Source organism: Meleagris gallopavo, chromosome 1 (genome assembly GCF_905368555.1).
Source record: "Meleagris gallopavo chromosome 1, MGAL_WU_HG_1.1, whole genome shotgun sequence".
NCBI classification, from domain to species: Eukaryota; Metazoa; Chordata; class Aves; order Galliformes; family Phasianidae; genus Meleagris; species Meleagris gallopavo.
Window position 1 is genome coordinate 119,669,857 of NC_139404.1, and position 72,089 is coordinate 119,741,945.

The window sequence follows — 72,089 nt, forward strand, 5'->3', positions numbered from 1 at the left end:
GATCAGCAGTTTGTTGAGAAAAGAAATATTCCAGAATATGATCTGGAAAATATCACTGCAATTGAGAGCCATGTCCCAGAATGGGATTATAAAAAGGAGACTTCGGGAGCTGTTTTCCTGCCTTTTTCTTGTGACCCAGGTCAGTGTTTTCAGCTGCTTCACTGCTGTTCACTCTCAGTCAACAACGGACTTATGTGTACCCTTAAGTAGGTGGAAAACATATGTTTTCAAACTGAGTACCTGAGAAAGTGCTGTGCTGAGAGCTTAAGGGAATAGAAGACAAGCCAGATTTCTTGTATTCCTTTCAAGCAAAAGTCTGCTTTTAAAAACATACCACCATTAAAAAACACCAGTTCTGCCTGATCCATGTGCACAGGTGGAAACGCTTTGGTAGACTGGGACGAGCTCAATGCAGGCTGCCAGGTGGGGCAGAGCCCAGGCAGAGACAGCACAGTACTCAGCACAGCACAGCATGACACATGCTGAAGGCACGGAGAAACACTGTGGGGCTACCAAAGCAGCCTGGCCACATTGTGTGATGGGACACCTCTTCCAGCTCCCCCATGTTTGTTGAGAGACTGATCAAAGGAGCTCCTCTTTGATTTCCAAGCTTTGTGATAAAGTGACGCTGCTGGAAACAGAAGGAGAAGCCACTCAGTGTAATCTTGATGGACCCCATGTCTGGCAACTTCCTACAATCTCTTTCTGCCCCAGAACGAATGGTAAACTCTGGGATCTTGTAAATCTGTCTCTGAGACCTCCAGATCTCACTGCTAGGCTTTAATCTTCCGGATGGACAATAAAAAGGTACATTTGCCAAAAACCCTCTAAAAGAGCCAATAAGACATGATTCATCACAGTTTAAATGGCTCTACACTGAAATCTTTCATGCTGTTACATAGTGAAGGGAATAATGCCAGGAAAGGGAAAGCACTGCTGGAACCATTTGCTATTGTCCAGTAGGCTGTGGTGTTTGTGCTTCTTTTCTTTTGAGGTGAGTACATCCAGGTTAGTCTGTGTCCCAGGCATCTCCACCAGTGATGAATGATATTCTTGTGACCTCTGAGGGAATTCACTTCCCCTTTCTACGGGGATTTACTTTGTTTCATGATGTTTTTCAAGTCTAAAGTTACATATTTTTAGTTTTTGCAATTGATAAACACAGGTTTCTGGTTTTAGGACATTTTTGGCCATTGAGAATAAGAAATGAAAAAGACATGAAGAAAAGGAAAAAACTAAACCCCTAAAAAACCCATGAAGTCTGAAATACAGTTTAAATTATAAAAACATTCATTATTTATGTCAGACTTAGTAGACTCCTTTGAGTTACGTGCCTGCTACCGACATGTAGAACACAGACCTTATTCAGACTGCCAACAAGTGTTCCTATAAGTAACTGAGGATATTTCCCAGAGATGTTTTTGTCTTTGCATAATTTTCATATGCGTCTTTCATAATGAGATGTTTTGTTTATTATAAATTCTTTTGTCTTCCCTGAGCAAACAAAACACTAGGGTATTTATATGAGCATAGGCACCTCTGCTAGAGAGTTCACTTTGAGCTCTCAGGTCTCTCTCTAAAGGAAGATAAGCACCATTACCCATGTTTCACCAGGAGTAACCTTCATGCACAAGCAGAAAAAGAGTGGTTGGCACGAAGTTACTTAACAGGCTGCTGGCAGTCATGAATAGAGTAACACAGGTCTCCCTGCTCCTTCATTGCAATGCTTTTCTGCTGGACAGCGAGAGATTCCACAGATACTTTGAATAGATGCTTTTTTCAGCTCTCTACTTCTACCCAGCCTCTGAATGAGAAAAGAGACAAATGTATTTCTCCTTAATTTTGCACAATGGGGTAAATTTGTGAAAGAGCTTCATGAGTAAAATATTCAAAAGAAGTTAAACTTACTTGAAAGTTAATGAATTTTAGGCTTCTACATTGCTCATGAACTCACCAAATAGAAATGGAGCCAGATTTCCAAACAAACACAATCTGCATTGAGGGAAATACACGAGGACTCGTTTTTCAAAGAGCTCAATGAGATGCAGCTGCCACAGAGAGAGCCACAGACAGATTTTCAAAGAGCTCAAACTCTCAGTGCACTGAGATCTTTGGAAAGGCACCGATCATTTATTCTTTGTATGTAGAAAATGTATTCTTCATATTCCTCATAAATAAGATTTTCTGGGTGGAAACCTACTGTAACAAGAGTTTTCTGAGTTGAAGCACAGCGTTCACCTGCTGTTTGGGTTTTGGGAAAATGAAGATGTGGGACCCTTTCCAGACAGAAGAGAAACCTTGCAGGACTCAGGGACTGAGGCTGATGGCAGCCCCTGTGAGGCTCCACGCAGACACTGCCATGGCCACCTGAAGACCTTGCAGCTAGCTGAGGCCAGCACCGCTGGGGATCATCCTAGAAGGGGCATGGTTCTTTCCCAAGAGTGTCACTTGCATTATCTTGCCACACATGACTGTCCTTGTGATGGCTTCTTGTGCATCTCCTTGGAGGAGAAAGATAAACTCCTTTTCCGGTGACCGTGGATTGCTCCCTGCTGTCATGTAGCATCTATTGATTTACCAAATACTCCTGCAAATTATTCACCTCTCAGAGGGAACAAGGTGACAGAAAGCATCCTTCTTATGCTCTGTTCAAGTACGGTCTTCATTTTTATTGCTGCCACACTACCCATTCACGTTATACTATGTGTCTTGGTTCACCTCCAGTCACTGAAGTTAGCAATAACTTTTCACAAAAGGGTAATTTCCTAGCTGAGTTCATTCCAGAGATCTGATTTACAGCAGAGCTTTACAGACTGTTAATTGTATTAAAAAAATATTTTTTGAGCAGTGATCCAGGCTCATCTCTGCATGATCTGGAGGTCAGAGGGCTGGAGATGAAATGAAATAGAACTCTGTTACAGAAGTCCCTTGAGTGGATACCATGAGATGGTTTCTTGTATGTGCAAATATGGAAATGAGGCAGTGCCAGACTTGCTCCTTGATTGAGCAGCCCTGCTGCAGATGAATATGCAAGCCACACTATGTGAAGCACTCCCACTGTGCCTTTGAAAACAGCTTACCCATCCTAAATTAAACAACTCCTTCAGCTTGTTATTGAATTTCATAAATCACGTACTCACTCCCAGCATCTCATCATGACATTAAGTCATCAAAAACGGAGGGGATATCTGAACTGGGTAGCACCTATATACTCACAGAGAAGGACAGATTTGAAGGAGAAAGCATGCAGATACTTATTTACAGGAATCTCCTACAAGGCTTGAAGAGTAGAAAAGTAAAATGGCACCTGAAAATATAGAAAGTAAGAGAGAAATTTTGTGGTGAAGCAGCAGAAGGAAGGAACCAGCCTATGCTTTGTAAATGTGGGATGGAACAGGACTTGAGAATGCATGTAAGAGATGACCTTGAAGGGCAGAGCAGCAGGAAAGGGTGCATGAAGAGTGTGGTATGAGCTAAGAGAATAGAAAAGGACCTTTACAGCTGCCCTGTGCACATATTGGAAGAGCACAATGCATTTTTTAAATAAGAAATGAGTGGATACAAATGGCTCAAAGGGCAAAAGAACGGTATGAAGGTAAGAGCCCTGAAGCCCCTCTGACATCTGAACACAGTACTCCTGGTGAGGTCTCACCAGCACAGAGTAGAGGGGCAGGATCACCTCCCTCACCCTTCTGGCCACACTTCTTTGGATGCAGCACAGGATACAGTTGGCTTTCTGGGATGTGAGGGCATATTGCTGGCTCATGTTCCACCAGTACCCCCAGATCAACAGGGCAGTGCTCAATCCTTTTGTCTCCTAACTTGTACTGATAATAGGAGTTGCCACAACTGTGATGCAAGAGCCTGCACTTGGATTTATTGAACCACGTGATGTTCATCTGAGCTCACTGCTCTAGCCTGTCTAGGTCTTGGGATTGCATCCTCATCTGTGTCATCCACACCACATAGCTACCATCCCATTTATTTGTCAAAGGGGGGTAAAGATGGTGCACAAATTCAACTAGATAAGGTTGAAAAATGAAAAACAAACTTTTGTTCTAAAAACTTTAATGCAGTGGCAGGGAGAAAGACAGACTAAAACACAGACTTTGCTTAGTAGGCGAAATCTGAGTAGAGTCAGTAGAGTATTTAAATATTGCAAGGCTGTACAGGAATGCTAGAGGCCAAAACATCTCTGTTGAGATCTTCAATTGAGAGCATCAGACCCTGGATGGATCACTTTGTTGGCATTTGTAGATACTGATTTAAGATTGACACCCTAACCCCCCCCCCCCCGGCCTCTGGCATGCAGAATTAGTGTTCAGGACCCATCAGCTCTGGTAGCTCCTACCCTGAGCTGAGTGATTCTGATAGGCTCACCCCAGTTCCACCCCTTTCCTATTACCCTCCTGTGGGCACTTCGGGTTTGAAGCTTTCACTTCCAGTGCTGATGCTAAAAAACAGCTGCTGCAATAAATTACTGCTATTCTTTCCCTTTTGTAATGAAAGATGTACTGAAGATGTAATTTTTTTTTTTTTTTTAATCTTAGTTGCCATGGAAGAGAACAATTCTCTAGCTAACAGAAAAACAGAGAAAGTTGGCAATATTGTTATTAATAATAATAAAAATGGTATTCTGAGAGATAGGAAGAAGTGAAAAACCACAGTGTAAACTACTTGTTTTAAAAAGTAAAAATTGTTGTCAACAAGACTGTTCAAACTTCTTTTCCAAAGCTAACTTGCAAAAATCACCAAGAAATGCACTGAAGAATTCTGGAGTGAAGATCACAGCAATGTGATATTATCATTTACCATCCTTATACTGTACCTTAGGGATGTTTCAGGAAGCAAATCGCACTGCACAGAGGCATTCCATAACAATAACTCTGAGCAAATTGTTTTTGTTGACACGTAGTATCTGATTTGCTTTTTATTATCTTCTCTCTTACGTGAAGGAGATCTCAGATAAAGGCAGTGATTTGCCTCTGAAGCTAAGCAGAGTCCACTGCAGTTGTGACAAGTAGGATGGAGCACGCTCTCTGCTAATGCTCTGCCCCAGGTTGAGACCTGGGTGAATCCTAGCATCAGCCACGCACCTCTTAGCCCAGACCTGCACCCTGTGCTGCGACACAGCAGCTTCCCATGGGGAAGAGGAACAAACAAACAAACAAACTCCAACAAACCATGATGACAAAACCCAAACAAATCAAATCCTTCCAGAAATGTCGAGGGTAATTTTGATTGAGTATACGGCCACTAGAGGACATGGGCAAGGTGCACTTGTTGCGGAGCATTGCTCTGACATGCAATCTGCTTTACGCTAAGCTGGATGCTGTGTGATGCTGTGTGCCTTGTGGGAGTGGGACAGGGGCAGGTGGGTGCTGCTGGGCACAGGAACCCCTATCTGTACATGAGCAGAGATTGCACAGTGCAGGGCAAGCAATGTCTGCAGAGCTCTATCTATGTCTTCTGTATGTACATTGGCATGTCCCCTTGCTAGAGGTAATAGCACATGGAAGTGGCTCTCCATTCTTCATATCTAGGAAGGTGATTGTCCCCCTGTACTTAGCACTGGTGAGGCCACACCTCAAATACTATGTTCAGTGCCGGGCCCATCACTATAAGAAAGACATGAAGGCCCTGGAGCATGTCCAGAGAAGGACAACAAAACTAGTGAGGAGTCTGGAGCACAGGTCTTACGGTGAAACAGCTGAGGGAACTGGGATTGTTCAGTCTGGAGAAGAGGAGGTTCGGGGGAGACATTATTCCTCTCTACAACTGCCTGAAAGAAGGTTGTGATGAGGTGGGGATCAGCATCTTCTCCCAGGTAACAGCGATAAAATGAGAGAGAATGACCTCAAATTGTGCCAGGGGAGATTCAGTTTGGATGTAGTGAGGTGTTGGAACAGGATGCCCAAGGAGGTGGTGGAGTCATTGCCCCTGGAGGTGTTCAAGAAGTGTGTAAATGTGGCACTGGGGGACGCTGTAAGTGGGCATGGTGTGATGGGTTGGTGCTTTGACTAGATGATCTTAGTGGTCTTTCCCAACCTAAATGATTCTATGATTCTGTGATTCTATGCTCCCATGGCATGACTCCTTGTCGGATGTATTTTCTCATGGAGAAAAATGCCATGAAGAAGAGGACTGGATATCTCCCTCTCAATTAGGGCAGTAACTCTGATCTATCATTTGACTCCAGGTAGCGAGAAACTACTTGAGAGGTTAATTAGACAATGCCCTTCTGGGCAATCTGTGTCCCTTCAGGAGACAGAAGCTGTTAAAGAGCAGAGCAGACACTGGAGGACACAGAAAATCTTCAGCAAGATCACAGATAAAGCCCTGCTAGAATGGTGTGTTTGGAAAGCATTCCACACAAAAACTTGGAAATAAGTCCACTGTCTGGGAGAGAGAAATGACTGTAAGGATGTCATCACACTCCTGGGAGGACACAGAAAAATGGGAAAATGAAGTGCCATTAAAGTGCTCTGCTTCACTGAGCTGTGCTGATGCATGCCCTGATTTGTAATATAGTTTTACAGCACTGAGAGGCAGAAACTGGGCAGCACTTCACTTCTTGCCTCAATTTATTTGAAACCTGAGTTTAATCTGGTGGGCCATGCTCCCTTATGTCCACCATCCATTGGTACAATGCATCTTTTTGGCTTTATATATCAAGATAGCATCTGTCTGACCGGGTCTGACACTATTGGTAGACTGGCAGAAACCATGGTTTTTGACTTGAGTGGCTGGACAGTAAATTACAAGAAACACAATGTAGTATTGAGAATGAATGACTTTGAGTAATCATACTCATATCTGATGAAATCTAACCAACATGTTTCCAGTAAGAAAAGCAACCTTGGAATCACGGTGATTAATTCTCTGAGAACATCATCTTGATGCACACAGACCTAAAAGCAAACGAGTAAGGAACGATGAACAAATAAGTAGGGAATGAGTCATTCATTTTATTGTCTGGGCTTCCTGACCCTTACAAATCATAGTACTAATTACATTAAAGAATGGCAACTGCTCTGCATGGCATGAAATACTTTAATCTGCAAGCAGTTTTCACATGGTAGTGCTTAAGGCTGTTGGGACACATATGAAATACAGTAGAAAATTGAATGATGGTGAAGAACTGGCTGGCAATCTTTGTTTTTTAGTATTCCCTAATGTAAATATTCACATTGTTTCATGCTGAAAACTAGCTTTATGCTAACAAAACCCTGGAGATTATTGTCCATATCTCCAGAAGTCATCTGCAGGCTGATCACAAAAACACGTAAGTGCTTTTGGCCAAAACCCTCAACAACATTTAGAAATATAAATCCCACTGGGGCCTCACTGAGAGTTAAGTATACTTTGTGAATCCAGTCATCTATAGATATTGGCTATAGATGAACAGAGCTGATAAAACCTGGATTAAATTTTAAATAATACTGTCTGGATGTTCGTGACATTCTTGTTCTAATCAAAGTATGGACATATCCAAGGCTTACATTCTGTGATGGAAGCTAGTATTTCAGCAAAGACAAGATCTGAGACCTGTGCTCTGCCTATGCACTAAGCAATTTATCATTGTCAAGGATATCCTCAAATCATCAGGTTCCAACATAAGATGAAGGTTATGTTTTCTCAATATTTATTCTCAGGCTCAGAGGGCAGAATCAGTATTTGATGTAATCATCACATTGCTGACACTTAAAAGAGCTCCCACCTCTGCCCATCAGAGAAGTTTGCCGAAAGGTGCTGTATGCTAAAGAAGTCAGAATATTAGCAAAAAAAATTAAAATTCACTATCTGCTATCAACATTATTAGATATTCTAATAAGCTATACAGAAAGGCAATGAAAGGGAACTGCAATTTGAGATAAATATGGATTATGATGATAGAAGACATGATTTCAGTCTCACATTCAGTACCCCTCAATGAAATTCCAGTCTTTTTAAAAATCCAAATAAGAACAATGCAATCAATTTTCTGAAGATTCATTATTTGTATAAATGAAAAGTATTTCATTTCAATGTTTTTCAATGAATTCAAATTAATTGTTTTCATTTCAACCAAATAAATAATTACATTTCCCATGATGTGACATTACTGTGTGAAAGCTTTATCTGGGGAGAAAACTGTCAAGTTTTATGGTATCCTCCACTATGGAAAATACTTATAGATCCATAAAAGAAATACCACTATAAATCAAGATGATTTATAACAGAGGATTGGTGTGGAATGTAACAATATATATTTATAATTGCTTCTGAATTCGACATTTCTGATCAGTTCAGGAAAACTGATGATTGCAGTCTGAACTAATCCAAAATTAAAACCTTGATTTTAAGCTTCCTGATAGGAAGTGTGGTTTCATATTTCAAGTCAGACATTCTTATGAAAAACATGCCTGTTGCTTGCTGTGTACACTGTGCTGTCCTCATCCCTGCTATAGACTACACAGTCACCATTCTGCTCTTGAAAGGAAATATTCAAACCCAAATAAATTAAGACATCAACCCTTGGGGAAAAAAAAAAGAACTCAAGTAACTAATGTAAAGGAAATGCACAGACTCTTGAATCACGTTGGAACAACTTATTTAAATGCATTCTGCGGCAATCAGTTTATGAACATTTGACATACCATACTGATTTAAATTAATGCATCAGACAGCAATGCTGTTAAAGAAATTTGCAGCTAAATATCTGCTGGTTTCAGTGAATGAAGTAACAAGAAATAATAGGAGATTTGAGATTTTATGGAACCTAAATGCTTCAAGAAGCAGAGGGTTTAAAAACAAACAGAAACAAAAAGTTGGGAATTAGTTATAACCAATTGAAAAAAACATTCAGAGCCTTCCACATCCTTACTGAACCAACATGTCAATGTAATAAAGTGTTTAGCAGTCCCAGCATGGCAATGAGCAGCCAGCAAGCCACTGAACGAATTGATCTTACCCATCAGCTCATGGTCTCCCTGTAGGGGTAGGACATGCTTCAGAATCTCACTGACAGAGTCTAGGGACAATGCTGGCTTAAAGAATTCCCCTTCTCCTCTCCAATAGCAATGTCTTCCCGCAGAGTGCACTTTCTCCAACATTTTGCTGAGAGGGAAGAGAAAGGCGAACAAGAAAATTATAGCCCATCAGGGAGGTAAAGTGTTCTGTGGAGGGACTGGGACTGGGTGGGATCTACTCATCCCAGGATCTCTGCTGCAGCCCTCCCTATGTGAAATTACATCCTTACATCAGGCTCTGTAGTGTCAGCTTAAAGACGGGCTCTGTTACAGGAAAGCTAATTGGAAGCCTCATTTATGGTCTCAAGTTGTACCAGGAGAGATTCAGATTGGATGTTAGGAAAAATTTCATCTCTGAAAGAGTGGTGAGCTGCTGGAATGGGCTGTCCAGGGAGGTGTTGGAGTTACTGTCCCTGGAGGTGTTCAAGGAGCATTTAGATGTGGTACTAAAGGACATGATTAGTGGGGAAATATTGGTGGTAGGTGGATGGTTGGACTGGATGATCTTGGAGGTCTTTTCCAACCTTGGTGATTCTACGATTACAAGATTCTATACAAGGATGTGATGCATTCAGAGGGGTACTTCTGATAAGCAACTTCTGCAATAATGTGGGTTGAAAGATATTCAGAATGATTTGATGATATTTCTGAGCATCTAAGCTATGATGACCTAATAACAGGGCAAAAAGGAGGGGAAAATCAATCATTTACAGCAAGCTACTAGATTAGCTACAGCAAAGACAGATGAAAGGTGAAAGCTCTGAAATAGAATTACAAGGGTGAGCTTTTGTCCCAAGAATAAATTGTGCATTGAAAGAGAAGATAAATGTGTAAAATTTGTCAAGTTTTGTATAATTTGGAGCATAGCTTGGCTTGCAATGAGACAGAGAGCCAATTCTGATCTCATCCTGGTTTTCTGATGGCATAGCTTTCCTGAACTCAGTGGCTTACTGTCCTCAATTACCAGAAACATGTACAAAGTGATGCTCAGCAAATTGTATTCTGCATTTGTAGCAACTGTAGAGGGAGACAAGACTGAGGTGAAGAATTATACATGCACTTGTAAAATCTGGCCCTGAATCAGAAGAAAGCTCACTACACTTGGTGAATAAGAAAAAAACAGTGTGCAGCTTCCCCTCCATCTCTGGACAACCCATTCATAAACATGTTCCTAAACTTCACTGGGAAATCAAATTACATAATATTTGTAGGGAACGCCAATGGGTATGATTTAGAAAGAACCTCAGATCAGTAACATCATTCCACTAAAATATAATTCTTCTATGGCCACTGTTTCCACCTCTGGATGTTATCTGCATGAAAGTAAGAGAGACAGAAGATCCTTGGGGTTTATAGCCATAACAGTGTCTGTAATGCCTCACTGTGACTGCCAAATAGAAAGATGTTTTAGAATGATTAATATAGCTCCAGCTAAAATCAACTCAAAGTCATCTTAAAACAGTACCTGCATTCAGGTATATATTGACAAACCTCAACACTTTTCTAAGCTTTGGCAAGTTAGTGTTCCACCTTATTTATCTGAAGAAATGAGTTAGAAGCTTACTGGCCAGACAGACAAGTAGGTGGGAAATAAATGATTTGGAGTTATTTCCTCAGCATAGCATTGTGCTTCAGCAAGAATCTTACTCCTTTAATCCCAAATAAGTGGCTTCTAATACAAAAAAGCAATAAACATAACTATTGCCTTTTCTGCATTTCATGGAACTAGTCCTATTATCTACCAGATCACAATGTTAGAGGAGACAAAAATGCGATAACAAAAAATGAATACATCACCCTTGAATTTCAGTGAAACTTTGAATAAAACAAGGGACAAAAATGTCTTATAAATGCTTTGAGGATCTTGTATTGAGTCAATCCTACGGAAACATTTAAAAGGATTGGGAACTGTGCTTTGATTGGATATCGTGCTTGAATCCCTTTCCTCTGACATGTGCAAACAAGATGTTTACTCACTTTGTAGTGATTTTCATCCACCACACAGTCCACATATCAACATTCTTCTGGCTTCCCTGTGTTGTTGATCTGAATACACTGAATACACTAGTACACGGTGCTAGCAAATGTAAAAGATCTGTTAATAACTGACAGTAAATTTCTGTTTACAGATTGTTTCCACCTGAATTAAACCAATCTGATTATAATATGCTTCTGTCTGCTCAGCAGGTATATGTCACTTTCAAAAGAGCTTCACATTTCAGAGATCATAGGACAGAAGCTACAACATTAATACTTACACAACACTGGACTTCCAGGTGGTAGGGAATGTGCCTTTTTCACTTACATGTAAAATATAACACAAATCTCCCAAGAAAGTTATACCAGTCATTGGCAGACTTCCCTGCTAATTGAATTCCCTCTCAAAATATTCCTGATCCTTTTGGTGAAAGCTGGGTGGAAGAAAGGGCAAGGAAACTCTCCATCATGAATAGATGCTGTACTATTACACACATCAAATCTTCTGAAAAGTCACGCACAAGTAGAGTGAGCAATAATGATATAAATTATGTCCTGTACAGAGAAAAGACTTAGCACTCCCCTAATTCTCAGGTCTTGGTCCACTGATTGTCCATGCTGATAAAACAACATCCCATGGTGGAAAAAGGCAGTTTCCATGGATTGCTCTCAATAGTCATCTTAAGTAAGGTTTCATCAGGTTTGCCTCTTTTAACCCAACAAGATCTTCCAACGGTATTCCTATGGGTCTGATACCCCTAGATATTATCCAGTCTTCTTATGTCATCCCTTCCCAAAGAACAGCCTGCATATTTCTATTTGTTTCCATGTAGTCTACAACAGATACAAAGAACACAACACTATTTTATAGAGCAAATTCTCAGCTACAAAACACTATTTTTCAACATAGTTAACATCATTAGCTATGCATATTCAGAATCACAAAGAAGAATAGTCACTCTCATTCTGCTTGGATATTTGACTCAGAGAAGAAAGCTATCAGAGGAACTTGAACTATCAACATCTGTACCACACCAGTGATACTGCTGCACTGCAAATGCTTCTTAGAACTCAAGCTGTAACTGAGAACAAAAGCATCCTTCAGTCACCTTCTGTAAGACTAAGTTTTTAAGCTAATCCAGTCTGACCTTTTGGGCTTGCCAAAATATACATATATTAATGTGAAAAAATGCCATATAAATAAAGAGTAGAAATAATTAGAAGCTTTGCCTTCTAAGTTTAAAAGTTATTGATTTCCTTAGATGAAAAAAAAAAAAAGCACACAAGAAACTAGTATTAAGAAAATGTTTTACTGCTGCTTAGCTGCTTGCCTTAACTCACTTGAAATGGTCTATTTGCATTAGGCGTTTCAGAAAGCAACCCAGTTAAATGTGAAGCAGTTAAAGTGAGACCACGTCCACCATGGTATATAAAACAACTTTCAGATAGATTCCACTTTGCTGAACCATAGAGCTTCAGTTACATCTAAAAACTCAGCAAGGACTTTGTTGGCCTTTTTCAAACTCAGAGTAGTCAAAGGGAAGTTTTTCATTAATGTGGGTAGGCTGAATGGTGAATGCTGTGTGTCAGTGATTAATCAGAGTACTTTTTCTGCTATGAAAACCTTGCCTAAATGGAACATTAAAGGTGGCAAGTTCCTTGTATGCTGAAATTTCCCATCTGAGAAACTGATTTGATACTAACAGACCAGAAAATTTAGACTACGTTCTTATGAAATCTCTGTGAGGTAGCTGGTAGATGAAAATACCTGTTTTGACAATGACCTCTCTGTGTACAAAGGCAATGTGAAGTGCTCTTTTCATCCGGGCTAACACAGCAGGAGCCTCAACTCACTGCCCAAGCTGTTCTTTCACTCAGAATGAATACCAACAGCGCTTATTCAGTATTTCATGAGGGTAAACTAACTCACAGTGCAAAGCTATAAGGAAAAGTATTCCATGCTAAGAAATCTCTTCTGAAATCTGTCTGTGGAGTTCAAAGACTGTTACTTACAAGTACAGGAAATTTGCTCTGAGTTTCAGTATACAACTATACATGTTTCCAAACCTTTATAATTTCATCTGAAAAGAGTAATTTCTGCAGTTCATAAAACTGCAGAATTCCTAAGCATCCAAGTCCACCCAACTCAGGTCTGAGGAGCATTGCAGGTCCCAGCAGTATCTGCAGGACCCACTGATGCCACCAAACTGAGCAGTAATGCAGATATAATAATCCCAGAGAGAGACTTTCTCCTTAGTTAGGTCTTCACTTTTGAAAAATGCGGTTCTCCTCTGTCCCAGAAATGATTAACAATCATCTCAAAATTTTGGAAAGAAACATGACTGATGAGAACCTGGGTTTACAGAAATCAACAGTAGAATGCCACAATGATTTCAGCACAGACAGGATTATGGTCTTCAGTGTTAGCATGTGCTAGTGGGGCATGTGTTAATGGGGCATGGGCTCCCACTTCACTCCGAGGATCAGTGCCTACAGCAAGCACACATTAAGACAATGGGCCATCCTTATGTTTTCTCACTCCAGATTTTCATTTTCTTTCTGTTCCTGAGCCTTGAACTCTCTGTTAACACCTTTGGCTCTGCACCTTCCCTTGATGCAGCAGCCATTGCTCCAAACAGCCTATCAGTAATAATTTCCATCATCTTACCCTTCCTGTACTTGGTTCACTTGAGCCATTAACATTTGCACTGGAGTTGGCCTAAGTGACTTTAATCAAGAGGAACTGGCATGCTGACCAACTCTCTGCAGATACCTGCCAGAGATGAAGAACTGCCATCTTTTCTGTATTAGATGACAATATTTTAAAAACTGCCCCTCTCCTTGCCTTCCTCAAGTTCATTTTTTTTCATTAGAAATAGATGAAAGGATTTTGGACTTTTAGATTAATTCCACAGGCCGTAGTTCTGCAACAGGGGGACAGATGCAGGGTATGATTTATGGTCCTTTATCTAATTCATTTTTGGGGTTGCTTCCTTTTAAGTTCAGTCATCAAAGTCTATAGATAGAGGTAGACATCTGTTTGATAACATGTGCAATGAAAGTTGGGTAGTTTTTTCCTTACAGATGCAGTTCTTATCAGATGAAGGAGGCAGGAGAAAAGTTTAATTCTGGAATTTCTCGTGTTTATTAGAATGTTAGAGAAATACCAGTCTCAGTCAGATAAGCAACTCCTTATCAATGTCATCATTCAGCAGCTTCATGGCCATTGGAGCAAAAACAGTACAGAGCAACTCATTTTCCTTTCACTGAAGACAGAAATAGACAATTACAATGGATTGAGACGGTTAAAGCCTAACTCTCCCCTGCAAGACAACTATCAATCTTTGGTGTGTTACTTTTGACACATAGACTTGTTCAGAACAGCAGTTCATATTGTCTCAGTGATTCCAAGAAGTAAATACATATAAAATGTTATTATGCAGTGAAAGGACAGTAATAAAGTAAGTCATAAATAAAACTCTTGACCACTCTGGAAATGAAGATTTTTCTCCTTAAATAGCTAAAAAAAGAAAAAAAGAACAGCTGGAAGACATTAACACAATCTGTCAAGGCTCTTACATTGTCGTGTTCGATTGTGCATCTCTTTGCTGGGTTTTATGCTCAGTGACAACTCACCTCCGCATGTTTCAGTGACCCCACTTCAGCTCCTTGAGAGCGTCTTCTCTTGTTTACATGCCAAGTGCAATTGTATTCCCTCTGGGTGTCTAGATCTGAATTATGTGAGACCATATCTGTGTTGACATATGAAATGAGAATTATGCTTTTTAATAGCCACTTATTTTTCCTTGGAAATGCTGAATTCACTTGTATCCACTCTGACAATGGTTCTTGTTTGTGAAGATTTATAACTGAGTCAGAGATATTCTGAAATAGCCTATGTAGCCAAGTGCGTGACATGACCCTGTTAAGGATTAGATTGGGAACAGTAAGAACTTTCATGCTAGCATAATAACACTTGACACTTCTTTCTAATTTGGCTACTATTGCACCTGCGACTGGGCTGCATCATCTTTACCTATGCTAAGTAAGATTCACGAGACTGTTCATGAGATAAGACACTGCTCCTCATAATTGATGGCACTGTAGTCTCTAATTTAAATATTTAAATAATGATCAAAAAGCAAATGGGAGACTGTAGCACCCTAGATTGTGTGTGAAAGTAAATCTTTTCTCTATCTTAGAAAGCGAAAATATTTATGACAGGAGCTCAAATTATGAATCACCTAGGTGCTTTTTTGCATTAGATGTGTAATTTCTCTTTCCTTGCTTTTGCATTATGGTGTTTTTCACAGGACAGGTCTGTCAAGAGAGCAGCCTGAGATTTTTAGAAGGAACCTTTCCTTTTTGTTATGCTTGTAATAAAAATCATAGCGAGCTCAGTAGTATATTTTTCCTTTGGAACATGCAAACTAAGATTAGTCAACAATTAAGCTATCTGGTATTGACTTTTACATGCATCATCAACATTTAATTTGCAGTTAGCAGAAACTCTTGACACTGTATGAGGTAGAGTATTAAGCTTAGTGTTATTTTCAAAGACAAAACACTAAAACATAATACCCCATATTTTCAGGCAAGTAAATAGTACATTAGGGTTGAAAAAAAGAGTACTGAGCTCCAGCTTTCGTCCATTTCTCAGTGACTGTCTTCAGAACATGGTCAAGATGGTTCCTTTTTAATGCTAAAGGGTTATTCCTCATTTAGATCAATGAGATTTGAGAGTGCTCAACATCTTGCGGGATGAAGCACAAGGTCTCCCCTTTAAAGGCCTGTACTAATTCACAGCCTCAGACAAATCAAAAGATGACCGCCATATTTGATCCCAGACATATAAACATGTGACCAATTTCCTCCCAACGGGAGTAAGAGCAGCGCTGCACAGCAGGCCTTCTCAAAAGAAAGTTGTCTCACACAGTGCAGGAACCATGGAAATAGCCACTTGCATGCTGCAAGGAGCTTATGCCTCCATGTTTCTGAAGGTGCAAAACAGGAAAAGAACAAACGGTTTAGCACAGGGAGCAATGACAGAACTGGGTCTGGGATAGCATCTTTCCAGAAAAAGCAGTCATTTTGCAAGAACGAAGCCTGGAAACAAAAATGCCTTTGCTCCAGCAGCAGAGATGGGCTGCAGCTTTAGACTCATCAATTGAAGAGACTTAACATCAAACACTTATTCCTGACCCCATGCTCTGAGCTAGTCAGCAAGCAGTGAGTAATGCAGATCATGAGCAGCTGGAAACCCATCTTCAATGAGTCATTTCTCAAAGCTCTACCAGATCTTTGCTAGTTCTCCCTGCCATCAGTTTTGGGCAGCCATGTTTCACCTGGGTGCTAAACATTGTCCTAACTTATCTATACAATATCTCCATTTCATTTGGTTGGGATCAGAAAGTTGTATTGGGTTCCGGGCTGCACACTTCAGGAGTCCTATAGCAGAATCTCTTGAAGTTTCTGATCCAACCACAATTACTCTTCTGATTAAAAGCAGGTTTTTAAAGGACAGCTTTTCTTCACTCTGCTGCCTCTAAAGTAGAGCTACAAATCATATTAAATGCCTCCACATTATATAACTTGGCTCCTTTGCAGTACTTTCTTCATCCAGTATAAACAAAGCAAATACACCTTTTGATAACTGCCCCAAATTGCCATTTCTTTTGCCCTTTCCAAAGGAGTACTTTTTATCTGTGCCATCTTTTCTCTTGGATTATGCACTAAGAGATGTATAGCAAGTGCTTTGTCCCAAATCTCCTTTTTGAAAAACAGCTGTGTTTGACCTGCTCGCTCTAGCCCTCTTTCTAGTGTGTGTCCTTTTCCATTGATTCACTCAAGATCTTGGCTATTTGTGCATTCCTTTCATGTATTAGGTGATACTTTCCATTTGAGTTTATTTCTCTCTTTGACACAGTGCATTTTAAAAGTACCCTCTTCCACTGTGTGATGTCCAATCTTATGCAGCTTCTTTAATGTCAGATCATTCTTTGCTTTGCCAAAGATTGGCTAGATTTCTATTCCTAAAGACATTCTTGACAGAAAAAACTTGGTACAAGAGCACTTCTGACTCTGCTGCATTGATGTTGCAATATGTGCTGGCTTTGTATTGCATCAGAGGTACCTATAAAAATGAGGACTTGAATCTGAAGATACAACATAACCTTAATAAAATAAGGACAGTGAAAGTGGGAATTCCCAAATATGGGCTTTAGAGAAAGGCACGGGATCTGAAAAAATAAAAAGCTCAAATTTTCCTAAGCCGTTTAGTCAACAACAGGAAGAAAACAGCAAAAGATGGATATTCTCAATGATGAGTTTCTTTTATCTAGAGAATAGTCTAATAATTATTGAGAATTAAGATTTGTATACCATTTTCGTAGGTTTAAGATGTAAGCTAAGAGGTGCATGTCTGCCATTGAATTTCCAAGATGATTTCTCAAAGTCTAAGCAAGTGCGCAGTTAAAAAACACCAGCATTCTTGTGCATTAAAAAAAAATAATTTTAGTGCAGTTATTGTCACACAGATCTTCCTTACTGCTGTAACAGTTTCAGATAGAGAAATCCATGATGATAAGTTGCTTCTTAATATCATTTATTTTCTTAATTGCTTTCCTGGAGCCCTTCTTTAATAAAAAGCACATGAATTCAGTCATTCTGATGAAGCTCCCTTTCAGTTAGCAGCATTTGTCAGATTGGAATTCCTGTAGAAACACCAGAAATTCGCTACTGGTTTCTTCCCTACAGTCATTATCTTTCCTTGTCATTCTGTTAGTGTTTCTGAGCAACAATCACGTAATTTTTCTGCAGACACAATTTTTGAGTCAGATTTATGTGCAATGCTGTAAATTCTTCAATATTTCTGAAGCTAAATTAACGAAGTGTGTATGTTTTCCCCTTGGTCTACATCTTTAGTTTTTGTTTAATTGAGGTAGACTTTACTGATCTTAACGAAGGAGCACTATTTATATTCTTGGTAGGAAGATTGCCACTATACAGTTAACCCATTTCTTCTAGCCACTGATGAACAAATCACACTGACCGCAGAATTTAGCAGAGTGAATCTTTGCTGCTACAGCTAACTCCTTTTTTTCCCCCCAAGTTAAACAGATAACATTTCCAATGCCTGGAGGACAAAATTACTTTCAGTCAGAGATCCTGATAACAATTTTGGTACCTCTGCAAAATCAGGGGTCTGCTGAAAGAGCTTTATATAAGTATATATATGTACTTATATATAACTGGAGTATAACCAGCTGTTAAAATCTCAACTAGCTTCCCAACCAACTGAACGCCTCCAACAAATCTTGCTTCTTACTGCTACCTCACCAGGGCCTTCACAATTTTATCATCTATTTTTGAGGCTATGGGCCCCTTATCATTTTTCCACTTCCTAATTCTTTATCCTTAACCAATGCACCAGACATCTCATATACTGATAGCACTGAGCAGTGAAACACAGCTCTACTACATCTCCAAATGAATACATCTGCAACAATAGAGAAGGCAACAGTGTGAACAGAAAACAAGCAAACAAACAAACAAACAAACAAAAAACCACCTCTAAAATATATTTGAGATGATGACATGTCCAAGTAGGATAAGAACACAGAAGGTACAGTGGTTCAGTAAAAGCAATAAATAGACTTCTACCAAACATGACCTGCTGCTATGGGAGGTGAGAAGCAACCATCAGCCAGGTGTTCTAAGGCTGTGCATGTGCAAGGCTGGAGGTGAAGGGCAGGATTTTGCCTCAAGCTTCTGGCAGCAATCAAGGAGCATGGCTGAATGTGAACTTAAAATCTTCTGACTCAAAATGCAACATTTACTCACCTACATGCAGCAAAGCTGGAAGTACTTACAGTTATTGACTCATTCTGAAGTGTGTGCCCTTGTCCAAGCCTTACCTTTGTATTTAAGGTTTTTACACAAGGTATTTTCCCCAGCCATAGAGGAAGAATAAGAAAAGAAAAATCTATTGATTTTAATTATTAATTACAGGATCCTCCACTCACAAAGTAAGAAATTGTCTTCAGTGAGAAGAAATTGTCTTATGGACACAAAAAATGCATCATAACCAAAACCATAAAAAGTATCTATTTAAATGTCTCTGTCAAGATTTTCATTTCCCATTAGAGACATTTTAGTGGATTCTTCTATCTGAACACACTGTATGCAAATCATTGTTTGAGTCCTCCATAGCAACTGTTACTTGTTTTTTTCTGCTGCATCTTAGAGGAGAAAACCTTCTTTCTCTGTGGACCTCCTCAAAAGCATACTGCCAGCCCTAGATGACATTTCAATACTGTTTTCTCTGGTTAACCCATCAGTCATGGTGCGTTACCACACTGGTATTTGTTACAGACTGTTTCTGCTGTCCGTGGGCTTCCTGTGCAGATGATGAAAGAAATCTTGACCAATTTACTATAAACTTTTACCAGCTTTCTATCAGTGGGGTCTGTCCATGCAGTGACTGCACTAAGCAGTGCTACAGGACATCAGAGATGTTATTCATCATCTTAAAAGTGTTGGTGATAACAGCAAAATATCTCCTTTTAGAGAAAATATGGATGAGTTTCTGGTTACACAAAACCCTCTTTGTGTTCTGAAGAGAAGGATCTGGGGAGACTGAGAGAGGCCTTTCAGTATCTAAAGGGGGGCTGTAAGAAAGAAGGGGACAGACTCTTCAGCAGGGTCCGCTGTGATAGGACAAGGGAAAACAGTTTCAAACCAAAACTGGGGAGATTTAGATTGGATATAAGAAAAAAAAGTTTGTGAAAAGTGTAGTGAAGCACTGGAACAGGCTGTGCAGAGAAACGGTGTATGTTCCCACCCCTCAAGGTCAGGCTAGACGGGGCTCTGAGCACCCTGATCTACCTGTTCATTGCAGGGAAGTTGGATTAGATGATCTTCAAGGGTCCCTCCCAACTCAAAAGATTCTATGATACTGTGATTCTATGTGTAAACCTGAAGCACTCAAAATGCGTTAGACTATGGAGGTATTTAATCTCGACTCATTACTGTGAGTGATTTGTTAATGTTTTGAGAAATAAAAGCAAAGATTTAGTTTTCATTTCTTTTCATAGCAATATTTATCACTTAGAGTAAGTAGAACAGCTTCCTGAAATTTGAGAAAAACCTTAATTAATTCTTACCTAATTTAATGTTGCATTGCGGAGCCAATATTGCATTTCAAACATTTAAAGTGTACTAGTCATTATTCACTTGCCTCCAATGTTCAATTAAGGGTTCTAGGAGACAGAATAATCGAGAAGAACATCTGTTGAAATATGATCAAAGAAAACACTTGCTTCTACTTACAGAATTGAAATGTGTTTGTAGAAAATTGAATGATTTCATAAATGATTCTCAGCAGGAGTAAATTTACTACTATTTTTATTTGTAATGATTCAGTCATCAAAAAATAAAAGTAGGTGCTTGATGATAAATAGTTATGATTAGTTACAAGTATAATTTTGACATTGATGCAAAGACAATTTTGGTAGAATAGCTTGACAATTTTGCATTTAAAGTGGGAGAATGCAGTTGAAGACCAGGATGTCTAGAGTATGATTTAGTGATTACATCATATTTTGAAAATGAAGAGCTTATTCTCAAGATTGTGGAGAAGCACCTTGTAGTCTGAAGATGCAAATGAGAGCCAGAAAAGACATAGTACATAGCATAATATCATCTCAGAAGCACATAAAATTAATGATATCCTTCCCTGTAGCTCAACATTACTAAGTACTGCTAACAAGACGTATAATGTGACAACGTATTAACTAAATAAAATGTATTTTATCCTTTTTTTCTCATTCCCACATGGAGGACAGTAAAAATAAAATCTGAGCAGAAGTCTCTTGCTAGATGTTCTAAGCATGTTAATTTCTTTTCTTACATGCTTATATCCCAACCCTTTCTATTAAATGTAAATGAAACCCACAAAACTTGTCAGCAAAAGGTGCAAATGCAGTATTCTTATGAATATTGTGACAGTTTTAAAAAAAAGCTGAATAACACATGAAGACATTTATCTCCTCTGGCAAATCTTTCCAGTGCAGAGCAGAACTGACTGCATTTCTCTTTATGGAAACTTAAATTCATTAAATTCTGGCAGGTAAAAACATGGATGGCTGATGACTGTATGACATGTGAGAGCATAGAGTAGAATGAAGTTCAAAACACTTAAGTAAGGAGGGATATGATTTGTACAATTCCCCATCAAAACTTATTATTTCCATGCTTCTTTTTTGTCTTTCTTTTTCTCAGAAAACTGTGAAGAATAACCCAGAAACACTCTTTTTTCTGGACTTTCCTTGATTAAGCGGGTTTTGAAGTGGCGTGCCATGATCCCATTAAGGCTGTGCTGTTTGGTGAGTACATTGTGAATAGGTGTAGTAAGACAGAGTTAAATCTTCACTGTGTTCTTGTAATAGACATCATCTGGAACATGTTTTCATGCTACTCTTCACTATCTTAGCAAAACATAACTTTGGGCTTTTTTAATGACATATCTTGTTCTTTCAGGGAGAGTTCATGCTTTGGTTACAAGGGAATAAACTCTTCCTTGCAATATTTGTTTCCAATATAGCTTTACTCCTTTAAGAAAAAATCACCTTAAGAGGAGGGATAGGTTCCATCTTAATAGTTAGTAGTCACTTTAGTACTGGTTGGGTCTTAATGGAAGAAAGGGCTGCATTAAAAAAGGGGTGGACAGCAGGAAGAGAGAGGTGGTAGTCTTCCACTACTCAGCTCTTGTGAGGCCCCATCTGGAGTACTGCATCCAGGCCTGGGGCCCCCAGTACAAGAAAGATGCAGAGCTCTTGTATCGGGTCCAGAGGAGGGCCACTAAGATGATCAGAGGGCTGGAGCACCTCTCCTATGTGGAAAGGTTGAGGAAACTGGGATTGTTTAGCTGGAGAAGAGAAGGCTCTGAGGAGACATCACTGTGCCCTTCCAGTTCTTGAAGGGAGCAGATAAAAGGAGAGGGAATGACTGTTTACAGGGATGGATAGTGTTAGGACAAGGGGCGGATGGTTTTCAACTAAGACAAAGGAGATTTAGTTTAGATGTTAAGAGGAAGCTTACAGACCTTCTTTACTGCACAGAGGCATGAAACAACCATTTTCATTTTCCAGCAGATAGGATGGTTTAGTGGCCTCACAGTAAGGCTCATTCTTACACAATCAAGAAATATATATCTTTTTTGCAAGTCCCTTCATGTTCTTCAGACTTCAGCAACATGGATAGAGGCTGCCCGCTGTCCCCAGGAATGAAGAAGGAAGCAGACTCTTCTCCCACAAAGTAGAAGCTGATATCTTGCCATCTCTGCCACACATGCCTATGCACATACATGTATATACATATGGATGTAAGGAGGGTCTGGAATCCAGGTTCTACTTGTTCTGAAAAGAAGCTGAACGACTGAAGCGTGGACAAAAGACCGTTTTCTCCCTTGTGATCTCTTCTGAGAATACGTGACATCCGTACTTCAAGCATACCAGGATGCCTGAAACTGAGAAGATTAAAGGTCTCTTTTATTAAAATCAAATTCTGTGTCCAGCTTCAACCTGCAATAGTTTACGTGCGCACAGTGCCCCTAAAGCCAAATAATTCTGCGCTTCTGTACAAACATGAAAATCATTGCACAAGCAATACACTTAAACATGTATTTAGAGCAAACAAAATCTAACTTAAAAAACAAAACAGCGCAGCTAGGTGTTTCTTATGTGTACAATTCTTTGGCATTTAAAAATGGTTTCATCTTCCAAAGCATCCTCCTTGCTTTGGGATAAATTCTGCCTGTGTCAGCATAATACCTAGAGACTATTTCTTCAGTATATAAAGAATGTAGAGCAAACACAATGATATGGAGCCAGATGAGCCAACATTTACTTGCTGTTGGTTAGCTATGAATTACGACTGTCACAATTGCATTCCACTCCAAAAAAAAAAGATATAAGAAGAATCTGCATTTCATGGAACACGTTAGAAAACGATTTGCATGCATGAATGAAGTCTGCAATAACTGCTGTAAAGTAGTTCAAAACTACTCTACAAATGTGATCATTTAATCCTGTGATCATTTAATCATTACGTAGCAAAAGGTTTCAATCCCTTTTCTTCAACAGCCAAAAGAATTAAAGGAGATGATTCATTTTGTCAGCCCTGAATGTATGGAAGGGCCAAGGCATGTTCATGCACAACTATTATCATACAGTTTGCAATTGAGAAGAACTTCACATTCTGCAGCTCTCAGACGTTGTTTTCATTCATTAAATAAGGATTCCCCACTGCAATCTTTAAGATCATAAAGATGAAGATAGCGGAGAGATACTTTCAGTGACTATCACTCATTGTTAATTTGCAATTGCTTGAATGTTTTGGATAGAAACATAAACCTGGTTGTAATGGATGCAAAGAAATTCATTAAATATATTTATGGAAAGATTGACAGCAAGAAAATATTGTTGATGTCCATGGAAGTACTAATGAATGTTAAAGGAAATAACATTTCCCTAACCCACCTAAAAATATTTCATTCTTTCTTCTTCGTATGCTTCTCTTTATTTCCATGCAAAGATGATGCTTCTCCAACAACCGAAATAGTGAGCAGGAGTGCTGAGCAGCTCCACAGACATACTTTGTCATGGCCCAGATCTAAATGCTCTCTCAAGTGATTCCCAGGCAGAACTTAGGAATCACAGTGTTGCAGGAGCCACTTGCAGGAGGCAGTTTGCAGACAGAAACCTCATTTTTCATATCACGAAGGAGGTGGTACATTTAATTTGCTGCTGTTCATTCTGTACACAGACAATAGCAAAGCTGGCAACTTCTTCAAGCATTTCAAATCTTCCAAAACTGATTTTCCGACTCTCCTGCTTTCTACAGGAGAGTCCCATGTGAGGAAAGGCTGAGTAACCGCGCTCTGTTCAGCCTGGGGAAAAGGACACTGAGAGGGGATCTGGTAAATATTTATAAACATCTAAAGGAAGGTGGGAGGCAAATGGGTGAGGCCAGGTTCTTCTCGATGGTGTGTAGCAATAGCACAAGGAGTAACGGCCTAAAACTTGTACATAGGAAGTTTTGTACTAACATGCAGAATAACTTGTTTATGGTAAGGGTGATGGAGCACTGGAACAGGTTGCCCGGAGAGGCTGTGGGGTCTCCTTCTCTGGAGACATTATTCAAAACCTGCCTGGATGCATTCCAGTGAGACCTAATCTAGGAGTTCCTGCTAAGGCAGGGGATTGGACTAGATGAGCTTTTCAGGTTCCTTGCAATCCCTGACATTCAGTGATTCTGTGATTCTGTTGTTGGTATGGAGAAGAGACAGCAACTATTAATATGAAGACTTGGTAGACTTGGTAAAAAAAAAATATCCTTTTCACATCTTAGTCAGGATTCTGGTATTTATTTATTTTTAATAAATGATACAATTTTTTTAGCTCATCTTCTCTTCTCTTCTCTTCTCTTCTCTTCTCTTCTCTTCTCTTCTCTTCTCTTCTCTTCTCTTCTCTTCTTGTCTCTTGTCTCTTTCTCTTGTCTCTTCTCTCTTTCTCTTGTCTCTTTCTCTTGTCTCTTCTCTTTCTCTTTCTCTTTCTCTTGTCTCTTTCTCTTGTCTCTTTCTCTTTCTCTTGTCTCTTTCTCTTGTCTCTTTCTCTTTCTCTTGTCTCTTGTCTCTTTCTCTTGTCTCTTTCTCTTGTCTCTTCTCTTTCTCTTTCTCTTGTCTCTTGTCTCTTTCTCTTGTCTCTTTCTCTTGTCTCTTTCTCTTGTCTCTTTCTCTTGTCTCTTGTCTCTTTCTCTTGTCTCTTCCTCTTGTCTCTTCCTCTTGTCTCTTGTCTCTTTCTCTTGTCTCTTCTCTTTCTCTTGTCTCTTTCTCTTGTCTCTTCTCTTTCTCTTGTCTCTTTCTCTTGTTTCTTCTCTTGTCTCTTTCTCGTCTCTTGTCTCTTCTCTTTCTCTTGTCTCTTTCTCGTCTCTTGTCTCTTCTCTTTCTCTTGTCTCTTCTCTTTCTCTTGTCTCTTTCTCGTCTCTTGTCTCTTCTCTTTCTCTTGTCTCTTTCTCTTTCTCTTGTCTCTTGTCTCTTCTCTTTCTCTTGTCTCTTCTCTTTCCCTTCTTCTCTTTCTCTTGTCTCTTCTCTTTCTCTTGTCTCTTTCTCTTGTCTTTCTCTTGTCTCTTTCTCTTGTCTCTTCTCTTTCTCTTGTCTCTTTCTCTTGTCTCTTCTCTTTCTCTTGTCTCTTTCTCGTCTCTTGTCTCTTCTCTTTCTCTTGTCTCTTTCTCGTCTCTTGTCTCTTCTCTTTCTCTTGTCTCTTTCTCTTTCTCTTGTCTCTTCTCTTTCTCTTGTCTCTTTCTCTTTCTCTTGTCTCTTGTCTCTTCTCTTTCTCTTGTCTCTTTCTCTTTCTCTTGTCTCTTGTCTCTTCTCTTTCTCTTGTCTCTTTCTCTTTCTCTTGTCTCTTGTCTCTTCTCTTTCTCTTGTCTCTTTCTCTTTCTCTTGTCTTTCTCTTTCTCTTGTCTCTTTCTCTTCTCTTCTCTTTCTCTTGTCTCTTCTCTTTCTCTTGTCTCTTCTTTTTCTCTTGTCTCTTTCTCTTTCTCTTTCTCTTGTCTCTTTCTCTTGTCTCTTTCTCTTTCTCTTGTCTCTTCTCTTTCTCTTGTCTCTTTCTCTTGTCTCTTCTCTTTCTCTTGTCTCTCTTGTCTCTTCTCTTTCTCTTGTCTCTTTCTCTTTCTCTTGTCTCTTTCTCTTGTCTCTTGTCTCTTCTCTTTCTCTTGTCTCTTCTCTTTCTCTTGTCTCTTTCTCTTTCTCTTGTCTCTTTCTCTTGTCTCTTGTCTCTTCTCTTTCTCTTGTCTCTTCTCTTTCTCTTGTCTCTTTCTCTTTCTCTTGTCCATTTCTCTTGTCTCTTGTCTCTTCTCTTTCTCTTGTCTCTTCTCTTTCTCTTGTCTCTTTCTCTTTCTCTTGTCTCTTTCTCTCTTCTCTTCTCTTCTCTTCTCTTCTCTTCTCTTCTCTTCTCTTCTCTTCTCTTCTCTTCTCTTCTCTTCTCTTCTCTTCTCTTCTCTTCTCTTCTCTTCTCTTCTCTTCTCTTCTCTTCTCTTCTCTTCTCTTCTCCTTTTCCTTTTCCTTTTCCTTTTCCTCTTCTTTTTCTTCCTTTTTCTTCTACTGGCTCCACCGCTGAAGGCAAAACTCTCTTATTCGCCTCCACGTCTCACTAGAAAATGGAGAGTCTCAAGTTGTGACTGAGTAATTTTGAGGAAAAAAGAAAAGCTGCCTCCTCCCTGGATCCCTCTGGCAGAGGCAAGCTAAGGAGTGCCAGTACCTGTCTGTGGGCTCAAGCAGCTGGGAGAAGTTGTTAATCACAGCCTCAGTTTGACAGCGGCTGAGGATGGCCACCACCTGGCACAGGAAGGGCATGAATGTGCTCTGCTGCGGGGATGACGTGCAGCTGCGCAGGATGTAGAGGATCGGTGGCACCTGAAAGAAGAAGGGGAGAAAGAACGACTTGCTGCATCCTGGACTCTGCAGGGCCTAACCATGGCCATTCAGCACATGAGCAGTGCCTGCTCCATTGACATGCTGCCAACGCCTAAGCCTAAATTTCAAACCAGCCACCCTGTCAAAGCCCTGACCCTGTGCTCAGGCTGTGCTTCTTTAGCACAAGAGACATAGTGCACGAGGCATAGTGCAACAATCAGAAAAAAAACAAGACACGTAGAAGAAAGTCTCTTACATTCCAACAGATGTCCTTCTCGTGCATCTGCAGAAAGGTGGTCATCCACTTCCCAGCAGCACGCACACGCACTCCTTTGGCTTTCCGGATGGTCTCCTTGATGGCCACCATGAAGTCGACGGTGCGTTCGAGGGGGAAGTTTCTGCACACGATCTGCAGAGAGATGAGAAGCAGGAGAGATCCCATCACTGCTCTGCGGCAGCTCTTCCAAACATAAAGCAGTCTTGAGGGCGTTCTTAGTTCAGTGGCTTGCCGCTCATTCAGGTGGCAATCACAACGCTCCTGCTGTCTGTACCCTGCTGTTTATAGGGAAGGCGGTTGAGCCTTCTCTCGGCTTCTGCACCCATGGTGTTTGCTTACATGCAAAGCCTACCTCCCAGCAGCCACAGTCACACATGCACGCAAGTGCACACACATACACGCACAGTCACACACACTCAGAAACGCACATCATGGAGTCAGCCCCTTGCACTGGGTGCCCAGAGGCCAGACGTAGCTCAGAGCCTCCTGCTACTTGCCCAGAGAAGCGGACTCGGGGTGACAGCTCATTTTAGGAATGGTGTGAAAGGCTGGGAGCAGCAGAGAGTCGTGCAGAAGCCTACGCACAGAGATCCCCCCACCCCTTTTTGGCTCCACTTACCATGGCCATTTTGGACGAGGTCTGGAGCTGAGAGACCGTGCTGCAGGCATGCAGTCCCTCACACAGGCTCCCGATGTCGCTGGTCTCCATGACTCCGTTGGCTGCTTTGGCTGGAAAGAGCACAGGGAGAAAAGGGAAGTCACGCTTCTGGAAATGGAACTGCTTTCCACAGGGGAGAGACGGAGGACAGGGTGGGGACAAGAAGAGAGCTGTGCACGGTGCCTCTCCCTCCTGTAAACAGGGCCCAGCCTGTGAGGCTCTGGTAGTGCTACGGAGGAGGGCAGAGGGCTGGTGCACACCTGCTCGACTCACCTTGGATTCGGAGAAGGGAGCTCAGACAAGTGGCAGCCAACTGGCGGGATGCGGGCATGGGGTCGCACGTCAGAGGCGCCAGCAATCCCACCAAGGAGCCAAAGTGCTCACAGGCATCTCCTCTCTGCAGGGGTGAGAGGGAGGAATAAAGCTGTAGACGGCCCCAGCTCTCCCTAGCTTCTCCCATCTGTGTCTTCCCCACACCGTGACATAGCATGCACAGCTGGGCGAGCTCGCGTTCCACCTCAGGGGCACTGGGGAGGGAGCAGGGGGCATGCAGTGGGGCACTTTACTCACTTGAAGCTCTTCACAAACAGACAGAAGCTGGGAGCAGGTCTGCAGGGCCCTCTTGCGCTCCCACACATTTTCCGATATCATTGATCTCCGCAGGACCTGGGGGAGAGCATCTGTCTCAATGAGGACATCTTTTCTTTCCCTTCCTGCCACCCCTCTTCCTGTTCCTCCTTTCCCAGCACTTTCCCTCAAGGTCTGCCCTGTTGCTCCATGTGGCCTCCCCCCTCCTTGAGCACTGGCACTGCTGCTCCCACTCTCTGCAGTCACTCCTGCCTCCTAACCCAGGAGCTTTTCTCGGCTGTGGCCTGCCAGGCGCTGGCTCCTGCCTTTCCCCCTGCAGGGCCCATTTCTCTGCCCATTTCTGAGCTCACAGTGAGCTGGCACGTCAGCAGGAGATTTCTCCCCCTCTGGTCATCCTCTCAGTCCTCAGATCTCTGCCCCCACTATTGACAGGCACCATGCTTTCCCCCTTGCTCCACACATACTCACATGGACTATGTTCTGAAAGAAGCCGCCAGTGGGTTCTGTCTCGAGCAGAACCGCCATCAGCCGGCCCAGAGCTTTCAGTGATGTTTGCTGAAGCTGAAAGCAGAAGAGGGGAGTGAGGTGTAGCATCATGGCTGCTGCCAGAGCATAGGTTGTGTGTGCTGAGGTAGGGTTTGACTGAGACGTGGCCGGGAAAGTTACGGCAGGTTACCTGCAGGTACTGTGATGCTTGCTGTGACTTCCTGATCTTCAGCATCATCTCTGCTGAAGGGTGTGTCACAATGTTTTTGCAGCACAGGACCAACATCTCATCCATGTCCTTGCTTTCGAAAGAGGGCTTCAGCTTGCTGACAGGAGGATAAAAAGGAAGAGAAATCAGAAAGGGCTTTTTGCAGTACTCTCCAGACTGGTTCAGACAACATGTGAGTTTCTCCTAATTGACAACTACAAAGCCAATACCCCCAGCTCATGCTGCTGAGCACTGTCTTCAGTTCCAGCAGCGCCCACCTCCTCCCCAGCAGCAGTGAACCACCTCCTGCTCTGAAGGGAAGGAGACCCCAGCTCTCCCTGTTCTCTTCCCAGGAACACCAGGGCCTTTCTTCCTGCCCAGAACCTCAGCTTCGCCAGGCACAACAGCCCAGTCGTCTCTGCTGTAGATGCGGCTCCTCACCCCCTGCCCCCTCCAGGCCTTCAGGAGCTACCCAAAACAGGGACCACCATGCTGCCTTGCAACCCCAGATCTTACCTCAACTGCTCCAGGGCCAGAACCACCTTTAGAGGCACTGGGGAGACAGGGATGCCCGAGTAATACTTCTTCAGCAGGTCCTGCAAGTCCCAGAGAGATATTGTTAAGGTGGGCACAGGAGACCTGTTCCGCCTGACCCCGAGACAGACACAACTGCCACACACCGGTCCCATCACTCCCACAATTCCCATGGAAGCGCTGCAGGATGCAGCAGCTCAACAGCTGGTGTACTTAGCCCACTGCCCAGCCACTGCCTGCAGCACCCAAGGTCCCCTCCAGCTGGAGACATGTGGCTGATGGAGACCTGTATGCCTCCAGGGAAGCGAGCCTCGTGGCACAGCCCAGAACTCATCTGCACACAGTCCTGTCTCTAGACACTCACCATCAGGATCTCCAGAAGCTTTCCCTTCAAGGAGGGGTTAAAGCACACACAATCACCCACACCTTGGAAGGCAGCGCTGAAGTCGGTGATGCTCTGCACCAGCGCAAGGTTGTTCTGCAAGTCCTGAAGCCCAAGAGAGAAGAACAGTCTTTGAACTGCGGGAAGGGACAAGGGCTGCAAGGGGGACACATGGGGGCAACGCTAAGGGAAGGGCTTGGATCTTCATCTGGGCACAAACCATTCCCCGAGGGACCTTTGGAAAGGAAAGGCCCATCTCAGCATTCCCCCATGTGGAGGGGCTGCAGCTGGGTGCTCAGACACCCTGGCACGCTTTGAACTCTTACCCGGCAGCTGCAGCTGTAGAGCATCAGGATGTTGCCCACGATGTCTCCCTCCAGGTGGGCGAGCAGCTGTTCCTTGGAGGCATGCAGTGCCAAGCTGCCGTGGGCGAGCATGAGAGCGCTGCGTGTGGCGTGAGCTCTCGTGCTGTCCAGCTCCATCTGTGTGAGAAGAAACGCCTTGAGACACTTGCGATGAATCTAGGCTCCCAAGGCAGGAGCTGCAGTGAAAATGAGGCAGAAGAATGCCAAGATGGAAACCCGTAACACTTTACCTTCTTGCGCCTGGAAATCCTCGCATTGTGGCCTTTGCACAGCCTGGATGCAAACATGGTGAGCGTGGCCAGGACTGTTTGGAAGTTGCTCTCAGCAGCATGGCTGAGAAGAGAGATGATTCCCTGCACAAAAGAACAAGGGGCAGTTGGCACAGGCCTGAACTTATTGGTGTGGCCAACCACAGTGGTTGGGCCAGACTTCGCCTGAGGAAAATGGCAGCAGTGAGGAGATGGACAGGCCTGAAGCAGGGCCAGGAGAAGCCCTCTGCCCCAGGGACAAAGCGGGGATGCTTGCAGGAGCTGGAAAAGAGGAGAGCTCACCTGGGCCTCACATGGCTCCTCTGCGTTTGCTTCCTCCAGGTGCTGCAGCAGTTTCTCCTGGATGTGGAGAACTCCCTTACAGGCTCCCAGCACTGTCCCCAGAGCCTTGTACAGGAAAGACTGCATGGGAAGGGAAGGAAGAAGCTGAGATGTGGCAGCAACTTAACCTGTTGGGGGAGGGCCAGGAGGGAAGGACCCACGCTCCCTGGGAGTCTCTGAGAGCAGCTGCAGGGCTGAGCTTTAGCCATCCCTGGGCAGAAGGAAAGGCTGTCTGGGGGGCACAGACTGGGGAAGCAGCATCAGCATCCCGCGTGGGCAGAGCACCAGCTGCAGCCCCAGCCCCAGTTGGGCACCTGCAGCTGCACCGCTGGGTAGAGCCGGGGGGAACTCACCTTTTCTCCAGAGCTGCTGGCAGAGCTGCTCAGCCAGCGGCTCAGCTCACAGCTCAGGGCCTCCATCCAGGCCTCGTCCTCTATGGTCTCCAGCGACGCCCTCAGGAACTGTTGGAGAACAGGAGAAGACAATGTTTCCTTGCCCTTTGCCTCTTCCCTCACTCCCAAGTTGCAGCCTTCTGGGGAGAGGTGCCTGGAAGAACAGTCCCTCTCCCAGCTCCCCCAGCATTCCCTCCATTAAAGCCTCCTGCCACTCTTCTCCTAAGACCCCCCTTGGCCTTGGCACAGAGCGGAAGAGGCAGCGCCACAAAGGCGTGCGGCCGCTCCGCAGCAGCGTTTGAGAGGCTGTTCCTGTCCCACAGTGGCTCATATGGGAGCGGGGCTACTTGGGGCAGGCAAGCACTTCTCTGCACCACACCTCCCAGCAATGCTGTACCTTTAGCAGACGGCGCTCGAACTCTGCAGAGTCCAGGAAGCTCTCCTCTTTCCCTGCACAACAGTAGGAAGAAAAAGACCCTTACTTGGGATCAAGCCACAGAAGAAGAACTGCTGCAAACCTGGCTTGGCCTGGGCACTTGACACTGCCAAGCTGGGACCCACACCCCCTCCACAATGACCTGTCCCTCCCCACAAACACTGTCCCCGCAGGAACGCAGAACTAACTGCTCCAAGACTGCTTTCTGAGGGCACGTGAAGGGCCCATACGTGTCCTGGAATGGGCAGATCCCCAGGGGAAAAGGTCCCCATGCCTCAGCGCTGTCTCCCTGGAATGGGAACATCAGCAGAGCAAGCACTGGGCTGCAGGAAATGCTTCCCCTCTGCCACACTGCAAAGATGCATTTTCACTTCCCCCCTTTCCCTGCCTTTGCCTCTTGCTCCCCACTAGCGCTTTACCTTCAAGACACTGCAGCAGCAGGGGGATCTCGGCAGCCCACATGGCCCCCAGAGCTCTGTGGAACCTGCTGTGCAGGTTTTGCATCAGCAGTAAGGCAGCAGCTTGGAGTTTGCTGCCTGCAACAGGGCTGCCTGCCACCACCTGAAGGAGAGCAAGGAGAAGCAGGGTCACTTCTGCAGCAAGAGCAGTGGCTTCCCCCCAGGATGGAAGCAGCTTGGCTCTGCCCTGGCAGGCAAGGAGCAGCCAACAGCTTTGCCCATGGCCAAGCTGCTTCCTCCTGGGGGCTTGTGGCACTGGCTTCTGGAGCATCTACTCACCAATAGGCGCACCAGCAGTGTCTGGGGAGTCAGTCGTGGGCCTGCGAGGAGACAGAAGTGCTGAGTAAGACTCCAAGACACTCCGTGCCCAGCCACATGCACGTCCACTGTCCCTTCTGGGTGTTACCACAGGTCAGCAGAGCTCACTAGGGGACTTTCTGCTCCTACCTTGAAACATGGAGCTGACAAAATGGGGATCCAGATCTTCTATTTGCCGTCCTGTCAGATCCTCTCTCTCAGACAGGGCTTGGATACAGCGGGAGACCGGGATCAGCATGCCGGTGTATTGGGCTGGCACCACGAACAACAGCAGCCGCGGCCACAGGAGCTGTAGGGAACGAGGCAGTTGAGCATGTTAGCATTTCTGCCTCCGCTCAGAGATGAAGAGGATTCTGTGAACTTCCCCGAGTCTTGTGTGCTTCAGAGCACGCTGGAGGAGAGACCTGGGGTGGTGGGACGAGGAACACATGGTTGCGAAGGCAAGGAGCAGCAGCAGGGCAGAGTGTGACTTACTTTGGACATCCCTCTCACAGAGACATCCAGTGACCCCAGGATGTCCATGCACAGTGCCTGGAGAGCTCCTTCTTCCTGGGCTTCCTCGGCAGAAAGGTGTCCGGCTGCCTACACAACAGTAGTGTTGAAAAGCTGGTTATGCTCAGTTCTCAGGAGGCTCAGGTATGGCCCCAGCGGTGCTTCTGTGCCACCCTCTGAGCAGCATGGGTCTTCCCAAAGAAGATGCTGCCCACTGTCCTTACCCTTCTTCCCATGGTGCGGCTGAACTCACTGAAGATGTGCCCCACCACATCCCAGGCTGAGCAGCTCCAGGCATTAGCATTCAGCAGATCCTTGATGAAATGCAGAACAGCCGTCCTCACCTGCAAGGGGTCAACAGTGGGTATGATTTTCCTGGTCAGCAGGTAAAGGGAAGCCACCTGCTCACTGGGGCAGCCCTTTGGGCATGAGCAGAGATAACAAGAGCAGAGGAGAAGCCTTGGCTCGAGGTGAGGGCCAAGCCTTAGCACCAGACTGTGTGCTTTCCATGCATAGCACAGGGACCTGTCCACTCCACTCTGCCTGCTCTCTCCACAGGAGCCATCACAACCGTGTGGTCAATGCCCCAGCACCTCTCTAGTCACCCCAGCTCTGCCTGTGCTGGCAGCAGCATCGCCACCCCAACAGCGCTTTCTTTTCCCAGACCAGCTCACCCGGATCCTGGGGTCACTGCACAGGCGCTGCACAGCCTTGACAACCTGGGGCAGTTTCTCTGTCATCATGGGCTCTGCAAGAAATGTGCAGAAACATGAGCGGAGCCACAACCCAGATGGCAGAAGGGATCCCTGGAAGTCCCAACCAGTGGTACTGACCATCAGAGCGAGCCAGAGCACCAAGCAGACCCAGGGCTGCCACGCATCCAGCCTCCCAGTCATCTTCCAGCTGTGACTGCAGAAACAGGATCATTTCTTCTGGGCAGATCCGGGCTGCAGGGAGGAAATCCCGTGCTGTGTTAGCAAGAAACCCATGCCCATTCCTAAGGTTTGTGAGAGGTTTTGGCCAGGGCACCACCAAGGATTGCCAAAGCTCCTCTCCTTACCCTGCAGCATGATGCAGTGGGTCAGCTGTACACGATCAGCCTCGCTGTGCTGCTTGGTGTCGTCATAGAGCTGTGGGAACAAGGTCCATTTGAGAAAATCACATCAGCACTGAGGATGCAAAAGACACTGCGCAGCCTGCTCTCATCTCCCTGGGCACTCTTGGGAAGAGGACAGGCAGACAAAACCCAGCCCGCCCCACAGCATCCCCGGGGGTACACCCACAGCTCTGGAACATCCTTGAGCATGCAGGAGCTAAGGCTGAGCTGCCTTAGTCAGGGGCTCAGAGCTTTGCAGTCCTCCTGAGACTTAGCCAAGAGGGAAACTGCTGTGGGCGCAAGGATAGGCTCCTCTTACCTGGTAGAACACGGCACTGGTGATGTCCAGAAACCTGTCCTTCGGGATGACATACTCAATGCCCTCTAAGGCCTCCAGGAAGAGAATGAGGCTCTGCAAGACACCAGGAGAGGAAGAAAGGGATGAAGCCATATCTAGCCACCTGGGAGTGGAGAAACTGTTTCCCAATTGTTTCTCTGCAGGGAGAAGCTCCTGCACAGGCATTCCTGTTTTTCCCCTACCTCCCAGCAGCACCAAGAGAGTCTCTCTGCTCTCAATCGAGCTGTGTTTGGGCATCATTTGCTGGCATTTCCCACCCAGCAGCCCTCTTCTCCCCCATCAGATGCAACTAGATGTGGTCCCCCCAGTTGTTAGCACAGAGCTCCTCAGGCACTCAGAGCCCCACAGTGGTGATGCTGAGGCCTCCCATCCCCAGGAGATGAGCCCCAGTGACTCTTGGCTCCCTCCTGGCTCCTGTCCGGGTTGTTCCTTCTTTGACTGAAGAGCTAAGGAAGCCTCAGACCTCCCTTGAACACCCATTCTTTCTTTCCCACCTCCTCCCTGCATTCCCCTGGCCCCTTGTGGCACTTGCACAGGCCCCACATCCACCCTGAGCCATGTGCAGCATCTCACCTTGGCCACCCTGCAGGTGTCTTGGATTTCCTGACACGGGTGAACGAGCCAGAGGAGCTGCTCCCAGACATGCTCTTGGTGCAGCTCCTCTTGCAGGAGAACATCCAGCATGGTAGCCACAGCCCCAAGTACGGCCTGTTTGTCCTGGAGAGGGATGGCAGAGGTCTGGCATTAAAGACTGATGTTCTGCCCTTCCTAAAGAGAAGGCTTTTTCTTTCCCTTCCCCTTCACCACACCCCCACGCCCAGCAGGAGATGGGCTCGCTCTGGAGGGCAGACAAGTTGTCCCCATACCCTCATCCCCAGCTCTCCCTGCCACAGTGCTGTGACATGCAGCTGCTCCCTGGCACAGAGCCATTTCAGGGCCCTTTGCAGAGCCAGCCCACTCCCTCTCATCACTCCTCGGCTGTCAGCCCACTGGGCACCCACAGAGCTGCCGACATGGGTGCCCCCGCTGCCATCCTTGGCTAGGAATGCAGCAGTGCTTACCTCCTCCTCCTGGCAGTCCTGCCAGTTCCACACCACACAGAAGAGCAACTCATGAAGGTTCTCATAAATTTGCTCTTTCTCCATGGCAGGCCAGGGGCATTGGGTTCCAGAGGACAAGTTAATCTTGACTCCATCCAGCCACTGTTTCACAACTGAAAAAACAAAATTAAAAAAAAATAAATGACGATTTTTTATTATTTTTATTAAAAGAGAGTGAGAGAAAAGGGAGCCTGTGAGAGTCTGCAGCAGGGCGAGGTGCAAGGGCTGTCCCGAGGCCCCCTGCTCTGGGGCCGGCACTCACCAGCACAAGCGATGCGCAGGATCTGGCCGCTCCTCACCTGGCCCACCACACTGCGCAGGCCGGCCAGCGTCAGCCACACAAAGGGGATGCACTGTGGAGCTGCAGAGAGGAAGCAGAGGGCCACGGTCAGAGTCCTGGCAGCAAGGGAAGAGGGGCTGCAGCCCTGCATCCCGCAGCTCAACGCAGATCATGCGTGGAGGGGAGAGACCCAGGTTAGAGATGTCAGGAGGCTGAGGGCACTCTACCATAGGTGCTGAAGAGTTTGCTCAGGGTGATGAGAACAAACTCCTTGGACATCTCCCCCGTGGCCTTCAGGTGGCTCTGGAGCTCGGCCATCACCAAGGTGAAGTGCGTCCGGGCCAGAGCCACCAGGACATTGCTGGCAGCTGTCTTGACATTGCTGGTCACGCCCTGAAAAAGAGTCTCTGGTGACACGCGGCACAGGAGATTGCCTGAGGCCCTTGGAAGGGCTAAGCCACCACCATCCACCAGCAGAACACCAGCATGGGCAGGCGGCTCCTTTTGCCTTTGGCAGTGACCCCTCACCTGGGCTGCCGTCAGGTCCTGGGACACCTCTGCCAGCAGCCGGTTCACCACTCCGCACGGCGGGCGGCTGTCGTCTTCCCACAGGGCGCTCTCCAGCTCACAGTACGCCTGCGCTCGGTCACCCTGGGGACAAGGATCAGTCACGCTCGCTTTGCCCTCTGCCACCCATCGCTGTGTGGATGCGCTGCCGGGGCCTGGCACCCACGGGACGGTGGCCTTGGGCCAGGAGGGCAAGGATTGATGGTTGGATGTCCCCAACTCACCTCCCGATCTTGCAGGCACTGCAGCAGCAAAGTCACGGCGCAGGTAGGGACAGGGCTTGACACCCTGCTTCTTTCCCTGCGACGCGTACACCTGGGCATGCAGCCCACACAAGCAAAGAGACCTGGAAGGAAAGAGCAGAGCAGCTGCTGCTGGTGTTGCTTGGAGCCAGGGCCGAGCATCCAGCCAGCTCTGGGAGGAACGCTCGTCCAGCCCCACAGCGCAGGACTGAGTGTGGTTGGCGGGGATAGGGGAGGGAGCTTTCCCCTTGCTGGGGTACTGGGGAAACCATGGTGGGCAGCTGCACTCAGCAGAGCAAGGACAGTGCTGCTGGCACGTCCTAAACAGACACTGGAGGCACACATGTGCTCGGGCAGCGTCACGGTGTCCAGAGAGGTGGAGGGACCTCACCTCGAAGGGCTCTTAGACGCTCCATCACAGCAGGATATGTCCAGACAGACACAACGCTCTCTCTGGTTCCACTTCCTGCGGGTCCCACAAGCGGACTGAGCACCACTCCCACTGCTGCCACAAGGGTGTATGAGGTACCACTGTGACATCACACCGCAGTGTCACCTCACAGAGAATGGCCCTGGGCTGGGGACCAGACAGCATGCAGGGCAACCTTGCAGGCCCCCAGACACAGCATGTTTTTGTGATGCAATTGGCTCTGGGGTTCCAGTTCCATGCTGATGCAGGGAATCACCTCAGCAGGTGAGGGAGAGCCCCTGCCAGGGAGCATCTGCTGGGCACCGTTGCCCGGCATTGTCTTAGTGACTGGGGACTCCATGACGGGAGGCACTGAGGCCCCCATCTGCTGCCCAGACAACCTCTCCAGACAGCTTTGCTGTCTTCTGAGGGCACGTGTCAGAGATGTTAAGGAGACTCCACTGCATCTGATCAAACAAGAACACCACCATCCGCTTGCTGTCATTCAAGTAGGGTCATGGGAGGCTGCCATGAGGAAATGGCAGAACGTCAGAAAGGGACTTTGCATCCCTTGGAAAGATGCTAAAGGGATGGGAGCACCAGGAGTATTCGCCTCTGTCCTTCTGACTGGAGGCTGGGTCCCAAAAGGAAGGAGAATAGAGGTGGTAAATTACTGGCTGATTACTGTGATGGTGTTGGGATTGAGGCTTTGTGTACCTTGACCTTGGTCACGCATTTGAGAGAACAGGCGTGTGGGCATGAGATGGAACGCAACTGTGCAGTTGGGGCCAAAGTGTTCTGCGGAGCAAGCTGGCTGGATTGATTACCAGAGTGTTAAACCAGATTTGATGGAGGAAGTGCATGGAGTTCCTTGTGAAACAAGGAGAATAAGTTAGGTTAAAAGCTATATGCCTTCATGAGGTGCTGAATTGGAAGCTACAGTTCTGATCTTTCTAAGCCAGGTTTTTGCTCCCGATAACAGATGCTATTCTACAGACCTAGAGAGTTAATACAGACAGCGAGTCTCCTGTTTCTCCAAATAACATTGTTAGCTATCCCATCTCTGGAACGAAGGCAGCAGGCTGGGACAGTAAACCACAAATTAACAAAGAAGCAGCGGATTGGTGGATCGAGTTGATGCTGATAAGAGGACTGGCCAGAGTCAGGCAAGCGTTCTCCAACTTGACCCAGGTCAAAGAGTACACAGCTAGGAAGATGACAGCCTTCATCAGAAAGACCACCAGATGACCAGGGAGAAATGCCACTCATGCGTAAACGAACTGAGATTCGGGGTGGGGAAAAGTGTCAATCATTCTGGGGACTCACTGTAATAAAAGAACCTTTTCTTGGACATCCAATGCATATGTAGGCAGTTTGATCTTTAAGCATATGCCTTTCTTGACCTCTGGTAAGCAGGCTAGGAGGGAATACCCCCTGCATCCAGCATAAGTGTGCAGCGCTGAGTGAACATGCCTGCTTTATGACTGCTCTGTGGTTGTAGACTTTGATTCCGCATGTCACTTGCGATAGAGAAGGGCCTGGGAATGCTGTCTTCTTAGTCAACTGTGGAGAGAAACCTCCCAGTTGTCCAGTAGGATCTTGTGAGGACTCCTCAGAGAAGACAACATTGCCAAGAGCCTGGCTTAAACCTTCCCACATCCCTCTAGAGAATCCTGCACCCTCTGCTTCCCTACGGTGCCTGTATAGCAATGCACACCACATGGGGAATAAACAGGAAGAACTAGAGATCTGTGTGTGCTTAAAGGAGTGTGATGTCATTGCAATCACACATGAGACATGGTGGGACCTGAGTCTGTTCATCCTGGGGAAAGGAGGGCTGAGGGGGGATCACACAAATGTTTATGAATATTCTGGAGATCCTGGTGGATGAGAAGCTGGACATGAGCCATCAGCATGCACTTGCGGCCCAGAAGGCCAACTATATCCTAGGCTGCATTAAAAAAGGGGAGGCCAGCAAGGAAAGAAAGCTGGTATAGTCCTCCTCTACTCAGCTCTTGCGAGGTCCTGTCTGGAGTACTGCATCCAGGCCTGGGGCCCCCAGCACAAGAAAGATGCAGAGCTCTTGCATCGGGTCCAGAGGAGGGCCACTAAGATGATCAGAAGGCTGGTGCACATCTACTGTGGAGTAAGGTTGAGGGAAGTGGAATTGTTTAGCTTGGAGAAGAAAAGGCTCTGGTGAGACCTCATTGTGGCCTTTCAATACTTGAAGTGAGCACATAAACAGGAGGGGGAACAGCTGTTTATGAGGGTGGATAGTGATAGGACATGGAACAATGGTTTTAAACTGTGATAGGGGAGGTTTAGGTTAGATATTAGAAGAAAGTTTTTCACTCAGAGGGTGCTGACACACTGGAACAGGTTGCCCAAGGAGGTTGTGGATGCCCCATCCTTGGAGGCATTCAAGGCCAGGCTGGATGTGGCTCTGGGCAACCTCGTCTGGTGGTTGGAGACCCTGCTGTGGCTGAAGGGTTGAAACTGGATGATTTTTGAGGTCCTTTTCAACCCGGGCCATTCTGTGACTTTATGTTACTAAGAAGGTGATGCTTTTAGATCTGCAAGAGGAAAATGCAGATTCCTGGGGACTCCCTTCCCTCTGAAGGGCTTTAAAGAGGAACACTTGAACACTTGCACTGATGCTACAGCCACCACACTAAAACCAGGATTGATACCCTCACCTGCTGTGCAGCAGCTGCACTGAAAAACAGACTTTAGATCCTTAGTCTATTAGCATTTTTGTTTGCTGTTTTTGGCCTGTGCTCAGGCAATCTAAGGGTGCAATGATTTATTTGCATGTGACGGGAGGAGAAAGAAACCTCTACCTTGAGAGTTTATAAGATTTTGTTTTTTCTCTCAAATCTGCTCACTGCTTAACATATACAAGACTTCATTTGTCAATGTCTCTTGAATAATCATCCTTTGAAGCCGCTTTATGAAGAGACTCACTGTAAAGGTTCTTTATGAATGCTAGCAAATGAGTTCTCATTAGAAACAGTTACATGCTACTGCATAATCATGAAATGATAAAAGAGTATCAACAGGGATGACATGACTGGATGCAAAATTCATTAAGGACTCAATGTGGAGTCCAGTAGAGCTTTGGGGTCATATAAACATCAAGTTTACAAAGCCCATTTTGAAAGAAATGTTAGAAGACATTTTCTGGCTCACATACCAAGAATGTATGTGCTCAATCTTCTGCCAGGCTGTGTCTTCAAACTCGTACAAATGTGTGAATACTTATATATACTTGAGACACATCTCTACCACCAATAAATTAAGCATTATATGGCTCTGCATGGATGTACCAAATCACCTCCAAGAGCAGACTAAATGCATTATATCTATGATACACCAGCAATAATTCTCCCTCTCTCAGCAGCAACTATTAGCCTGAGCACTGCAGCAGGCTAACGGAGCTGGAGTACCAATTAAGAGGAGGGGTGTCTGTGTACTCCACAGCCCAACTTACTCCTCCCATTACTGCTTATGGAAGTTTTAGCATTAAAGCAAGATTAAAGTTCAAGAGACATCATGCAAAATAATATGTACAATTTAACAAATAATAATTTACCAGAGAATACCCTTTTCACTAAATTTTTTTTTTTTTTTTTAAATTCAGACTTTTTGATGCAGTTCTCTAGAAGGATGTGGAGTCTAAGCAGGTTATTACTGTTTAAAAACTTATTACTGTTTCAGTATGTAGTTCTAAAGCAGTGGTTCTTTGAATTCTGCAGTGAAATACTAAGGAACTTAGCCTGAGAGTTGCAGAAATGTAATTAAAAGAGAGCTTGACATTTCTGAGCATGCATGCTCTTTGTATTTCAGCCCACATATGCAACTGGCTGTTTTTGCATCTGAGCAGAGAAATTAGTAGTACTGAAAAAAATGATGGTGTTTCAGAAGATGACACGCCAACTTAAGCTCAGTTTTAAATTTATGATTATTTTTGGAGTTGTAAGATGTGGGTACTACAAATGTAAATCACTGTCACTTGAACACAACTCACTAGAAACATTCCTGACAAGCTGGCTCTATTTCTGTCTCAAACAGGCTGAAAGAAGGCTACTTTTTAATTTTCTTTTTTATTATGATGTTTTTTACTCTACTCATTTGCCATAATATAGCAGAGAGTTAAATCAGTGAGAAGGTACAGATTTTGCAGGATCATTCTAATCCTTCATGATATTTGAAAGGCTTCTCCTTATTTACTGAATTAGTCCTAGTGTTACAAAGTAGTTCATAAAAATATTAATAGAATTATTCTTGTTTATAATATGCTATAACTTCACATTTTCCATTGTATAACATTGAGCCTGGGATGCACTTACACAGTAGCACTACTAATTTGTTCATCCAGTTTGAAGACCAGCATATGACCTTAATGTATAATCAGGAAAAGCGCGGGAGTATTTATTTCTATCACATCTTCAATATTCTGTCTGATTCTAAGAGAGGAGTCTTATTTTTTATTTGAGTCTGTATAGGCTGCTTTTATGAAATACTGACATCAAGCAGAAGCATAGAAGAGAGGGAGACTTTCTGATATGTCGCATAGGACATCCTTCCCACTTGTACACACTCTCCTTGTCCATGTTTATACATCAAACCAGTGGGTAACAGCCTATGTCCACAGAACTGGATATTTTGGAGGATGCTCCAAAATGAGATGGCACTGTCTAAACTGCCAGCTGTTGTAGATGGCTTTGATTCACGCTACCTTCCAAATAGTGCCTGAGGTCATCACAGACTAGAACCATACCCAGAACCCATCTTACAATCCGCCAGTAGGGATATAAAGGGCTCAAAGTCTGGAAAACTCCTTGGTACTGCTTTAATTTTCAGGCAACACTACACAAATCTGGAAAAAGAAACTCCATTACCAGTCATGTTTTATCCCCACTGCATGTTTATTGCATCTAAGGCATTCTGTAACAAAGCCACAATTCTTAGGGCTGCGGCTGTCCCTAAAAAAGTCTGAATCTGTCCCACTAGTACTGGAACCCAGGGATGTCTCTAATGATGGAAAGCAGATAAATACCAGAATGGGAGTTGGTAAGAATAGTGTGATGTGGATCTGGCTTTGGGCTAGAGTGTTTAGCTCTGAAACTGCTGTACCTCACAGTAATTTGCTCCAAGGAGCCTTTCCACTATTCTTGCCATGTAAAGCTCTCCTAACGCATTTAAAATGTACTCGGTATTCAGAGACCTTTTGGACTTCATCCAGATGTGCAAAAGTACACACTTTTTATTTCTAATTCTTAAGCTTGGCACAAGTTTGGCTTCTTGAGACTGACATCACAATTGTAAAATGCTTTTAATGCTGGTGAGAGCCAGGCTGAAAGACTTTATTTTGTCATTAACTCAGATTATATGGCAGAGACTGAGACTGCACTGTGTTTATTGTAAAGGAACAAAACTCTCATAGGTATTAAACTAAGTAATTTCTTTGGGCTGAGCTCTAAACAAAATACCATTTTTAATACTGTTTTAAGCAATAACTGCTTCCAGGATTATTACCTTAATGAAAGCATTTATCTTATTTTTTCTTATTATTCATACTTTTATTATTCAAAGCCTCTGGTGGATTTGCTGGTACTAGCATGGCTACACATAGACAATTTATGGCTGTTTCTTTTGGGATTGATTTGTCAGCTTTATTCCCTTTCTTAAATTACAATGAAACAATACAAATAAGCATAAAATACCTACATTTTCAAAGATGACAGCTCATTATGGAAATGATGGCAACAAGCAGAAACAGCAAAGACCTTCCTATGCCCCTAAGCTGAGTTAACTTCAAAAGAGAGACTTGGACTGTGTGAGGGTAGAGATCCTCTGCACTTTGAATAAACTGTAAAACATCTACAATGTTTTCACACTGCTCTGCTTCAAGTAGCTGTATAACTATGTACAGATCTGACACAGGAGCAAAAGAGTTCAAACCCAAATTTAAGTAGCATATAATAAATAAAAACATATCAAACCTACACAGCAAAATATAGACTAAGATTACCCATCTAGACAGGGTGGCAGAATAGTTTTAGTGCTCTACAAGATTGGACCATGTGGCACTTCTGTAGCTTGTCAGACTATTCCAAAATATGCAGGCACTTTACCATATGGAGTAAGAATCGAAAATAAAACAAGCTGTGGTGCCTAGCAGCTGGTATGTCACAGATAAGTGAAAGCAACTGAACCAAAACTGTAACTATTGACATAAGAGATATCATAACTGTGTTAGGCCAGATGGTGAATGCAAAGTGCGATTCTACAGAAGTGAGTGATTTTGTACTCATTGATTCCACTTGATGTACTGATCTTAAAGCACCGATGATCAAACAGGCAGGGAGTGGCTGCAAGTCATGGAAAATGAGAAGTAGCAGAAAGACATCTTGTGGCAGCACACAACTTCATCAGGAGTGACACAATAGCACAGTTTTCCCGGTGAATTAAAGCCTAGTGATTTCAGTCATACGCACATATTCCAAAGCACAGGGAGGCTGGAGTTAGCTCTAAGCAATCTTCAGGGTGACAAAAATGGCACAGAGAGGTAGTATCAGAAACTTCCATTTCAGTGTATTTGGCTCAGTTCTACGCACCTTAACTTTATACATCTGTGCATCAGTAGATCTAGCCTCAGTGGTCCCCACTGTTCCTGTCATTCTTGCTGCCCAAATGAACCCTGCAGCTCACTTTCACCCCTTGTTTCAGTACAGGCCAGAATGCTGGAGTTATTTATGTTAATAATATCCATGCAAAATTTACACTCGCTCTGTGTCACTTCTAGCTAGGTTCATTTCACTTTTGTAATCAACACTGCAGACTCACAAAAATGTCGGCTCCCTTAATTGAAAGAGGACAGCAAATTACTCCATAGCAGCAGAGTTAAATGGTCAGTGATAAGAATCTTTTCAGCCAGTCTTGAACCTCAGGAAAAAATTGAAATATATTTAACATTCTGCATGATTTTGCAATGAAGAAGAAAATTATCACTTCTGCTTTCCCAGTGGCACCACTTTAACATCAGATAATTATCCTTGACAAGTTCTTAATAGATTTGAAAGAAAATTCAGGTTTTTAAGAGGTTTTCACAGATAATTTTTCCCACTTATAAAATTAAACATCTGCCTTTTCCAGTGTTTTCATACATCTTGTGTATATAGATAGAAATATACTCTTAAATAGATAGAAATTAACACACATACACATATATATCTCATATATAAGCACAGATGTTCGGTCTGACATGCATATAGAAATGTAGCAGCAGACAGAGGTACTTCTCGTATGTATGGAATGACCTTTTCAGTCCCATTGTCTGCTTAATATTCTTGGTTTTAGGTTGTTTTTCTTGATTTTTTTTTCTTTTCCTTTTCAAATTGATTGAAAAGAACTTGTTCTTCTATTGGGCAGTTATTAACAGTGCAAGCAGTGCAAGTTCGTTCCACATATTTTTCTTCCAGATGTTTTGGAACATCTACTCAGAATCAGAGATTAAAAGACATCATAATTGATATTTTGAAAATTCTGATCTAGTATACTGCCATTTAAAGAAGATATCAAATGACTTAGTACTGTGAAGTAGCAAATTATCAGATTGCCCATTCCTCTCCCAGTTTATTTGCATTTCCATCTACTTCCCTCTCACCAAAGAAGCATTACATACATTTCAGGTGCATATATAGACTTGCGGAAGCTTTCTGTAGTCTCAGCATCCTTGCTACACTAATTCAGGTTGACTTCAGTGAATAGAATTAGTACACTAATTTTTTTCAGTAAAGAAAAACAAACAAAAAGCAACTAAGAAACACAGCAAGAATGGATGAGGTAAATTGTTTGCTTTTTAGTTGCTGTTACAGACTGACACATGCTATCAGTAAAACTTCTCATGACTTCTAATGACTATATAATCTGAACAGCTTTTTATTTTTTTCCACTGAGTATCACAATATTTTCATAGAATCACAGAATCATAGAATCATAGAATGGCCTGTGTTGAAAAGGACCTTAAAGATCATCTAGTTTCAACCCCCCTGCTCTGTGCAGGGTCACCAACCACCAGAGCAGGCTGCCCAGAGCCACATCCAGCCTGGCCTTGAATGCCTCCAGGGATGGGGCATCCACAACCTCCTTGGGCAGTCTGTTCCAGTGCGTCAGCACCCTCTGTGTGAAAAACTTCCTCCTCATATCTAACCTAAGCCTCCCCAGTCTCAGTTTAAGATCATTTATCCTTGTCCTATTACTGTTCACCCTCATAAACAGCCGTTCCCCCTCCAGTACTTGCTCTCTTCAAGTACTGGAAGGCCACAATGAGGTCTTCTCCCCAGAGCTTTCTCTTCTCCAAGCTAAACAATTCCAGTTCCCTCAACCTTTCCTCATAGGAGAGGCAATCATCTTAGTGGCCCTCCTCTGAACTTGCTCCAAGAGCTCCACTTCCTTCCTGTATTTTGCCTTTAAATTATCAGCTTGTGAGGTTTAAAATATTCTTCCAGAGAGTTCTGTGCTGTCACTGCCTAACTTTTCATTTCCAGGTGCTCAGGTGACTGCACTGGGGACTGCAGCAAGCATGCAGACAGTGCTCACTGTTTCTGCCTGCTACAGCCTGTCTGGACATCTCATCAAAGCATGAAACTTCTGGTTTAGGAGAGGACGGCCTTGAGTGCTGAAGTTCAAGGAGTGTCTGGACAACATTCTCAGACACAGGTCTCTGGAGTGGAGCCAGGAGCTGGACTCGATAATCCTTGTGGGTCTCTTCCAACTCAGGATATGATTCTATGGTTCTGTGATTTCTGTTATGTAATTTATATCTAACCTGAATTGTAGATAAGTACTCATTTTAAAAACCCATCAGGATACTAAGAAATTCTAATGAGAGAAACTCATTATTCAGGATACTTCCAGGCCAGCTGGAAGTGATGAATCAAGACTAATTTAAACCAACTCACATGCCAGCTGTCTTTTAAAGAATATCTGTGGCTGCTGTTAACTGCAGATAGGGATTCACCAGATAAAGGAAAGTATATGCACAAATGTAAATGACACAATTTGATAATGGTGATTTTATCTCAGACTCATAGTTAGTGTGTGTTAGGCTGTTATGGTTCAAAGGTAATGTATTCTGTTTACACAAGGAACGTTATTACAAAGATACAAGGAGTCACGTTGCTGAAGGATAAATTCTAAATAAAATGTCCATATATTTTCATCATATCAGAATAGGCAGAGTGAACAGCTTCCAAGGGAGATAACTGTGTTGTTTTATTACTAGGCATCTGTACCACTGATGACAACATTCAATAGTATTTTAGATTAGTAGCAGAATATATCTGGCTGTAAGCTGGCAATTGAAGAGTGTGCTGCCTTTACATGTTTACTGTGAAAGGTGGTTGTTTCTTTTCCTCTTTTGAAATGTATTATACCACATGCTGTCTGCAGGAGATGGAATATATTACAATTTAAAACCATTTGTGAGATACTGATCAAGAAAAGAGGTTATGTTCTAAGTAAATAATTCTAGTTTTAATATGTTCTGGGAGTTGATGTTAAGGCTGTAAATATTTCACAAGAGGACCCAAAGTCACAAATGTATGAATATAGAGCAACTGGCCTCTCTTTAAATTGCTTGCAAGTGGAAAAATAAGTAAGCAAAAAAAGCAACAACAGCAGTCTCTGAGAAGACAAAAAATATTATAAAAAATAGGGAGACAGGTATTAAGGAAGAATTAAAAGTAGGTCTGAGAAATGGGCTATCTAGGTCTCCATATGGATAGACTGATAGGTATGAATACAGTCAATTTATATTCAGTAATAATGCTAGATACTTTGCAGAAATAGATCTGGTAAGGATAATGGCCAATGAGTCTGTAAGGGAAGGTTCTTCTTCAGGCAGTTTACACTTATCATATGTCCTCAAACATGAAGAAAAATACTCTCTACAAATGTATCCTATCAAATGTGGCTGTAGATGTTACATGTGTCTGACTCTTCTGTGAATTAATAAATTCTTGTTCTCCGCATTATCTTGTGGCAGTGCATTTTTTGTTCTGTGCGCTCTGTGAGAATATTTCCCTTCAGCCTTTTCATTTCACTTAATGTTACCTTGTTCCTGTCTTCTGAGAAAGGGCAAATGAGAGTCCTTTGAGTTACCTTCTCTGGGTCATTCATTATAACAGGCAGATATGGTACAGATTCCTGTTATTAAGTTTGTTCAGATTTTCCTGTTATGAGATCCTGTTTTCAGTTGCTTCTAACTTCGTCCGACATGAATGCCTCAGGCTGAAAATGTCAGTGCTACGTGCCTGCCTTGAGCTGATTTTTATTTATTTATTTATTTTGGAGAATTTCAGGCAAAGGAGATTAGCCACTTCTGAGAATGAAAGAAACAACCAGTTAGTTTCCAGTGTTAAGAAATACTCCATCATCTCATTTTCAGGGAGACAAAACCTGAGCCAGAGGGTTCACGGTCTTGAGACCTGTGGGCTTTCCATCAGAAATGTACTCACAGTCACTGTGGGAAAATCTGTGTGGATCAGGCTGCACCCTCAGACTAAGGAATTTCCTCTCTTTCCATCTTCAGTAAAGACCTGGGGTCTTAATAGGTTTCTCTCTTTTGAATGTCACCTCTCATGCCTTCTCTGGGCCATCAGATGTCCAGGTATCTAGCCTCCTACTTTGCAGAGCAGCTGAGGTGTCCATCCCCTGACAGTACCAGCCCAGCCTAAAAGAGACAGCGGTGAGAAATATCAGCAGGGGAACACCAAGGTCGTAAGAGAAGGAAGGAGAAAGACAGGTCAGGGAGAAGTTGGAATTAACTGGATGAGAGAACTGAGTAAAAGCCCATGGGAGGCAGCAGGCTAAATCAAGGTACAGAATTAAACTTCTTTAGAGGTGGAGGATCAGCATCAGTCCTTACCTCTGGTGCTGTGCTCCTCTGTAAGACCAGGCAAGGCAGCTGGTGAGACTTTCGTGGCATGTGCCTTGTTTTTTTGTGACATGATCTTGGGATCTGGTCTATCAAAACACTGAACACTCAGAGCTGCTGCCTAAGTTAAAATGTGTTATATAATGCTTTGAGAAAAGAAAATTATGGTACAACATCTTTCTATTTGGGTATTCAAAATTAATGAATATTTTTTTGCTCTTAATAGCTGTGTTTCAGCTCCCTCTTTGGAAAATGAAGACCTGCTCATTTGGTGGAAATGTAATAGAACTATAAATCCTTAACAGATTCAGAAGCAATGGGCATCATAAGATGAAATGACTAATTTTGCCTCCAGTGTGCAGTTTCAGCAACCTGCAGGAGGTAAAACATGCAGCCAAAACAGTGATAAAGGAGAGCAAAACACAACAAAGAGCTGCTAAGCTGGACTAAAAAGCTAAGGTGTGCAGCAAAAGTCAGTACTGTGATTACCAGTGGTAGTTATGTCTACACTGGGATTATTATTGAATATGGAGTCAGAAGAAGGCATTCCTAAGCACAGTTTATGATAGTTAACTCAGCTTCACAAAACAGCACAGTCACAGCATCATAACATTCAGGCAGGGCTGTAAAGCTGCACTGAGCAGCTGAGGAAATACTAGATGAGTGCTCTGAGTTCTGGCTGTGGTGACACAGACTCACACTGATTGATGCATTTGCAATAGAGACAGTGTGGACAGACCCAGGGCAGAGTGAAAACACTCCAGGAGCTAGATGTACCTTGCAGCTCTTGAACTTTGAGCATTTGGCACTGCACCCCTGAGGTTCCTGTTCTTCGTTTTGTCACAATGTTAAGTAACTTTGTATAGCTCGTGTGTGTGCTTCTCCATCCCCTCTCCTAAATGAAGAGGCTCAGTCTCCACAGTTTCTCCTGGTAGGAAACCTCTCAGTGGTGATTTGCATGCCTTAGTCTTGAATGACCCCAGTTTCTGATCTACCCTTTGAAAGAAAAGAAGCATTGCTTATTTATAGCCTAGATAAGCTGAATGCTGCATGGATGTTCACAGGGCTGCTTTATTCTTCAGTCTCTCTTTTCTTCTTAGAAATCCACCCATGCTGAAGCAATTGAAGCATTCAAAAACTTTGTTCAGATATATAAATTTTCACATCTACTTTTTCTTCTGACAAGAGACAAAGACAAAAAGCTTCTTTGGCATGGACAAACTGAGGCAGCGGGTGGAGGGTGTGTGTGTGTTAATGTAAGCGTGCCAGTTAATCTCCATTAAAAACCTGGAGTGAAAAATGACTTATTTTTTTTTAAAGCTTTGGCTGTGGCATTCCAGTCAGGAAAGTTCTCATGAAAGCAAGCCAGAAAGCTATCATCTATAAACACATTTCAGAAAAGTGTCTCAGTTTTATAAACAGTTCATTTGCTAACATAGTAACAAAGTACATCACAAGTTCATTCAGCTGAGAGAGGTAATGAAATCTCAATTGCACCAATGAACTGGATCTATTCATATTTCAGAACACACACATAGATGTGAGGCCGACAAAATAGAGATAGTGACAGCACTGCACTCATTCCAAGGAGCCTCGGTTTCCATAAAACTTGGTGAAATCAGTGTAGTTAACATTTTCCAAAATTTGTAATTTCTGAGATGGATACAGTACTAGCTGTTGTTTTTAAATACAAGATGAAAAATATATCATGGCAGCAATGTCTGCAGTGCCTCTGGGTTTCTCCAGCCACAATGGCATACTTGCTTCCAAGAGATACGCAAGGCCAGAGACTTGAGGCCTCAAAACCTTCCCCCATTACTGGGTCTGGATGACTTGCACACTGCACATGATAAGGCATGCAGGGGAATTCTAAATGCATCCAACTCCAAGTTGCCATCAAAACTTGTTTTGCACCTAAAATGCCATTAGTGACTGCCTTTCTGCATCCAGTATTGAGCAGCTGCTGGTCCAGGACTTGGTTCATAATTGCTTCAAGAAAGAATGGGGTGGATTGTTTTCTCCAGCTGAATGGATGAAAACATAGACTGCTTCTAGGCAACAGAGAGAAAGGACAAATGTCTGACCTATTTTAGATATCTATTTAGATGATCTGTTTTAGGATGAGGTGACCAGAAATGCCCATTTCTCCATTGGTTGCACAGGAAGCTTAGGCACTCAGCTCAAGTAGAGGAAGTTAAATAAGCACAAATACCTTAAGTTGTGAGATGAAACTGACCCTGGAAAGCATCGTATTTCCTTTCTCTAATAGGCACAGTGACAAGAAACACACATAATAACTTACATTATACACAGGGAGTCAGTGTATTCCTTGCTGCACCCATCAGTCCAGAGCTAGAAGCAGAAGAGACTCCCCACAACTTGCTGGACAGGTTTATTATTTTGAGTCGAGCCAGACTCAGTAAATACAAAAAAATTATTCGTGGTCTCTAAGCAAGGACCATGAGAATAGGAGGAAAAAAATCTGCCTACATAGGGTTATAAGAGTAATTTCATTTGAAATTGTCATGATTGTCCTATCAATATTAAAAGTTGTGAAGTGCTGTTATAGCTGAATCAACATTCTCTTGAAGTGGATGAGGCAATTAATATCCCTAAAATTTAGTAGATGTCTAAAAGTTTGGAATTCCTATGTCTGGAGATGTATTAATTTTCTGTAAAATGTTTCCAGTCCACAGAGAAGATAAAGATACTGGAATATTGGAAGAGATAAACTGTCATGAAGAAACAGTAAGATTTTTTAACCTATCCAATACTGATAGCAACAGGACTATGACTCCTGAGTATCTTATCTGATCTTATCTGACCAAGAAGAGCTGATTGCAGAATAAGTGTGACAAGGGACTAGAAAACTTATCTGCATAAGCTTTTAGCAAGAAAGAAGATATTTGGAATAAAGCAATGCCAATATGGACAGCAAAGAGCTGGGAAGTGCTAAAATTTTAAAAAGAGTTTATGTCAAGAAGATGATGGAGTTAGCAAAAGTTTATAGTTCTCCAGTTTGTAAAAAAAAAAAAAAAAAGATTAGGGACAAATCAAAAAGCATTTTGCAAATTATTGCAAGGAGCATGCAGAACCAAGCAACATTAATTAGTATAATTTCTAACACAAGTGATAAAAGAAGGTTTTACTGATGAAAAAAGACTACATAAGCCTGGTAGATTGGGATTGAATGAAACAACAAATTGATCAAATGGTCAGAATATGAATTTGGGGATTTTCAAGAGAAATGAATACAATTTGTGACTATAGCATGTGTAAGTAATTCCATTTTATAGCTCCAGTCAGGCTGCCTTGGCAGACTCCTGAATCACAATGCAGTTATCCTGAGAACTTTTCCCTGTATTTCCAAAAGGTGTATAATATATATTCAATATTCGTCACTCCGTATAATCAAGGTGTGACTATGATATTTGCTCAGGAAGAACCATAAATGTAATTAGCTGCAAAAGATAAATAATGCTTAGTTTCACGGTCATCATTTTCAATTATTTGTGTCATAATGCATATGGTACATGGCCTCACACAAAACTTCTCAGAGCAGGATTCTGTAAAAATGCAGGTATAAAAACTGTCATTACATTAAAGATTGTGAATGGAGGATACTGAAGATAATGTATGCATTTGGGATATTAGAGGCTAATAATAAAGTTTGCTACATTACTTGAAAGACAATCGTGTTAAAGAATAGGAAAATAAATGCAAACTGTGAGTCATGATGGCAGTCAGCTCAAGCAAACCACATCTTTCACATGTTTCAGTTGCCCATGCAAACAATCTGAGCCCTGATGCTTCAAAACCAGTGAATGCTGGTACTGGATGAATGCATCCCTTCCTTTTCCTGATGATACCTGTAGTATCTACATAAATTTAGAGTGAGACATTGAAAGAACTGCCTCTCTATCCAGAACTGCAGTAGTACTGTGTGTCAGTACATGATGTTGACTTTGTAAAATGCAGAAATATTAAAATAAAATGTTTATCTGAGTTAACTATTTAATATTCTCTCAACTGATATTTTCGCCATTTCTAAAATGAAGCAGTGAAGCAAGGTAGATGGCAAGCAGAAACATTTCGACTTTAACCTTACTACAGGCAAAGCCTAGGCTTGAATGTACTTAAATGTACATACTTAAGCAAGGGAATAAATCCAGACAGTTACAGATTATGAATTTAGAAATGTATTATATATATGTACATACGTACACATCCGCACACAGAGTCATAAGTCACTTGAATACTGGTAAAGCTGAAATGGAAATTTGGGGTATAAGATTGATGAACAATGAAAAGCAGAGGTACCTTGGGAGTTTTTTTCATATGAGCCGAAGAACTGATGTTACAAACTTGGAATGCTGATTAAATGCAGTTTTGAAATAAAAAAACATGGCAATTAATAAATATAGTTTAAGAGAAGTGTAATGCACCAGTAAGCAAAAGACACCTGAAGTATCGTGAGAGATGTAACAAAATGTATTAAAGGAAATGACTGATAGTGATAACTCACACAAAGAGTAGTGCTTATGCCCACAAGAAATATCTCCTCTGACTCAGGAAGGTGGTCAGCCAGAACTTGCACAGGCTCAGCCAAAGTTGACACGGTTTAAAATATTTGCTTAGATAAAAAATGCATAACTATATCATTTAACATTTATCTTTGCTTTGTAGGTTGACTTTATTACTTATAATAAAATGTCATGTTTTATAAATCTCAGAGTCTGTTTGCAGTTCTGCTTTTTACCCTTTATTCTCTCCCAAGCCTTTGAACAGATTGAAGTAGGGCCATCAGAGGGGGGAAGGTGGGCCTTTTCTAGTCCAGCAACCTCAACTGGTGGCTAATTCATTTAAACAAAGCAGGCAATCAATTCACAGCTGTATATGTAACACAGAAATATTAGGCATTAATTAGTGAATTTCCAGTTGTTGCCTTAATATTTTCTATTTCAATTTGTGAATATTGTCTTGGTGGAGGCCACCTATTTTACACATGCAGAAGTGTCAAAGGGGTCAGTTTTCAGGCTGGTGTCCTCGGTTGCCTCTTATGTTGTGATTTGCATCAGAGGTTTCCACAACCAGAAGGTATGGCACTAAGCGTAAGTGGGGGGTGGAACAAGAGCAGCGTGGATACTTTCTATGCAGGAGACCATCCTCCTTCCCAGGGAGCTGAATCAATCAGGCTGCAGTCCGGGGCTCCTAGGGTCACCTTGATCTGTTGCAATGGCAGAAATCATAGAATCATAGAATGGCCTGAGTTGAAAAGGACCACAACATTCATCTAGTTTCAACCCCCCTGCTATGTGCAGGGTGGCCAACCACCAGACCAGGCTGCCCAGAGCCACATCCAGCCTGGCCTTGAATGCCTCCAGGGATGGGGCATCCACAACCTCCTTGGGCAGCCTGTTCCAGTGCGTCACCACGCTCTGTGTGAAAAACTTCCTCCTCATATCTAACCTCAATCTCCTTTGTCTTAGCCATCCCTTCTTGACATATCACTATCAACCCATGTAAACAGTCATTGCCCTTTTTGTCTATACGCTCCTTTCATGTATTGGAAGGCCACAATGAGGTCTCCCCAGAGCCTTCTCTTCTCCAAGCTAAACAAGCCCAGTTCCCTCAACCTTTCTTCATAAATGAAATCATCTCTCAGCATCCTGAGAGTGGGGAGATTTTGTAGAGCAGCAAATCATGTCATCCTGCTCTGGAGCATGCTCCACTGTACTGGTGTAGTGCTGCACAAGCAGTCCCTCAAATGTAATGGAGAGCTCTGTCAGGTTTAGATTGGGGTTGCTAAATTGATGCTCTTCCCTAGGTGAGGAAGGCCACTGTTGAGAGATAAATCACAACAGAGCTCTATGCTCTCTCATGATGATAATGTTAATTCAAATCTGAACTACTCAGCCTCAGATTAGCAGGACAAAATGTAAACAATCATTCCAAGTTATGACAGAGAGTTAAATAAATATCCTCTCTTTTCTGACTGCAGCTGAAAAGATGTTTCACAGGGGGATTGGAGCAGTTATGTGGGAACTTACACTGGTGCTGCTGGCATACCTCTTGGCTTTCCTTATTCCTAAAGATGGACTCAGCTGAGTCTTGCCAAGTCCTACAGACATGACTTAATGCCCATCCTTTAACATCACAGGTATTTTTGGAATATTTGAAATTCCAGTTGGCAATAAACAACTTTAAAATATAAAATAATTAATATTAGAAGTCATTTTTTTTCAATTAATGCAGTGGTTTCTGATTTCAGCTTAAGATCACTGCTAAATCCCATGGAGAGTGAAAAATAGCAGATATTATTTCCCCTGTAGTACTTCACTGGGTGACTGAAGCCTTTACATGTCAGCAAGAAGTTCAGAACAGTCCAGCTTTCAGCTCCACAGGCTAAAACATTTGGACAAGTTCTCAAAAAGCCACTAGTTCTTGAAGCATATTAAATAGGCTTCCTGGGTGACAACCTTCGATTTAGTTTCATCTGAAATAAATTGAGTTCAAGCGCTCCAAGGGGCACCCTGCAATGCAAACCGAAGATAAAGTGGGGATAATCTTAAGATTTGTTTCAAAAGTGCACTCCTGATCTGAACAAACAACAGTAATGTAGAGATACCCTGAAACAAGATACTGAAAGAAATCATAGAATCATCAAATCAAGGTTGGAAAAGGCCTCTAAGATCATCTAAGATCTAAGATTTAAGATCAAACCCATCACACCATGACCACTAACCATGTCCCTCAGTGCCCCATCTACACGTTCCTTGAACACCTTCAGGAATGGTGACTCCACCATCTCCCTGGGCAGCCTGTGCCACTGCCTCACCACTCTGAGAAGAAATATTTCTTAATATCCAACCTGAACCTTCCCTGGTGCAACTTGACACCATTATTTCTCATCCTGTTGCTGTTACCTGGGAAATGATAACATCCCTCATAATTGTCTTTTCTGCCCTCCCCAGATCTCCCTGTCCCCACTGTTCTTTCCAGTGCTGGGGATGAATGAGAGCCTTGATACCCATTAAACACCTCAGCTTCTGAACTACTCTATTAACCTATGGTAAAATATATCCAATATTATTTCTGTCAAGCATTCTAATGAAAAGACTTGTAGGAATTTTAGCATTTGGCATAAACAGTAAGTGGTCTGAATCTTCCTAACCCTGTCCATTGATAGTATTTTGACATGTGACTCAGCACAGTTTCCAGTGGAGCTTGACACGGGCTGCTGCTGTGCTCTTCTCCAACCTTTGCTAATTCCTCAGCAATGGCTCTGGACCACTGGCAGCCACAGCACATGCTGTTCTGGTTCACCATCAGTGTGTCAGTATAAAAAATACAGTACAAAGCGGATTTGCTACACCATAGCGCAGCTGCACTCTTTGTCCCTGATCCTACTGCACTTTTCTGGTGTGTCCCTGGGAGATATGACATTTCTGAAGTAATTCGAAGGCAATGCAGATGCTTTCCTATTGCTTTGAAAATATCTATTTCTATCATGTCCTATCTGTTTTCTTCTTCTCTATGAGAATAAATTTTAACTCAGACAGAGTTTTAACTGTCTGTCACTGATGTTACTAATACTGCAGTTCATCTGGGATTGTTTTGGCTATTTTACAAAACTTCCAGAACATGTCATTGCAAAAAGCCTTTAATAACTGATGGGTCCATATGTGTGTCCAGATGCAGACCCTGCTCATCACTGCTGTGGCAGCCAGTTACACATCCCTGATCTACAGTCTTTTTGGATTATCTTCTGGCTTTACTCTCAGCTCCCTGGGATTACAAATACTTAAATCCAGAACAATCTAGCTCATGACTTGATGCCTGTAATATTTAGTGCTCTTTGTCAACCCTCCTCATTTTATGTGAAACAAAGATAGAAAATAAGGACCAAGCAGAAATCCAGAAGAATGAGAGTGAGGGTAAAGAGCAAGAGGACAAGAATGGCTCTCTTTCACAAGGAAGGAAGAGAGGCTATAGGCAAAGCGAGAAGAGAAAGACATGAGAAGGTGGGGGCAAAAACATCTAAGGAGACGCAAGATAAACCAGGAATAGGACAGAAAGGTCAGAATTTTGTGAGTAAAAAAAAAAGGTCAAAATTTTGTGAGAATAAAAAATGTCAATAGCTATGCCAAATGAGCATTTAATAGGAGGGTCTGCATCCTGTCCTGCTCTGCTGCCCAGCATGTTTCAGTGACCTGTTCTGGAGAGTCTCATGCACAACCCCTGCCTCCTAAGCACTCCCAGCATGTACTCTGCACGTTCAGGTGTTCATTACAATCACAGCAATCTCTGCACTGTACTATGAAGCAGCCTTGGTTCTTCACGTGATTCCACAGTAAATCTGAATTCTTATTAAATTCTTCTTTCATATTTCATATGAAGTATTACAAAGTTTATATTTCATATAAAATAAAAGCTCTGTACTTGTATCCATCAGAATTTGTCTTTAATTTCCAGATTGCGTTTATTCAATTATTGTGCTTTTCTTTTCTTGAAAGATCTTAATTTGTTTCTACAAATCAACATTTGTTTTCAGCATTAACTACGTGACAGATAACATGAAATATTGTTTGAGGAGAGATTAACACATAGCAGCTTCTTATGAAAACTGGGAGACAAATAGCACTATGTGTAAGTGAAAGATGATCTGACAAAGCTTAGAATGATAATGGTCGTTGCCACAGCCCGCTTACACATCCTTCTTTGAATACAGCTCCAGATCAGACTATTTTGCTTTTCAAGTTGAAACCAGAGATCCATTGAGATGATATATATTCTGCCCCTGTGAAAAAGCATTCATGATTATGATGCATCCGTCAGGGATCTGTTTCTGCAACACCAAGGCTATTCTCTCCTCCAGCAAGACTTATTTGAAAGTTAAATAGTGCTAAAGTGAAATCATGAAACAATCTGGGAACTGTAATAGAGTTCTTGTTTGTGCCTTTTAAAAATATATATATTCAGGCTTGTGGAAACAGTATAATTCAAAGTAATCTTTCCATGATGACTACAGGCGAATAACTTGTGAAAAAAATTGATTCAATAGTTTCAGACAATCAAGTTCCAGCTGGGTTCATTTCAAAGCTCATGAGGGATATTTGCTAAATGGAAGATAGATTTGATGGGGGATCTGCAATACAGGAGTGTGTGTGTAAGGGGACGATTCTGCCATGTGGCATCATGGGCATCAACCTCAGCAGCTACTGCAGGTATGTGTCACGTGTTAGAGACAGCTTAAGAAAACAGAGCTTAGCTTCCTTTCTGGAGGACAGGGGCACACTGCACAACTCTGAGCCTGCTGGCTGTAAAAGTCTGGCTCTCATGGCTCTGGAGATGCCTTGGATGAAGAGGGCTTCTTAGGGAACAACAGTAGGGATGCACAGTTTCACCAAGCCATTCTCCATGACTGGCAGAGGTACAGAGGCAAGCTACCTGATTTGCTCTCTTCATCCCTATTCTACTCCTCATTGAGGACTCTGATCACTGACAGACTAGGTCAAAGCAAACTGAACATGATAAAATGTTCATGTCAAGCAGATTTTAAAATTCATTTCTATGTGAGCTAGTCAACAGTTCAGTAGTCACCATTGCTGCTGTGTCCTTTTGTTTGCATGGTTTCCCTGTGCAAGGGCTTGCTGTGTCCTCAGAGGTAGGGGGACATTTGCCATTCTTCACCTGAGCGGTCCCATATTGCCTCTGCAGTACAGCCAGCTGGGAAGCAGCACTCAATTCAATCCACTTTCTGGCATCTCCCTGATGGGCTTCTAAAATACTCAGACTTACGGTAGGGATGGGTATCCTGTGGGCATTGTTAACCTACAGAATGTATTATTATGACCTGAGCAGAGGGCTGTCATGAGGCTGGGACAGCCCAGCTCTGCATCATTACCATCTGGCTTGTCTCATTTCAGGAAGACAACACTGTACCCAGCCCACATTTAAAAGTCAGGCTCTGCTCAGTGCATTTCAACCCATAGGAAGACCAATAGCCGTTGCATGGGATGTACAAAAAGAAATAATCAGAACCATCCTCAGTCTCCTTGCTACTGCTCACCTGCATCACAAGCTGCCACTGGCAGCAAATTTGTGTGGGATTCTCTGAAGGCTTAACCTACTGATCCATGGGCTGTTGAGTGGATGAGAAAAAAATCTCAGTCACCTGTTGAGCTAGAGGAACTTGTCTCCTTGTGCAGGTGAGAGTTTAGGCTGTCAGATGCTTTTCTGGGTATATCTCAGGAAAAAGATTTCACCATAGTTTTCTCCATGCTGAATGGATGGGAAGAGGTGATAGGCTTTGTAATGTGGTCACCATGTGCCATTTAAATGTGTCCTTTCAGAGCAGGATGCAGAGGCAGAGACAGTGTCTTACTTTTTTTTTTTTTTTTTTTTTTTTTTTTTTTTTTTGAGAAATCAGACACTTTGCTAGGGAGTAAGGAAGAAAATGTAGAAATTAGGAATTGTTGTAGAGGGGTCACAGCAGGCGGAGGATGCTTTGACATCATGGAGCAGGAGTCTCTTTGCCAAACTCAGTGTGGAAAGCTCTATCAGTCCTGCTACTGTGAGAAACAGTATGCTCTTGAAAGAGGAAAGTTAAAAGACAAAAAGCCAAGGTTAAAAGATTGCTATTTTGTGCCTGCATCCCCAACCTGTGCTTTTATTTGAGAATGTTACTCATAGCTGCAGCACTTGGGAAACGTGCTGTGTGGGAAAGGCCTAATTAACAATGAATCATCTGTCCCCTGCTTGCTGCCATCTCGCCTGTGCGGAGTGGGTGACAATAAACAGTTCAGTGTAGGTGGCTCTCTTTTATTAGCTAACTGGAGGTTACTGAAAGGAAGAGGAATCGGGGGCAGGGAAAAAGTGCCCCAGCTGAGAATTAAGCTGAAAACATCAATTGAATATGTGGTTGGAAAATGATAGTACACCATAGTCAAGAGAGCAAATACTAGCTCATTCCAATAATGGAAAGGAACAAACATACTCTCATAGCTCCCTCTCAGCTGAGTCATTGCTATCATTGTTGAGTGTTAAATGAACCATTCCTCTCGTTATCCACTTTGTTGTAGTTTGGGGATGTGGTTTTGCCTGTTTTTTTAACTTGTGAAATGGAATGCTGATGAGCACAAGCTGGTCTGATCACAGAAATGAAGTCTCCAGTCTCAAAACTCTTACAGGAACCCTATCAGAGATGTGTCTGGGGAAAAACAAGAGTATGAACTGGAGATTTGCAAGCAAAGAGCATCTGTTTAGAAGCACAGTATGGGTATGTTGAAGGTACTCACAGGGAAAGAAAGGCCAAGACTACATTTAATTCTTTGTCTTGAACAGTTGTGACATCCTGGGGCAGATTACCTGATTGTGCTCCCTTGCAGTGTGCATTGGTTCAATTTTCCAAGTGGTCTTATTCCACATGAACAAGATTACTGCCTCTGCTCGAGGCAGACATCAGCAGAGCTCTGGTGCCTAATAGGAACATGAGAGTCTGAACCAATGATTGGTCCCAACTCCAACCCAAGTGTGGGATCGGCCCTTTGCGAACAGGCCTTCAGAGTGATGATAGAACAGATGTCAGGGCATCAGCACTAATGTCTGAATTCACAGATTCACACATATTGCCCTGAGCTAAATGTTAATGTGAACATTGGCAAATATGTCACATTTTACCTTAAGAAAGATAAATATTGTTATGATTGTAGAAAATAGACATTGCATCAAAAATGTGAACCAGATAACTCTTAGCTCTTATCAGGCTTGTCTCATATTTTTCAAGATCACAAAGCATACCTTTTCAGCATGTGCTCCATATTTCTATTTTCCTACCACGTTACTCAAAGATCTCACCATCATAAGTTTCAAATAAGAAGCAGAGGACTCTTCAGTGCAGTGACAGAGCCAAAGGGACCCTCCACTGATGCTTTTTGCAAAACTTTGACGTAATTGATCTTGGCAAACAGAATACAAGACATGTCAAAAAGCAGAAGTGAAGGTGTAATTTGGGTCACCTTTCCTGTATCAACTGCCATCCTGAATCTTAGTCAGGAGGTCAGAAGGGCTATTTCAAACTCAGTATGAATTCCTGGCTTTCTGGGAGAAAGTTAGAGCTATGACAGTATCACGTCATTGTTTCTGAAACTAGAGACTATGCTGCATGTTCTCTTACAGGGCAGTCAGGGAATATGCATCTCTGTCTTCTGTCCGTGTACTTGCCTACAGTGACAGAATCACGGAACAACTCTTTGGGTGTCTTCACCCATCAAACAGCTTCTGATTATACGTTCCTGCTGTTTTTATTCTGAGAGGCTGAGAAATGCACAGAAGGGAAAAGCCGTGACCACTAGCAGTAAGAGTTCTATGTAGCACGCCAGGACGGTGTTGGGATTCACGTGTGTGAAGAAGAAATTCCTGGTTTGCCTCTGCTACCTGAAATCAGGAGTATTTCAAATTAGAGCCACCAGGTAATGGCAGTTATTTCAGCTGACATGTGCCCCGTGTCCACTGTTTTGAGAAACAGAATTGGGCTAATAAATAGAAAAAGTTTGAGTCACAATAGTCAAAGAACATACACTGATTAAATTGACTCAAGGCACAGCCACATGGTATGCTAAAATAATAGTATGAACTTTGGGTCTGTTTTTAAGAACTGGTATTATTTTCTTAATTGCACAAGTTTCAGTAAAGCACTTTCCCACTCTTTCTGCAAAAGTGGCTTTACCTTCAATTTATCTGAAAGAAACTACCTCATTTCAAATGAACTTGTGAGTGCTGCGCAGCCATAGTAATAAGAGTCCTCAAGGATCCCCAAATTAGGTACTTTTTAAAGATAAGCTTTCATAGAATGGAATTCTATGAAATTGGAAGGGACCTCAAAGCCCACCCAGCCCCAACCCCTGCCATGGGCAGGGCTGCCCCCACCAGCTCAGGCTGCCCAGGGCCCCATCCAACCTGGCCTTGAACACCTCCAGGGATGGGGCACCACAGCTTCTCTGGGCAGCTGTGCCAGCACCTCAATGCCCTCTAAGAAAGAATTTCCTCCCAGTGTCTAAACTAAATCTCCCTTTTACTTGTTTTCTAGTAAAATGGAGAATAACTCTTTAATCTCAATGATACAATTCTTGCCTTCTGATCATTTCAAAGTCTAACTAATAGAAAATTTTCTCATGAGCTGAATGCTCTCTCTGCAAATCTGCAGAGCAATTTAAACTGTAGTAGCATATGCAGTCTCAGATAACCTGCTCAAGCCCAAATCATATAAAGTTGACTTTAACAAGAGCTGACTCCGGTGTTAATGGAGTAGCGTAGTCATTGTTATTTGAAATAACTAGGCTGAATATTTACTGCCAAATTAATTTATTAATAAAATTGTTACTTTCTTTTTGCATGAAACACTATGTTTCTATCAGAAAATTACATGAAATTATAGCTCAGATATATTTCTTATGTTTTGAAACTAAGAGCTTTTGAATTAACTGATGTTGCAAGTAATTAAACTGCCAAAAGTTTTGCTCTCTGCCTTGAAATGGCATATTATCTGAATTTCTATAATGATACTGTGTCAAAATGCACTATTGGTTTGACAAATGAGTGGTATGACTTAATGTAATTTCAAAAATCAACCCATGCAATCCTTATCACATTGAACTGCTTACCTCAAATTGATCTGCCAAAGGTTAGAGATGGTCAGCAAAGGTGATTGAAGCATGGATCAGCTTTTATACAAGGAACAACACAATAGGTTAGAGGTCTTTTTTCAAAAGATTGACCTACATGGACACAGCTGTTTTTTATGAAGTCATGAATAATGCTTACACAATGACCAGGCAGTCATGACATGCTGTTCCCTAGCGTAAATGGAAAGAGGCATCAAATAAAATCAGTGAGATGTAGATCAAGAGAGAATCCTTCTTCTTCACACATTGCATAATTATACTGCTAAGTTCATTGCCTCATGTTGTGAATGCTGAAGTTGAAATGGGCTGAAAACACAGTGAGACAAACCAATGGAAGAAAAATGCATTAATGCTTAAGTACAGAGACACTGCCTGTGGTTTAGGAGTGTCTGAAGCACAGAATTCTGGGGTCTGAAGAATGCATCAGAGAAGTACAGATTCAGGTGTACTCCAGTGCAGAAGCATGAGTACTCTTTATCTACTAAGAAGATCACTGGGTCACACAGTAGATGAGCTGACAGATATGCACATAGATTACATTCTTTGTGTATTAAAAAATCTGCCAGTGTCTGACTTTTAATAATTGCTTAGATGTGAGCTTCTAGGTCTAGATGTTACACTGCAGGAAAGCCCAGTGATCCTGCTCAGCCCCAAGAAATTAGGACCATGTATTTCCATCAGAAGTCACCCAGCTTACCTGCAGTCAAAGATTAAAGCCAGTGTGACTCTAGACTGTGTATCATGTACCTGGTATGAAATTATAGCCCCCTAGAGTAAGGTGTATACAAGGTCATAACACTGTTTTCAACATGGGACGTTACAATTTCCCGTGCATGACTATCCAGGATATTTCATTAGAGTGAATGATCTCTGAAAAGAACACTTAATGCTGTTTGTCTTCAGGAGGTCCAACACCAAAGTAAACTCTGTAAAATAATGGTTCTAACCTGAAGGAAGACACTCTTCTACAATCTAAAAAATGCAATGAAGAAGGCTTCTTCCTTCAGTCTTGTGGACAACAAGTAATGCCTCACTAATCTGAATTGCTCACTCTTTTCTGTTAATAACCTGATTTCCTAAGGAAATTCAATTTTGCAGCTGCATACTTTGCTGGTCTAGTCATCATTCTCTCTCCCCATTCCCCTTCCAGTTAAATTCTGAACTTGCTCAACAGGAATAAAATTTAGGAGAGTGAAAGTCTCAAGGACACAAAGAGCTTCTTGAAAACCAGTAACTGGATAGAGGAAAAATCAGATTAGCCTCCTCATTGGCAGCACATGATCTGGAATCATTCTGACTGGCAGCAGCTGACTGACTTGATGGTACTCACCTTGACAGTGGTGCCCAAATGACCCTGAGCCAGTCCCAGTGTCACTGCCTCCTCCTTGGTGTGAGCATCCCAAGGGGAATGGGCAGGGAGGTGGTGGGGAGCTGAGGGGTAACCTCTTTGCAAAGGCAATGAAAGCATTGTGATCCTACTTCATGAAGAACATAGTCAAGCACTGGAATGGGCTGCCCAGTGCACTGGTGGAGTTCTCATTACAGGAGATGTATAAGAGATGTGTGGACATGGCACTCAGGGACATGGTTTACTAATGAGAGAGGTTGATGGTTGGACTTGGTGATTTTGAAGGGTTTTTCCAACCTAAGTGATTCTATAAATCTATGAATCTTCTATGATTCTACTACTTAACTGCTTACCTGAAACCACTGTTTTTGTTTTCTTGTGGAACTTTTGTACTGTCTGAGCACTAACTTTTCATGAAGTTACTCCTGACATAAGCCATATTGCTGTAAAGACAGTCCTGTTGAAATTTAGGATGCTAGCCTAAACTGCTGCTCAAGAGGGAAGTGAGCTGCCCTGTCATAAAGCAGAAGCCCATAGTTCTGCTCAGGGAGCAGAAAAATCTCACAAACTTGGTGACATCTCTGTATTTAACAAGAGTCGAGGGGGCCTGAGCTGCAGCACAGGACCACATTCGCAACAGGGAAATCCAAGTTGCCAGCGATCATATATAGCTCTAGCCATATTGGGTAACTTACTTCTTATTTTCCCTCCGGCTTTCACAGACCAGAAATTCAATTTCCTCTTGTAGTACATCTTATGGTCCCCCTTAGCAAAAGGGAATAGAAGGGAGAAATGAGTAGGAGTTATTCCTTTGCCTCAACTTTGAGCAGATAATGGTGACAAATGAGGAACAACAGAAACCATAGGAAAGAGTTCACTGTTTGCAGAGTCCTGAACGTTAACAAGCTGTTTGCAGCAGCAAAGTACAGAAGTTTTTGCTCAATCTCATTTTCTGTGCCCCAGTTTATTACAAATGTCATTTAATAATGAAAGATTTTCACTATGAATTTTATTTCCTCTGAAAAAAATTAAGAATCATTAGTGGGGAAACATGATTCAGTCTTTTGAGAGATCTAGTTATGTTGAAGAGCCCAGCTGCCAAATTACTATAAAAGTCCCTTGGAGGCTCTCTCTATGCAGCATGGAGAAATAAAATGTAACAGTCAAGATGCTTACAATGTAATTTAAAATAAAGCCCTGGGAATATTTATGTAAAAACACAGCAAATTCCTGTTCGTATTTCTGTCTGAACACTAGATGTTCTTAACCATCAAACATGGAACATGATCTGCTATACTCGTTAGAATCTTCCCAATAAAATTTGTTATCCTCTGGTTTATATAAATGTTTTGAATAAGCATCTGTGATAGTGTTCAACAAGTGCTACTTAAATCAGAATCTGCAGGTTAATTGCTAGAAATGCCTTGTAGATCTGCCTGTTTTTTTTTTTTTTTTTTGTTTTTTTTTTTTATTTCCCAGTTCAGTAAATATTATTCTGGAATGGTTGGACTGGATAATCTTGTAGGTCTTTTCCAACCTTGGTACTTCTGTGATTCTGTGATTCTGTGAAATCAGAGGACATGCACAAAGATAAATCTGGCCATGGCTGCTCTAGACATAGATAATGAAATTAAAATGCTTGTAGTTCATTGAACAAGAAATTTGTGCATGAAATCATGCTAAGATTATAGGGGAAACATTTGTTTTGAATCTAAATTTCTCTTTTTACCAAAGGAAACATTTTGGTCTGAAACATCTTTTTAATTGATGAGCTGCCTAAATAATTTATGTTTACTGCTGATAGAATCATAGAAACATTAAGTTTGGAAAAGACCTCTAAGGTCATCCAGTCCAACCACCAACCCATCACACCATGCCCACTAACAACGTCCCAGTGCCACATACAAACAGTTTTTGAACACTACCAGGGACAGTGACTGTGCCCCCTCCCTGGGCAGCCTGTGCCACTGCCTCACCACTCTTTTGGAGATGAATTCTTTCCTAATATTCAACTGGTACCTTCCCTGTCACAACTTGGGACCATTCCCATTTGATCATTTCATATTGAGCTCTTACATGACACCCGGATCAGAGCTTTACACTGTCTCTGCATTATAAGCCCATGTTTCAAGTATGTTTGAGCTATGGCAAGATGGTAAGAAGAAACATAGGGTAGAATTCATTTCCTCTGACTTGTGATATCTACAAGACAAAAAACGTTCACAGGTGGAGTCAGTCAAAACTGCCTTTACAGTCAACTGTACAAAATGGACATTTCCATCATACAGTTCACATTGCTATTTTCACTGTCCAGCTTGCAATGACACGAACTGTTCCCTGAACACGTCTCTGTCCCTGCATTGCTTGTCCAGGAAAAAGAAAATGACTGGCTCTGTTCACTTGTCAGCACTGTCAAGATTTGCTCAGACAAGTCCCATGATAATCATCAACTGACAGAAAATCCATTGTGATTACAGGAACACTATTCCAGTGATTAAGCATTTACTTTATCTTGAAAAATTCTGGCTTATTTCAGCCTTGGGTTTGCATTATGTTTCTTTCCACTAGATTAAAGTGAAAATGTACTGTCAGACACATCTTGCCTCACCTGTCACTAAATAATAGCTGGTCTTTAAAATCAGAAACCAGCATAACCTTCATTATCTATGAGAAATGTCTGTTGAAATTTGTACTTGAACGGCTCTGCCAAAACTTCATATTGCTAGGCATATGGCTAGGCATCAATAAAAAATTAGGACTTCCAGGTGTGGCCACTGGTAGAATAACTTGGATTTCAGTGTAGACACTAGAGACAGACTTTTGTACCCCAACACATGCAACAAATTTGTTTGAACACAGTTCTGAAAGTGAAAGGAGAGTACAAAGCTTAAATGCCAACCGATGTCTCCTGGTTAAGTGGTGAGCATGCCAAGCAATGATCATGGCAGAAAGGAATCAGGAGATTTTTGAGCTATAGGAAAGTCAAGGAGAGCTTAATTCTTTCCTTTCCCCTTTCCTCAGAAATTATACCTGAGAAATACCTGAGTTGTATTCCAGAGATGGTTTCCTCCAGGACCTGCTGCTAGATCGGTGAGGACAGAGCCATGGTTGTATTTGGGGCTACACCTTCATGAGAACCCGCCAGTCACATTAGAACAACAGTTTTCCTTCTCTATTCAATCATCCTGGGCTTGGAAAGGGAGGTCATGCTTGTATTTATCTAACAGTAATAATCTAGCCTGTCTAATCACTGGATGAAATGCAGGTAAGAGCACATTTAAGTGAATGTATTGCAAAAAATCAAGCTTCACAATCACTTCTGACTGCAGGAGCTGCCATGGTTAACACCCACTTTGTCTGTGTTGCTGTATTACTTCAAGATGCAAATGTGTGGTAGTTTAAAATGTTATGAAATGTGTTACTTTTGCACATTTTGCTTGTAATAAGTAAGTTTTGCTTTCAAAAAAAGAGCACTTTTTAAAGTAAAATTAGATGAGAAAGTCCCATTCAGAATTATTTCTCATTGTTCATGAGATTTTACAAATACCTTTTGTTAATGTATTTTCCTGTCCTAATAAATTCTACTTAATTAGGTGGGCAATCTACTTTGAAATCTAAATGCTGTTAAGGCAAAAAGAATAGGCTTCTTTTCGGCAGAACATGAAGGACAACTATGCCCATGAATACTAAACATTCTTTAAAGACTTCTTTTCACTGAGCTACCAGTTTTCCTAATGAAAGAGCTCTCCAGTACTGTATTCTGGTGCCTTTTACATTAAACCAGTTTAGTACCCACATGATGTACCTTGATTTCTGAAAATGTCACTGAGGAATAAAATCTGCATCTGGAAAGAAGAGATTAATGAATTCGGAACTAGAAAATGAAGGCATTTCAATCAACTGCTGAAAATCAGTTTCTGATATGTCTCTTTTGAAGACAAGTTGAGGGAGATGGGCTTATTCAGTCTGGAGAAGAGAAGGCTCTGGGGAGACCTCATTATGACCTTTCATTATTTAAAGGTAGATTATAAACAGGACATAAATCAACTTTTTGCATGGGTATATTGTGACAGAACAAGAAGCAATGGTTTTAAACTAAAGGAGGAGAGATTTAGATTAGATATTGGGGAATTTTTTCACTGAAAGGGTGGTGAAGTGCTGGAACAGGCTGCCCAGAGAATTTGTGAAAGCTTCGTCCCTGGAGATGTTCAGGGTCAGGTTGGCTGAGGCCCTGATCTAGTGGTTGGCAATCCTGCCTGTGGCAAGGAAGTTGGAATTTGATGATCCTTGAGATCCCTTCCATCCTAATCCGTTTTACGAGTCTATGATTCTGTGATTCTATGTCTTCTGGTCATGCTCTACCTTTGGCCTGAAAAACTGGTAGTTCAGATGTCATGAGTAGTCACAGCCAAAGAAACCATAACAGTGCTGACACATCACAAGAAAAAAGTCAGCTGAGTGGATGGTTACTGTAGAAATGTATATCCACACACCAACAGGTTGCATGAACAGCGGCAAGTTTTGTTAGACTTTGTGCCCACAAAAATCCACGTTACACTGCAAGAGTACCACACAGCTGAAAAGGTTGAGTTTTGAGGAAGCCTTCACTACAACAGCTCCAGGCCAAAGTTAGAAAATTCCAAACATGGCCGTCTAGCATAGCCTCTACATCTTCTACCATCAGGTAGACTGATGTGACCACTAAGAATAGAAGGCACGGTAATGTGATTTTACAGACTGGAAATGGAGAAGTAGCAGATAGGATCTGAATATTGCATTGTTTGTGAAGACGTGGCTCCATAGGGATGGGAAGAGACATAGGCCCCAGGGGTTATTGTCCACAAGGCAGACGCCTCTGGGAGTCCTGTCCTTTCTCCATGTGCTGGAAGGCAACCCAGGCGCAACAGCCACATTTCAGACACTCAAGTTTAAAATAGAGAGCTGAATCTCCTTCTGAGTGACTTAAAATCCAAGGGCACACAGAAAGCCCAGGACTGAATACAAGCAAGCCAGAAAACAGAATGCCAGTTCAGTGGTTTTGTATATAGACAACATGATTCTCACACAAAAAGAACTCCGTCTATTGAGAGACCTCACTGCACAACAAATCCACATGAGATGGCTATGAAGTGTGTTATCAGGAGAGAAATGCTAGAGATGAACAAAAAGGCTTCTTTGAAGAGAAGAACAAAGTGATGTCTATCTTTCTGTGGCTGTCACTTCCCTTGACAGCCATGGCTGAGCTGCTCTGTCCTGTTAGGAATGAGTCAAGTCATTTATTTTCATCCTTATCTCTAAGTATCTGAAGCAGTGTAAGAAAAGGGAAATAATAAATCTAGATCTGATTAGCAGAAAATTCATTGAAGAATTCAGCCCATTAAAAGATATTAATCAAAAAGGCAGTGTAAAACAGGACAAAGAAAGTGCTAGGAGTAAAAGTTTAAAAGAAAAAGAAAACACACAATACAACACGACACAGTAAAACATTCCAATTAAGTATCTAAGCTTTTCCTTGTAAACAGCTGAAACTAAATTTAATTTTGTTTACTACAGTAGGAAGAAAAATATTTTTCTTCCTTCAAAGCTATGAGTTCTCACTTTCTAGATAGGAATCACTCCATTTCATCAACAAGAGGAAATGGATTGCTGTCATCTTAAATGTAACCAAAAGAATTTTTTCCCTAACTGTAAATAACAAGACTTGTAGAGAATTGTGATGCACCCAGAGTTTCTACATTCACCATGACAAAAGTCCATTTTCTTCCTGTAAGGGTTTTGGAGTTGTGTCCCACAGAAGATGAAAGAAGATTAGGGCTTTTTAAGAGAGTTTTTGTTAACATTTGCTGTACCCAGATCCAAACCACCTGTGTCTAAGTCACATGGACTGAGCCTGCTCTTGCCTTTTGGGGTGTCCTTCCTCCAGCCATGCACCCACACTCTGGGGGCAGACAAGAACATCTCTGCCACAGCACCAAGATGCTTGTGAGCTTTGGGAGAGGATGCTGGTCATAGTAAACTTGGGGAGGGCAGGGTTGGGTATCCTGGCCTGATCCCTGCAGGTACAGCTTTATTGGGATCTGGTTTCTTTGTCCTGCCTGGCCACACTCTGGTAAGCCTAGGGAAGCTACTGTGGCTTCAAAAGGTAGAGCTATGGTATTTTGTGAACCAGTAACTCCTTTCTGTCTATTCTATTCCTATGACCATGCTGGTTGGAGCTCTGAGCATCTTGATCTAACTGTGTTGCTGTTCATTGCAGGGGAATTGGACTAGGTGGCCTCTAATGATCCCTTTCAACTCAAACTATTCTATGATTCTGTAATTCTATTCATTTACTAATAGTGGTAACATTCCTTTTTTTCTGATGATATTTTTCTCATGTCAGACAAGAAACATTCCCACTTTGAAGAAAATACATGAAAAAGAAAATTAATTTCCAAGGTTCAGAATCACCCATAGAGATTTCATTGTTTTTAATTTCTGGTTTGCCTTACGTAGACACAAAATTACTTGAGATGCCAGAAGTGCACGATGCAAACAGCTGCTGTGCACAGTCCATGGAGACTTCATTAAACAGTAATGAAAATAGGCAAACAAGGAAATACACATCAAAATTTTTGGAAACAAGAAAAGCACTTAGAGGGATGGCTGCTAGGAGTACTCTACTTGATATTAGAGTTAATTTCTTAGAGGAGCTCTTGAGAAAGAATTAACATAGCTTCTGGGTATTATATTTACAAAATAATCACTCATATTAAAGATGACAGTACATTTGGATGACAATTTCACTAACCATAAAAGTGAATTTTGAAGAGGAAAGGCAAAAGGGAAAGCAATGAAAGGCAAGGAAAAGCAAGGAAAGGACTTGGATTTGACACACTGAAACAAGGAAATCATCTTGGTCCGTGAGGAATTGAAAGGGAAGTAGAATCAAAAAGCTATTTGAGACAGCTACTATTCTCTGGTACACATGCCTTTTTTTTGCTGATTGGAGCCTGTCACCCAATATGCATAACTAAAACTGTCCCCATGGCCTTTCTCTGAGATGAAATATATTTTCCAATGGAATCAGAGCTCCTTCACTCAAGGGATCTTGAGTGGCTCTGTTTTTCTGAAATCATCTGGGTTACTCAAGGAGAAAAATGTTAAATAGGCAATTTTTTTAGCAAATTTTCTCCACTTGAAAATCCATGGTTTTGTTCAAGGAATAGGAAATAGTCTAGGCCACCTTTTATCTTCAGGAAATCATTTTACTCATCTCTAGTAAAAAAAAAAAAAAAAAAAAAAAAAAAAAAGGAGAGTTATCTCTCTTCTTGTTCTGATGAAAAGCCTTAGACTGTGCTGAAAGTCAATTGTGACTTAGCGTCCATAGCTACTAGTACCAGTGTGGTTAAATCTGGTTTTAGTAGGAGAGAGCAAGCAAATACATAGTAGAAAAAGCAGAGGCAGGCAATAAAAAAATGTTAGTAGAATATAAATTTTTTCTTCTTCCTTAATACAAAGCAGAAAATATCCTTTCTCCCAAACCAGAAAGTATCAGTAGAATGCAGGCAATGTAAACTTGCTTCCCTACAATAATTTCTGTGCTCTGGAGTACATGTGAGTACATGCTATGTGAACTGTGCCTCAAATACGTCCAAAGAATTTCATATCGTACAGGATCTGAATCAGAACTGTGTTCCCAGTGAAGTCCTAATATGGGAATCTTATTATTGCAGTTATGTAAATATATTCCAAAATAAGCAGGCTTGTTAGCTTCTTGACCAATCATTTCTTGGGTGAGCAGTTGAATGATGACTTTATTTGCAGCAGAAAATGAATTTTTCTTTCCTGTCTTGGTCTGCTGTACTTCTCACTGTCAAGGTGCAGAGAGAATAAATTCTATAGAAAATTTGTATTTGTCATTGACAAAAAATACACAATGATCATTTTTTCATCATTGTGTTCTCTCTCACTTGGGGAAATGTCTTTTCCTACAACATTCAGCTGGAAATTGCTACACAAGGACATTTTCCTTATTATAGTACAGCAATTCTCAGAGCATTTAAATCACCAAGCCTGTGCTAGCAAGCTTTATTCTAGTGTTAACTCCAGCCTCTGCAGTAAAAATTTTCACTGCACTCTTGGGAACAGAGGAAATGGTTGAATTTAGCCTAACTGTATCTATAAACGCAGTGCCTAACTTTATTAAAGTGATACTTAGTAGGTTAACATACTGAACAGCCCTGGACAATAAGCTATAGCTAAGTCCGCAACTTGCACCAGTGAAATATATAGGGAAAGGGAGAATGAAAACCTTTTAGAAACTCAGTTAATCAGCAGTGAAGCAAATAGCGGAGTGGTAAAAATGCTGCTGCAGAGGGCATTCACATGATGCCAAACCATGAAGCAGTTCCTACAAATGCAGCATAAAAATACTGATGGCACATAGGGTTTTGCCAAAGTCCAACTATAGGATTCATATTTGCATCAGCAAATCCATGCACTCGCAGCCATGGACGTGACTGTCCTGACTGAGAATGTATGTTAGATTGGAAAACCTTCTCATGCCTTTTTAAGCCTTCATGAACTGAAGTACAAGCAGAGGTGCAAGATTCAGGTACCGAAGTTTCACTGTCTGCACTTGTTCACCTTGTTTATCTTCAGCACCATCTGGCAGTCCAGCACAATACTTTCGTATCCAGAAACATGAAATAGTGCCAAAGAACAACTGTTTAAGTCTGCCTTTTATGCCCCATTTTATTTATGTTACATGCTTGTTTCCAAGCATTTCTTAATCTTATTGATTAAAACATTAGGCTATCTAATTATTATTGGCAACACAAATCACTCTTTTATATCAAACTGACATCAATAGTTATTATTATGTTACTGATGGTTATATTATTATTATTACAATTTAACCTTGTACTCTATTTAATCTAAAACAATTTGAACAAACAAACATTTCTTTGTTTTCCTTTCTAATTGACAAATAAGGTTAGTATTCACCTCTTGGTAGTGGAACTACTTTTATAGATCCATAATATCCAAAGTTCATTCTCCTTACTTAAACTAAACTTCCAGAACTATATATCTGCAGAGAGTTATTCATATTACACCTTGGATACACTGCAATTTTGGGATTAAACTTAGAAGTTTAGTCTGTGTACATTGTTCAACCTGTACCAACATCAAGTTCTACTGATAAAAATATGTTCTCATTCAGCTATCTCATTTTCTTCTATCCAGTATTTAACATTAAAATAAACCCCAAAAATCTGTATGATTTGCTAAGACTGAAATGAAGGGAAAGAAGAAAGAGAGAAAGAAAAGGAGGAAGAGAGGAAGGGAAAATACAAGAGGGGAATAGAAGAGAGGGTAGGGGAAAGGAAGGGAGAAAGGAAAAGCAGCAGGGAGGAAGAAAGTTAAGGAAGAA

General features: G+C 42.4%; 1 protein-coding gene across 1 annotated transcript; it reads right to left on the reverse strand.

Moving 5' to 3' along the window:
• Positions 1 to 26,148: 26,148 nt before the first annotated feature.
• LOC104914879 (maestro heat-like repeat-containing protein family member 2B) lies at positions 26,149 to 36,721 on the reverse strand. Its single transcript, XM_085216860.1, has 31 exons — positions 36,682 to 36,721; positions 36,273 to 36,394; positions 36,010 to 36,132; positions 35,709 to 35,874; positions 35,464 to 35,562; positions 35,163 to 35,314; positions 34,675 to 34,818; positions 34,063 to 34,155; positions 33,708 to 33,777; positions 33,481 to 33,594; positions 33,322 to 33,395; positions 32,872 to 32,991; positions 32,630 to 32,737; positions 32,285 to 32,444; positions 32,117 to 32,157; positions 31,799 to 31,940; positions 31,341 to 31,393; positions 30,905 to 31,012; positions 30,513 to 30,632; positions 30,192 to 30,314; positions 29,923 to 30,078; positions 29,579 to 29,701; positions 29,197 to 29,276; positions 28,663 to 28,798; positions 28,455 to 28,547; positions 27,969 to 28,064; positions 27,672 to 27,795; positions 27,360 to 27,469; positions 26,699 to 26,872; positions 26,309 to 26,463; positions 26,149 to 26,200 (listed from the first exon to the last, which is right to left on the reverse strand). The coding sequence occupies exons 1-31, from the start codon at positions 36,704 to 36,706 to the stop codon at positions 26,149 to 26,151; spliced, it is 3,456 nt and encodes a 1,151-aa protein (XP_085072986.1). The 5' UTR covers positions 36,707 to 36,721.
• Positions 36,722 to 72,089: the final 35,368 nt, after the last annotated feature.

What these genes read in the sequence shown, in the direction of transcription:
- LOC104914879 (XM_085216860.1), bottom strand. Translation starts at nt 36,706, where the DNA reads ATGGAGCGTCTAAGAGCCCTTCGAG. An exon ending in CACTGCTGGTGCGCCTATTG is followed by an intron (nt 31,941 to 32,116) that starts GTGAGTAGATGC and finishes GCTCTCCTTCAG; the next exon opens with GTGGTGGCAGGCAGCCCTGT. An exon ending in TAAGAGACTTTCTTCTACGT is followed by an intron (nt 26,464 to 26,698) that starts GTCTTGTTTTTT and finishes TTCTTCTTTCAG; the next exon opens with GTGCCACCGATCCTCTACAT.